Consider the following 72,089-nt stretch of genomic DNA (forward strand, 5'->3'; position numbering starts at 1 on the left):
GTATAATACTCGAAATATTCAGTCGGTAAGGTAATGACAGCACATCATACGCTCATCCACGCTGGAGCATCGTCGAGTTTCCAGCATTAAACCTAACCTCACTTTCGCGGTTCTCGGAAATTCGCGGAGATCTCACTTTTTGGACATCGTGACAGCCAGATCGTACGAATGGTATGAGAGACAAATTTTCAGACTTACGGCTCGGCGATGACCGGCGCGATCTTGAGCACCGTTGTCAGGAAGGACTGATCCTTGCAGACCAGGAGGGGCTTTTGTGGCGCGCTGTTCACATTCAGTATCCTGAACAGGATGCACAGGATCACGGCAAACAAGGCTAGCAATGCCGTGGACATCTTTCTTTAGGAGCCGTCAGCGTCTAAAAGAAGTATATCCCAGTATATCCTCTATCTACTCGCTCTCTTTCCCTCCTTGGACTTTTACTCTCGCTTCCTTAAAAGCACCGCTCCTCAAACACGTTCCTTCACCGATCCTTCTTCAGAAATAAACATTTATGCTTTTTCGCAGTTATATCACGCGTGTTATCTTTGGAGATGCTTGCAAACGTGACATATGGTTTAATCATACCTCTTCCTGAGAAAGGAGATCGGCTGTCTTCCTTTTTAGATTTCGAAGGCCGATAAGACGGACGAGCTGTGACGGTCGCGAATGGTGATTCATGCGATTGATGCTTCGTGACCTGCGAGCAAAAATCACACCGTTTTATTAGGACTCCGATTGCGAGGCTCAGATGACAATAGGTACATGACGGATGAGTACTGGATATGCAGAACGACGTGAATGCCGGGGAGCGCTGTAAATTGACTGCAGAAGTGCACGACGTCTCGCGCGATCGAGAATGCATCCTGACCTCCGGGAAGGGTATCGGTGGTAGTAATGAATGAGGCGAGAATTGATCGCGTTATATGTTACGTTACATCGTTTTGCATGCCCGGTCCCGACTCTCCTCCAGCTCGTCGGTGCGGTGAGAATAGCGAGGGTTATATCGACGATATGAAGGATCGATAGCGGCAGATAAACTCGGCGATATCGCGCGTTTCTTTGACTTAAGAACAACAAGTGACGATAACGTTCAATGAATCATTGAAGTGAATTTTAAGTAATCGTTTAAAAATACTTTGACGTCATTTTGATGCCACGATGACCTGCTTAGGGACAATTAATCAATGTTCACGCTCCGAGAAATTAAACGCGAGTTTACGAGAAATTGTTTTTTTTTTATAAGTAAACGCTTCTGAGTACTTATTTACAGCGAACTCGATTATTTGCAGTACATATTATAGATCAGCATGTTAAAAGCTATATTGGAAAGAGAGTTGTATTAATTGGGATTCTGGTTGAATATGGATAAATCAAGATTTTCCTGGTTGAACCTATTAATAATTATTGTTGAAAGAACTAGAATTTTAATTGATCTGAATCTTCTGGCTCGTTTATTATTTTTAGTCAGAAAGTTTTCTCAGTATGATGCATAGTTAATGTAAAATTAGCAAAGCTAATGTAGAAGCATATCAATATTTTAAACAATTAATAATCAAGAAAAAAAGAGGCTAAAAGCCAAACAGGATTATAAAAAATTATATAAATTTGAAATTGTTTAAGCCTGAATCTAATGACTTAAGGTTTAAACAATTAAATATCTAATAATGATATTATATATCTTGTTATTTAGCAGAATATATACGTATTTTATTGTCGAAATTGATTAAATTATGCCACTGCATTTGGATATTTCACATAAAGTAGCTTTTAGTATGCATTAGTCGAACCAACTTCACCATTAATATTAGCGATTAACGTACGAAATAAATCAAATCTATGCGCATTTTTTTTTTTTCTTAGCAAACGATGTAGGTAGGTACGTGACTGGTTCAATAATCGTTTGTTTAAGCTTTACATTCGAATATCTCTTTTCTCGCGGCGTAACGGTTGTTTTCCGCTGCTTGCGAAAGAATTTGCTTCATTATCCCGAGAGGACTTGTCTTGAAAACTTGAAAGTCGAAGTCACAACACTGATTGATGCCAACGCCCGCTAATTATTAATTCTTCTTTTCGAATTAACGCGATAACATTACTTAATTGGGTAATCGATTAATTGCTCCAGCAGATAATCGTAATGTGAAAATGATGTCAAAATATTTTAAAATGATTACTTAAAATTCACTTTTTAACCATTTAATGATTCATTTTAACATTGACGACGCTTTAATTAAGCCACTTTCTTCGTCTACATATAAGTCTCGGATTTAATTAAGAAGGCAAACCTATGAATAGCGACAATAAAAATAAAGGGATAAATACACTAAGAAAAAGAAGTTGTCCATTTGTCTGAATTGATTTACTTCGCCTTTATTTCTTTCAATGAAATATATAGATATTTATATATTTGATTTAAATATATACATCCTTGAACAACAGAAACAAAGACGAAATTAATTAATTTAGTCAAATGAACAATTCTTTTGTTTCAGTGTACAATTCTCCTAAGAGGGTGCGGTCAAAGGATGCGTTCTGTTCTACATACGTTGCGTCACTTTATCCTTTAATATTCGGTGAACAACAGGATAAAATGATAATCATGCACATCATGCGTGAGACAAAACGCACCCAAAAGTCTCACTATGAATGCTTCAAATACTTAATTTGAAGCGTTTGATTGACTAATAGAAGAATTTTACGAATTGACCAGTCAAATAATTGCTTCAGAGCACTTAAATATCATTGAGCAGATAAAATCACGTTGGCATACTTCTAGTCGGCACCTATAGAAAACCTAGAGAACAAGAGACACCCGAATAAATTGATGTATGCTTCCTAATTTTGTTTGACGATGCTAAAAAATGTGTCCAGCGATCGCTAAAGCCTAATCTACGGTGTGTTCTTTATTTCCTGTTTCTTACTTTTTACCTCATGCTTTTTCCTTCTTTACGATCGTTTGATTGACAATTGCATTTTTTGCCATGTGTTTTATGATTCTTGCGATCGAAGTTAATTTGTATCTCGAGCGCAGGAAATGAAAAAACGAGATAAGAGATAAAAAGACAAAATGTAAAAAAATAACAAAAGGAAACAACGAAAGCACATTGTAGAATGGGCTTAACGAAAACGAGCATATTCTGAAGTAAAATCAAATCTCGTCTAGCTCTTTTATGTAACTTGGAGTGATCGAAAACGGGACGAGAGAACCTTGAAGGGTCGTGTATCGCTTGCTTTTCTGAGAATCCTGCTCACCGGATGACGATCCAGTCGGCGAATTACGCCGGTTAGAGGTACGATATGTTCAGGATATGAGTTCCCGGGCGGCCGGCACGCTCAGTTTGCCGGCGCTTCGCGGAGCGGAGCAGATGGCTCGAACGTTCAGACACGTATCGCACACATCCGTTCGCGTCGAACTCCAACGGGCGACTGACAAAGTGTGACAACCGACGGACCGACATCTGTATGCACTCGCGACAAACACGCCGTGTTGGAGCGAAGGGGAGCCGGCGTTTCTCCCTGAGATATATACATATATTATGTGTGAAGTATACGTACAAATGTATATATTATGTATATATGAATGTAATTAAATTAATTAGAGTCACCTTGATTGATTCCGATTAATTCAACAGCAATTAATGTAGCGAAAAATATATACACTATCTTATCTTAACAACGCATGGATCGAAATAATCAATTTCTTGATGGAAAGATTGCAGATTACAAACAAAATATATAATTAAAATTTTCGCTACAAGGAATTTTCTGGTTAACTTAAATTATTGATAAAATTAATCAGAGTTCTGTTGACACGTTCCATTTACACACTTATCTGATTCTATTCGTATGATTTTTTTTTTGTTATATCATTTATATTAACATTTTCGATATCTATATACTTTCGATAACTATTTACTTTCATGATCATTCAAAATATTGTCCACCGCTAGCCACTACTTTTTCCCATCTTTCTGGTAATAGGTGAATTCCACGTCGAAAGAACGACTCATCTTTTGAGGCTATCCACGAATCGATCCATTTCTTAATATCTTCATAAGAATGGAAGCGCTGCTCAGACAGATCATGAGACATCGATCGAAATAGGTGGTAATTGGAAGGAGCAATATCTGTAGAATACGGCGGGTGTGGTAGGACATTCCAGTTAAACGCTTTTAACGTATCCTTTATCAGTTTCGCAACATGTGGCCGAGCATCGTCGTGTTGGAAAATCACTTTGTCACGTCTTTTCGCGTAATCTGGCCGTTTTTGCTTCAATGCTCGGCTCAGATGCATCAATTGCTGTTGGTAGCGTTCTCCAGTGATGATTTCGTAAGGTTGGAGCAGTTCATAATACACTACACCCAGCTGATCCCACCAAACACAGAGCATGAGTATTCGACTTTGTCGTCGATGATTTTTTGCGCTTCGGATTATCGTAGCGTATCCATTTTTCATCACCCGTCACGATACGATGCAGAAAACGATTTCTCTTGTGTCTTTGAAGCAACAATTCACAGGTCATTTTGCGCCTTTCGACGTCCCTCAGCTTCAATTCGTACGGCACCCAATTTCCTTGCTTTTGAATCATTCCAATGGCGTTCAAACGTCTGGAGATCGTTGATCGATCAACATTTAATGATTCTGCAAGTTCTTCTTGCGTTTGACTCGGGTCTTCATCGAGTAAAGATTCCACTTCCTCATCTTTAAACTTTTTCGGCTGGCCTGGAGGTTTCTTGTCTTCCGTGGTAAAATCACCTTTTCTAAAGCATCGAAACCAGTACTCACATGTTGAAATCGATGGAGTATAATCACCATAAGCGTCTGACAGCATTCGTTGACTTTCAGCAGTACTTTTCTTCAAATGGAAGCAAAAAAGTAAAGCTTCTCGCAAATTGCGTTTTGTTGGCACATAATTCGACATGTTCAAAAAAACAATGTACGTTGTTTTTACCCTTCGGCAAAATGACTGTGAAAACTAAAGCTGAAAACTAAAGCCATATAATAATGTTTTGCCATGATGGTAGCAACAATATATGAGTGCATCCAGAAGCACGACCGCTCATTGAGCTCTTGTACCTGTTTGGTTTATATATTTAGATCTAATGGAATATGCCAATCAGATAAAAAAGCTCATTAAGCGCTTAGTGAGCGGTCGTGCTTCTGGATGCACCTAATATGTGTGCCCTCCAACAAGCAACACAGCACAACAGAGTGATCATCTCATCCTTGTTTAACATTGGCGAACAACAAGGACATACTGATACACCGTGTCATCTGTGTCGCTTGTTGAAAGGCACCCATTTATAGATCCAACCAATCATATTCGATCGCTCGGCAAGCGTACCTTATAGCCGCTTTGCCGTCTCGAACTCGCCCATGAAAAACCATCATAAAACCGTCTTGAGACATTTGCATAAAGCTGGATACAAAAAAAAGCTCGATGTTGGATATGCCACATGATATGACGGTTATAAATTTAATCGATCAAATTTCCATTTACGAATCGCTGCTGAAACGAAATGAAATTGAATCTTTCCTGAAAAGATTGATAAACGAGCGATGAAAAGTAGATAATATATGATGATAATAATATTAATAAGGTGATGCTATGTCTCTGGTGGAACTGGAAAAAAGTCATCCATTATGAACTGTTGCCGCCAGGCAAAAACGATTGATTCTGACCTCTACTGTCAACAAATAATGCGATTGAAGTAATTCATTCGGGAAAAGCAGCCAGAATTGATCGATAGAAAAGGCGTTGTCTTCCATAACAATGCTGGGTCACATAAATCTTTGATGACAAAAATTGAGAGATCTTGGTTGGGAAGTTTTGATGCATCCATCTTATATTCTTGATTTTGCACCGTCCATTTACCATTTATATGTATATATTTCCGTCTTTGCAGAACTCCCTTAATGGAGTAAACTTGACTTCAAAAGAGTTCTGCGGAAATCAATTTTTTACTGAGAAATTACAGAAGTTCTATATCAATGGAATAATATAGCTTTACTCGAAAAGTAGCAAAAGTCTTCGATCAAAATGGCACATATTTGGTTTAATAAAATAAGATTTGTAAACAATTAAAAAAAATACGTTTTAGTTATGCTCCAACTTGTAAAAATTTCCTAATCCTAAGTTGAGTATAGCTATATTTAGCTATATTCAGCTTTTAGTCAAAAAGGGGGAGATGAGGGCAAAAATTCATACTCAAATAACATTTATTAAAATATATTTATGTTAAAACTCTAATTCTTAAAGATTTCCAGAGAACTTTCTTATATAATACTTCTTTCAGTTTCTTTTTCGGCGTAAAAATGATTTTGAATTATTTCTTATCAAAATTTAAGAGTATATATATGTGTTTCCCGCCTCTCTTTTATGGAAGTTCATGCCTACAGCTATTAAGCATGTAATGTTAGATTTTATTTGTACAAAATAGATTTAACGAGACGTATTCAACCCGAACTAAATTCGAAGGAATTTAAATAGATTAAAGTATTCAAATTTGATGCTTTGAAATTTCTTAAAGCGTGTTGGATTTTGTATTTGAATTGTTATAAAAGTTTGAGGTATCTTAATTGTAAAAAAAATCACGTAGCAGTACGCATAAATTTCATCTCGAGGTTTGCGTACATATATGAAGACAGGTGCACACTCACAGATTCGGAGGTCGACGATTCAAGGCTTCCTCCATGTGTGTGTGGTGTGCGATATAAAAAAATCATTTAACGAAATTCTCCTTGCATAATCGCCGCTTAATGAATTCAATAATTAAAATGGATACAAACCTGTTATAAATCTTAGTATTTTGCAAAGATTTTTAGAAACAAATATCTTTTTCAATAATTTTTTAAAAATTTAACTTTGTGCATAAAAATGATTATTGATTAAGACTAATGGTTCGATTATATGATCCTTTTTATAAGATATCTTTCTGATTTATAATTATGACTTGTAAAATTGTCATTTTTTTTCTTAGAATCTCGATAAAGTAATAATCCGGAATAATATCTGGCTAAGAAAAATTTGAAAACACACAGATTGCATAAGAATCGAGCTCCCGCGAAGCTGAAAATCCTGTTTAACAAAAAAGCTGATATTCAAGTTTCTCATAGTCTTACAAACATCCTGCTTCATATGGCCTTTCCAATTAATTCCGAGGAGTTAATTAAGTAATGGATGAACTTATTGATGTAACTGTTACAAGTTGATATGGCAACGCAATTTACTCCTTCCGATTTGAGCCAGTAGCCTGGCTTTCTACCGTAAGAGTACAACGAAATTGCAATGAGAAAGAAAAATAGTTAAATAAATTTGAACATCGGTAATTTTAGTATTAAAGTTAACAGTGAACCATGTATACTTGCAAAATGTTATGGACTTTTGTCATTAATAAATTATCATTATTAATTAGAAATATTTAATGTTGATTTGTTTTTTTTAAAGCTCCACTAATTTTAATCGACTACAATGGCAACGGGTAAAGGTAAGAAGAAAGCTGGAACGAAGACAAATGGAAAAAATAATGGAAAAGACACTAAAAGTGGTAATGGCAACAAAAGTAAAGGATCCAAGAAATCGAGAAGAAGTGGTGGAAAAGCACGATTTGCCATGGATATCTTTAACGAGGAAGTGATGGAAAACGCTTATTACACATGTCATAACATCATGGATGTGTTAAAATGTCGAGGTTTTCCGTGGCCAGAAGCTCAGAAGAAAAAAGGAAAGAGGAAGAAATAAATAGTCATGTGAATATATCTATGTCAAACTGTACTTTTAAAACATATTAAAAATAATTCAATGTCATACAAAAATATCTATTTATATAAACTGTATATTAAGTCAAATGTATGGTATACTAATATATGTATCTCTTTTATTTTAATTTCAGTATATATATATATGTATCAATACTTAACATCTTTTTTTCTTATAAGAATTTCTTATAAAAATTAGCATTATTTTAATATAAAATATAACTTATTAAAACTTATCTTATTAAAGCTATCTTAAAGCCTTATGTTTTTATATTGTTTTATGAAAATATAAATTAGTTTCACAAACATACTCTATACATGTAAAATTAAAAATAAATTTCTGTAACTTGGTGAAACTTTGTCTTGGTATTTATATGAAGAATAAGATATATTAATTCTTATAACGTAATAATAAACTGTTAGAAAAAAATATGACTTCTATTCATCAGCTGATGATGATGCAAGATAATTGCAGTAATCCTCTATATCGAATTCGAAATCTTCATTATTTGCCTTAATTGTTCCATTAAAGACGCAATGCACCGTTACTGTCTCAGCATATGATAACTTAGGCAGAAGCTGTTAGAGAGAACAAAATTAATAAAAAAATTGTCACATAATAGAAAATTATTATTTTGTTGTTGTTACGCTTACTTTTGGTGTAAGCAAAAAATATTGGGAGCTGCCTGGTCTTCCTGTCATTTTGACGAGTAAATCGAAAACCCGTCTCTCATTCACTGCATCCATACCCTAAAAATATAAAAAAAAAAATAAATAAATTGCAAAAAATAACGAATAATATATTATAAATACATTATATAAATATAGAATACTTGCTATTAGTGAGATATCTCGTACCTGATTAATTTCATCCACACAGCGAAATGGTACACGCGATAATTCTTGCAGCGCTATCATATAAATGGCAGTAGTTACAGTTCTTTCTCCACCACTCTGAAAATGCCTTGTTAATTCTTGCAATTCGTCTGCATCTCGGAATTTTACTTTGATCTTTAATCCGTACTGATCAAAATCCAACTAAAAATATATTATTATTATTAAGTTATTAAGAATAATGAAAGAATTTTCATTTTGCATAAATACGATATATTTATACTTACGATATCTTCACCATGTGCGAGTGTAACTTCGCCAGCACAGTCCATTGTGAAAAAGTAAGAACTAAAATTTGCATTAATTTTTTCTATCAATTGCTGCAATGGTTGTAACCACTTTTCTTTTAATGTCTCAATTTCCTTTGTCATTTGCTCTAACGTAATACTTTTCTTTTTAATAAATTCAGTTAAGTCGTGAATATTATTTTGCATTTCTTCATATTCACGCAGTATCTGAAAATATAGAAAAATTATTCAATTTTTTTGTTGTATCCATATAGCGTTCAAAATAATATTTTTCATCATGCATACATACATTCTCGGCATCCACATTTTGCGCCATACAAAAAACTTTTGCTTGAGAAACATTTAATTCGTTATTTATTTCAGCTATAGTAGCTGGTAATTTTTCAAAGGCTTTATTGAAAACTTTAAATGCGTCATCTTGTGGACTAAGATTATCTGTGGTTTTCAATGCTTCTTTGTATAGTCTTTCAGCTTCTTTCTTTAAAGGTTGGAATTCTTCATCACAGGTTTTAAATATTCTCTCCGTTGTTGTAAAGCTATCCTTTAATTCTTCGGCTTCATTCTCTTTTATCAGTAAAGTTTGTTGTAATAATGTTACTGCAAATTTGACCTCTACGTTACTCGTATTGTAATTGAAACATTCTTGCAGAATTCCATTATATTCTTTATACATTTTTAATTGTTTGTTTATAATGGCCTGTAAATAATTAATTAAATATAAATGCAGATTTTATTAGACATAATTTTTTTAAAACAGCATGTTTTATTGTCATGAAAATAAAAACCTTTATCTCGTTGGTGTATGTTGCTTTTATATCATTAATATTCATTCGGTTCATTTCTAGCTGTCTAATTTTATCTTCAGCTATGTGTATTCTACTTTTTAATGCTTGAATATGCTGAACATTTTGTTGACATTTATTCTTGTTGGCTCTATACTCATCTAATACTTTCGTTTCTAATTGTAACTTTTCTTCTATTTCTTTAATATTTATCAAAATTTCATTCTTCTTTTCTTGTAAATTTTGTAATCTATAAAATAATTAATATATTAATATGTTAATCCATTACAATTTATTTATTTTTTATTGAATTAAAATACCGTTCTTGAAGATTCCGTAGTTTAGATTTGTCCAGAACAATAGAAAGCATTCCATTTCCATTAATTCGTGATATTCTGGTCGATGTCTCGTGCGTATACTTAGATGTACTTACAGAATATACATTACTTTCTATAAAGAACATTTTATTGAGTTTATGGAAAATTGTAAATTTTTGATTTTTAGGAAATATACACTCACCACTAAAGTAACAATTTAAGCTGCGAGGTATGTAATTTGTATTATTCTCAATTTCATTAGTTCCAACAGGAATGTTGTTTAAACGATACATCGAGACTAAATATTTCATTATAGAGGATGGTACTTCAACAAGCTCTGCTAAATAATGCTTAAAGCCAAATTTTTGTATGTTTTCTATCGGGATATTCGGTTGCAATGTGACTCTCTTCATTGGATCAGAATGTACTACATTAATTTGCAGTTTCTGTTGTTCCCTCAAATACTTAAGTAAAAGATTCATATCTTTTTTATCTTCACATGTGAATGCAATTAAATCTCGAAACGGTATTATGCTTTCTAAATATTTAGCATATGAAGCCTCTTTTACATTAATATTAAGTAACATGGGCAGATGCACTGTTGATGAAAATTTGTCTCGATTTTCTTTTAACCAAAGTACAGCTTTGTATGCATTCATATTCTTCTGTTTCAGCAGTTCTAATCGTTTCACATCAATATTAATTGTCTGGAGTTCTGCTTGTACAGCTACAATCATAATTTTAATTAACAAATATTTAATAACACATAAAAAAAATAATAATCAAGACTAAAAATACAATATAGATATTTGTGTATAAGTATATACTTCTTATTTCGCGACTGATGTTTTCGTCCTCATGCTTCAATGTAATGTTTCCATTGGTGAGATTCTTTATTATTTTTCTATGCTCATCCATACTAGATGCTATATTTCGCATTTGTTCCATTAAACTTTCCTCTAAAATATATAATATTTTATTATTATAGGATGACATGTCTCTCTTTGTAAAAATACTCAACTCATAACGAGTTCTAAGTTCCATCCCGACCTCTATCCCGTATACGCTTTGGTTTATATGTTAATTGTGTAAAATTAAACTTAAAAGGAATTCACACACACAAAACATAAAGAAAAACGGTTTAAATCAAGCAAAATCTAATTAAAAGAAATTAATAAATAGAACAAGTCATGAAATAAATTTCAGAAACAGTGATCAGTTAGTTTTGAAAACGATGAACTGATATGTGTATTTATGTAAAAAATAAACTAAGATTCTCTTGTCGGGCTGTGTGGCTCCGTGGCAAAGACAGTGGCTTTCTAATTTCTACTTCGAAGCCTCGGTTCGAGTCCCGTCCGACATATTTCCGAGATTTCGACATTTTTTCTCGGTCCAGCTCTTAAAGTTATATATTTGTACATACATGTATTATTCGTTAAAATTAAATTAAATCAATAATTACCCGATCCCATTTCATTAATTGTAAGAGAAAAATCATTCTCGAGTTTGGATTTCTGTTGTTGTGTAAATTTAATGTCTTGATCTCGAGTCTGTTCTCCTTGAATCTTTCGAGAACATACATTTTCTGCATCCTTGATGTTGTTTTCGGAGTTAAGAATCTCATTCATAATGCTCTTTAATTTCGCATTTTTAGCATTAACTTTATTATTCTGAAAATATACAAACAAAATGTCACAACGGTGTGTAATTCTTATAATAACGTTCAAATGTAAGTTGAACTGATTGTGAGTAAAAAAATTTTGTATTATTTTGCAATTTTCACGTTTTGTGCTTTTAGAACACAGCCATTATTTTTTTGTAGAATGTTCTTCGTCACGTGTTTGAACTGTAAACGCTAAGCTTTCTTGTCATTAAATTATGCGAATGCATGTTGATTTGCAGACCTTTAAAAATTAATTATTCATTAATTATATGAAAATCGCAAACTAATACAGAATTTCATTTAACCTGTTCTGTTCGTACTGTAATATTATCACAAAAATAAACTGAACATCCTGCACATTGATATGTAACATCAATAATATCACAATAAATTATTTTTTTAAATAATATCTTTATTTTATGTGCTAATATATACTTACATGATCCTTTAAGGAATTTTTTAACGTTGTTATTTCAGACTTTATTTTGTCAATCTTTTTATTTAATGGTTGTAGTTTTGAGTCTATTAATTGCATTTTTTTTGCTATGTTATCTCTGACTTTCTTTGACTGTAAAAACATATACAAAAGTATATCAATAATAAAAAAGTAACAATAAAGAATAACGTTAATAACATTTTAAACATTTTACAAAATTAATTTTGTGTACCTCTACTAATTTCCTCCGCATTTGATCATACAGCATCCATACTTTCTTTTGTTTAAGTGTTAAAATCTTTTTCTTTATCAATTTTTTCTCTTTTATTGTCGCAACAGTTTGTTGTAATCCATCACGTCTCTGAGTCTTAGATTCTAATAATTGTTTTGTCTTGATCACATCAACCTCTAATTTTTTTAAATGGGTTCTTTGTTCCTTCAATTTTAGATGATACTCCAGAAGTTTTGGATCTCCGACAGATCTTTCTGTATTTTCTAATAATGCTTGAGCATCCATTTTTGAGAAATCTTGTACCTTATCTTGTGGCAAAAACTGACAAAGATTGTCGACCTGCAAAAAATAAGTTTAAAATAATAAAAGCATTAAAAGACAAATTTTATGTCAAAAAGTCTATTTAAATATAAGTCAAAATGATTCTACACGTACCTCTTGGTACATCTTATTCCAAATGATTAAAGAAAAGTTATAATACAAGTTTAAAAAAAATTTATGCCAAATAATTGTTTATTAAACAATTGATAAATCTCATCTAGAAGCTTTTAAAAGAAAACTAAAAAATATAATGTAAGATATATACCTGGATACTAAGTTTAGATGTGAATTCCTGTACATTTTTGACACTTGATTGATTACCATTAATCATCCACGAGGATTTTCCTTCTTTCGTAAATGTTCTAGTTATTACAGAATCCTGTTTAGAACCGTTTTTCAGATGAATTTCGATTTTTGCCGAATCCTGCCCATACTTTACATATTCGCCTATATGAAGGGCCCTCCCAATGATATTTGGTTTGCCTCCTAGACCAAGAACTATAGCAGCAACAATGGTAGATTTACCAGCACCATTAGGTCCAACAATAACATTCAGATATCTTCCCGGTTTCACTGTCACCTTGTCATATGTCCTGTCAAAAAAAAAAAAGATGAATATTAGAAATATATACTAATTTATAAAGTATATGATGAAATAAATGTCTAATAATGTAATATAACAAGACGATACAACATAATATTAAAAGTTTAGAATAAATAATAAAAGTTGTAATTTTATATGAAATAAGACTTTATATATTCTTTACTCACACAAAATTCTCTAGATATATGTAGGTGATAATTCCATTCTGGATATTGTCGTTCATCTTGATATAATCTGAATAAGTTGTATTTTATATATAAAAGATACAAAAATATTATTTTAACGTAATATAGAATGTAACAAAGCACGCCGATAATAGTGGAAGTGTTATCTAATCATAAAAATAAGATAACCAATTTTCCTGTTATTCATTTTATACGCGTAGCTGTACCGCCAATACCGCTAAACAATTGCAGACGCCTAGTCGCTTAGTAGCAGTGGTCAGCAGTGGTGGCAAACTGTATATATATAGGTTTTCTGTGGCTGAACTAGTGCACACTTTTAGAACTTAAAGTGAGATAGGCACATGTTTGATATTTGTAGAAAGCGCGAACGAAAGTTTTAGTTCAGTCTAGTGCAGGAACAGGAAACAGACTACTATAGGCTTGTTCTTTTTGCCTGCACTATCTGCACCAGTTCAAACAGTGCAATAAGTTGAAGTGAAACAAACGTATATCTGTTTCACTTCAACTTATTGCACTGTGGGCACAGTGCAGAGAAAAAGAACAGGCCTCATATGTATATAACTATAGGTCTGTTCATTATTTCTGTACTACCTGAATTGGTACACATGGTGCAACACGTTGAAGTGAAACAACAAGAGGCCTGGGGGTCTATTCTTGAAAAGAACGTATACGAAAGTCTAGGGAAATACTACAGTATACGTTACGTATACTATAGTATTTCCCTACACTTTCGTATACGTTTCTTTTCAAGAATAGAGCCCCTGGGCCCCGATTCTCTAATCCATCGTAAGAGAAACGTATACGAAAAATTAGGAAAATGCTATAGTATGCGTAACGTGTACTGTAGCATTTTCCTAATTTTTCGTATACGTTTCTCTTACGATGGATTAGAGAATCGGGGCTCTATTCTTTTTGGCTGAACTTTTGCACCAGTTTAGGCAAAAAGAACAGACCTTATATATTCGTCTCACTTCAACTTATTGCACTGTGTGTGTAACATACATCAATTCAAACAGTACAAGAATAAAGAACAGACTTTATGTATGTATACATATACTTATGACTGATATTCATAGTCAATTCTTTAAAATCGTCTTAAGTATAAATTTAAAATATAAGATATATAAATCAATCTCCCATAAAGGTGTGTTAACCTCTTAAGATATTATTTAAGTACCGAAATAAAATAATAGCTATAGTAAATTTTAAGAATTGATCAACCATAATCGATTATTTTCCTTACAAATTTGATTGTAATTGATTGATTTCTTAAGGTGCTAACGCTCATTTTTAGCGTCAAAACACATGATCTATTATATTACTCCTATTATATATATATATATATCTCACATTAACGATTGCCAATTGAATTGCGATTGTAATTGTCAATTAGCAATAGAATTGACTAATCACAATCATTTCCCCTTTTACAGTCAAATAAGAGAATATTCGACTGTGATTGGTCAATTCTTATAGATTATATACGACATACGGTTCCGGCGAATATAAACGTTTCTTAACTTTTCCACTGATTAGAGCATAACAATCGGCGTTTTGATCTAATAGTGGAAAAATAATCGTTAATTATCAATCTGATAAGGTTGGGTCTACAATCTCGCTTTAAGAGGCTCTAAGCCGTAAAAAAAAACCAATCATAGTTGAATGCGAGAAAAATAATCAACTGTGATTGGTCAATTTCTTACTCTTATATCCGTTTCTACCAATGTGGTTTAATTTTAATCTTGATTTAACTAACTCTTCATCTTTTTCTAGTTCTAAGAATTAAAAAATGATGAAAAGTAAGTTGAACCGAGATTAAAGTTAATTTATATTGGTAGAAACGAGCATTACAGCCTTACCACCACTGCTTACTGCCATTGTAGACGGCCCTCAGTGAGACGTACCGTAAGAATTAGCCAATCACAGTCTAGAATTGTCAAAAACTCTCTGCTCTGATTGGTTAATTCTTACGATATGTTTTATGATTACTGAAACGAAAAAAGGGTGCGGGACCTTTTATTTCAAAATCGATTCACGTTTTAAAACGTTAAGACGACTCTTTGATTGGTTCATGACATTTTAGGTTTGTTCGCATGCTCAAACATGCTCTAACATTCTCCAACGTGCTCTAACATGCTCCTTAGCTTCTACGAGCGCGTTGGAATAAATTAGTAAAAGATATTGTAGAAGCACATTGGAGCATGCGATACGAACAAACCTCCAACTGTTTAAGGCAGTCTTAAATATAAAAATCAACTATGAATACTGGCCTTGATCATTAATAGATTTACTTTCAGTTTGTCCATTTTTAAATATGTCAAGCTTATTGATCTATCTCCGTATTTAAATTATCGAAATGTAAAAAATATTGTACTTAAAATTCACGGAATTTATTAACAATTTTTAATTGCTTTAAAGATTAATCAAAATTAAATACAACACATAAGAATAATAATTATCAAACTGATTGTAAAGATTTGTCTATTTTTCATTTCGTACCAACGTGACATACCTTTTATTAGTCTCTGTATACATTAATTTGATGACAGTGAATTATTGCAAAATATCTTGACTGTATTAATTATTTGCGTGCATCTTCAGCAAACGAGCGGAATCTCTTAAAAATTCCTTCTTTTTGCACCGAAATTATTAATATTACAGATAATTTTAGGCGAATGCAAAATTTTCAGAAACCTGAAAGAAAAGTTCTTTTATTATAAAAAGAATGTTCTCCATTTTGTTTCGATTTATTGATAAAAAATTTTATCATTCTATTGGTATAAGTTTAAAAATTATGCGCAACAATGAAAATTTAATAGATAATTTTAGTTTTCAATAATTCTACATTAATTTCTAGTGATGTATAAAATTTCATGTATATACGTAAAGATATCTTTAAATATTAAGATGCTTCTTTTAAATACTTTTTAAAAAAACTATTAATAAAATATTCTTATTTATTACATGCTTAAAAATCTTTGTCACACATACATATATACACATACACACAGCTTTAAATATTCCGGTTCATTTAACAATATTGATTTTGTTATTAACTCTTGAGTAATAATTTAAAGTTATGCAGAGAGATATATATATATATATATATATATCTCTCAATGTTTTTTCTAGAGACTTTCAAGGACTCAGGCTTAAGGACTCTGCATACACACAACGTGTTATATTTTATGTACAAGTATAAATGCTTTTTGTTATAGTATATCGCAAAATGATTATTATCGTTGCATTATAAAGGCAAGCAATAAATATGTTATTTTATGAAGCGTTGTATGCAGATATGTAAAAACGTTTAAATCGTGTTCAAGACGTACCAAGCCAAACAGAATTACGTGAAACATTCGCAAAAATTTTGCGCATAAATCTTTCATTGTATGGAAAATGTTCAAGTACAAATACGTTACAGTATACGATGAATATTTATTTATGCTGAGTAACTTTCAGATCTTAATGGAGCGTGCTTTCAAATAAATGCGTTTAGCACGAGCGTGTCTTTATACTTTGAAATATGGAATAATTATTGAACAATACGAGATACATGTATAAGAGAAACCTAAAAATCGATTATCTTAATGTGATTTTTATATTTGCCTATAAAAATAAACAAATAGAAATCAAACAATTATCGTTCACAACAAAACATTTTAGCGATCACATTTATATTTTTTAATAATCCACTCAATTATTTTATCTATTTTAAATAATTTTTTGGGCTCTAAATAACATGAATATACGAAAATAAGACGTGAATATAAGAGAAACCAACTACAAAAATAGCATTAAAGAATAAAATAAATAAGTTGTGTCTCTGTGGGGTTCTAATATTCCTACATTTGATTTAAAAGAAATGTCTTTCCTTTCATCTATGAATTCTTCAATCAATTTGAATCGTCTCGACAATTTTATCAAGAAAGATCGATTCTTAATTGATCAAAGAATTCGTAAGTAAAAGAATATTTTAAAGTGTATAATTACTTAGGATATATGTTATCGATTTTGTTGATTAATCCTATCTAATATACTTCAATTAAAAAAAATTGCAATTTATTTTTGTTTGATTTTAATTGTTTCCGAACGTTTACGTATACATCATCTTTCATCGAAAGTATGAATGTCGTCGTATCCAAAGTGGACATTCGGAAACAACTCAAACGATATGTTTGCATTTCAAGTTTTGTTTATTAAAGATAATTTGATGCGGCGCATTAACGACATTAACGTAATGATAACGTTCGCATCGTTCGTCACCCCATCCCTTTGTTGTCACTAAAATACAAAGGACCAGCATCTTGAGATAATTTACTGCTTATCAGCTATACATATTAATAATTTCATCAGTCGAAAACATATCGATTATTATTAATTTTAATTTAAATAATAGCATTGTCCTTGCATCGTAAGTTGGTTTATCAAACTGATCAATATTACATTTGTTACGCGTATACCTTTATGATATCGGTATGTTTCTCAAAAGGTGAACAACGTAATAATTTAGTGAGTAATATTATATATATGTAAATTGATTTATTATACTTTGAGAGACTCACAAAAACAATTTGAAATTCACGCTTATCAATAAATTAAGTCTACAAAAGTAAATAATGATGATAAAGTTTTAATCGAAATAATAAGCACGATATATCGATAATCTTTATGCATTGGAAATAAACGAATGATGAATAACTATATGTAACAATGAAAAACATTAGATTTCGAAATCACGATATAATGATATCAATCTTATAATCAAATTAGAGTGCGTGATTAGAATGTATAATTTAATGTGCGGTTATTATTGACGGATCTTTGAGAATTATTAATCCACGGATACTGCGCAGTCGTTTCCTGTTTCGTGTGCGCAAGTGTTCACACATGATTCGCCTTCCATACGACCTAGATGCGTAAGATGATGGGTCGTGTATACCGTGTAGCAATTACACGTCATTACTTTATGCATTGCATCCCAAGGGTGACAAATGTCGATCGAAGAACACCATGGTTACTTCACGGCTAACAAATGACTATTCAACGCAACAATTGTTTGCAGTTTTAAAGTTGAACTTGTCGAGTTTAGACAACGGAAAGAGCCTTTGTCGGGCATTTATCGTGGAAAGACGAAAGATTATATATTTAAAGAAGAGACGTGATTGTGTTTGCATCAAAATATTTAAGTGCACCGATAATGCAATTAATCATTTTTAGAATACAATCTACAATTTAGGTCGTTGTTCTCTTATAACACTCCGCTAATCATGTTAGATCCGTCGCCAAAGTCGTCCGAAGGACAAGACAGAAGCATAGTGCGGAAAAAATGGCGGCCGTTCCGCGCGATGGACTTTGAAACCTTGATGTATCCCTGCTTCCTTTTCTGTCGCATTATTGGACTATTCCCGTACACCATCAACGGCTCAACCGTCGTGCTTACTAAACGGAGCTATATTACGTCGACCCTCAGTATGATTGGCGCCGGCATTTGGGGGGTGATAGTACTCTTCGAGGTCAACATTGCCGGGGACATTTCGTTTGACGGTGTACCTGGAGCCCTTCAATGTAATTGCTACTACATACTCGGTGGTGTTATAGCGGTCATCACATACATCATGATTAAACCGCGGATAGATACGCTCCAGATCATGCTGGATGTTTCTTCGAAACTGCCTGCGGAGTCATATCGGAAGATGTCCAAGGTGGTTCATGCCAAGGACATTCTCGGTTTTCTTTTTATAGTAATACAACTGTATCAATGTTTTGTGAACTCTTACAACTTTGGCGATACCTTCCTCAAGCTCATGACATTTTATCTCACAATACTGGTGTTTCAAATGGATATGCTATACATGGATTGCGTTTGTGTACTAAAAGCCTGTTTTGCACAACTCAACGATAGTCTGTTGAATCTGCGAGAACTCGTGGTGAACGACGAACCGCATCTTCTCAGACGTACCTATCATGAACAGAGAAATCCACATCTACTGATGGAGCTCAAAGCCTTGAAAAAACGACATCTGATGATCAGCGACGCTGTGCACTTGGTGAATAAGGTTTTTAGTATGCAAATTCTCACCACAATAGTCATGACTTTTGCCGAAATCACTTTCGGTTTGTATTTCTACATAGTGGTGTGGCAAGAAGGCACCGATGTTATCAATCTAGAGAAACAGATCTGGATTAAGTACTACATCACGTCTGTAACATATTATTCTATCAAAATAGTGCTTATAGTGTGGGCCTGCGATACAGGCAAGGATAACGCTTTGCAGATTGGCACTACTGTACACGACGTTCTTATCAGCACCAGCGATAAGCAGATTAAAGAAGAGGTAGCAAAAATATCATTAATTAATTAATTAATAATAATTTAACTTATTTCTACAAATGTTCTGCGGTCACATTTTTGTACATTGAATCGATTACACAATTATATTTCTAATCCTATACTAATTATTTTAATATTTTATAGTTGCAGCTGTTTTCCTTGCAAATATTGCATCGCGAAAATTCATTCAACGCAAAGGGTCTCGTTGTTGACGCAACACTTCTTACTGGGGTAAGCAATCGATCATTTACCTTAATTTTACGTACATATTGTTGATTTTATAATTTTGCTTATAGATAGTGGGTAGTATCACCACATACCTATTAATTTTGATTCAGTTCTTGGTCACAAAGCAAGTTTGCATCAAAAAATAATTATATATATGTATGTATATATGTATACATATATGTATATATACACATACGCGTATATATATATATATAATATATATTACACATATATGTATATATATATAAATAACACTGTTAAATAAAAAACACGTTTTCAGATATTGTTAAATATATATAAAATATTTAATAACATTTTTTTATCTATCACAAATAGAATATCGCCTAATATTTTATACCTATTAAATATGTATTTATAAAAATATATGGAAGTGTTTTCAATTAACAGTTCTAAATAATATACAATTACAAATTTTCACTAAGTTTAATTTACTTGAATGTAACGTGTGAGACAAAATAAAAATGTTTCTGAAAAAAATATTGTTTTGGACTCAATACATTATATCGTTAATGTGTGTAACTTAAAGAGCCCTTAACTATTCTTGCATTTATTCTTAACCATTCTAAAATTAAAACGAACTGATGTTTGTGTTACTAATACTACGATAAAATTTGGAATTCACATTTCTGACATACAAAAATTAATATGTACAATTTTTTATTCTACCTCTGACGATCATATCATCGTTCTACAATAATCAGCGGTAATTTAGTAACACAGATATGAATAAAAGAGTAATTAAATTTTCGTTTCATTGACGCCACATGGACGGCGATATCAGCGCGGAAATGCAGCGATAAATGCAATCTTCTAAAATTACATCTCAACACTTCGTGCTAGAGGAGAACAGATTGCGCTACAAGTTGCAATACACGCATATAATTTTCAGGCATTTTCCTCGCGGAATCCTTGTTCTTATCGTCAGCGAGTGACCCACGGAAGTGACTTTTGACCCTGTCTATGACTTCGCCATTGCTAAATCGTAAATTCGTATTTTGCTTGTCCTTGAATTTTTTACAATGGAAATGTGTATTTCTTAGTTTAAAGCAATAAAGATTTATCGCTTCGTCGATCCGACGTTCGTTTAGTTCGTTATCTGGTATTTGTAAAAAGGAACAAAGATACCACCTTTAATATCTCTGTCAACGGTGCGCGACTGTCGATTGAAGAAGACGATGTTAAAACGAACTCATGGAAACACGTGTGAGCAAAAAATAATTTATCGTGGGTTATTATACTAAGTGCAATAATAAGTAATACGTCACGTCTGCTGCGGTTTCTACTATTTAATAGCGATTCACCGGCAACAGCAGCGGTGGCAGCAGCAACAACGGCCTCGAAACTGAGTTTTCATTCAATGCGGAGGCATGTGGGGTGTAGCCGGATCGTGATCTATTGTCGTCAAGGTTAACGTTCTACTGCGCGATAATATCCATACATAGTCGCAAAGGTTAATTTAGACTAAAAGGCTAAATGCGTTAATGATTTCAATCGGACTTTAATGCCGCGAAGAGAGCCTCGGGTCACGGTAAGCAGACGACATATTATTTATCACACGTAAGAGCCGCGCAAATATCTACTTGGGGAAAATGTTTCTTCCTGCGGATCACCCTTGTACACCCTTTATTTCTTACCCACGTCAATCCCTTCTTTTTATTTCGTCTGCAATTCGAAAAGCAACGAAATTGAATATCGACAAAGATAAATGGCGTAAATTATTTCGGCACCGCGTGACACGTGTCGTTTATCTCGCACTGAACGTCCGTCCAGACGAATATATTTCGGTGTAAACTGAATGAGACCGCACAATTATGCAACGACAGGCTAATGCAAATGAGCGTTGCCTCCAGAGAAAAACGATGCGTGTAAAAACTGAAATGTCAACTAGATAGAATGGCTAACAGCAAACGGCTAATAGTAAAATACAGAAAGTTTTCGTTAATGCCGCGTTATATAATGCAATGACAAATAGAGTAGACAAAACGTATTTTTTTATATTAATATAATATAGTCTATCATTATTGTAATTTCATATCAATTACTTACTGCCACGTGTACAATCTTGATAAGAAATGTAAATTAATAAAGAGAAACAGCACTGCATAAGTGCTATTTATATTGTATAAAATTCCCTAAACATTTGCGTCACCTTCAACATTAAAAGAAAGAGGTGAACTTGCGATAAACAATGGCCTCTCGCGACATCCTCGCTAAAGAAAGATCGAGATTCCATTTTCATCAAAGCACTCTTATCAATATCTACTAATTCAAAATGTCAAATTATAGCCTGCAAGTTTAAGTAATTTTTAATCATTTTTATATAAGTCACTAGCATTACTATTATTCAACATGTCATTAATTTAACTTCAAAAATGGAGATAAACAATTTAAGTGAAAAAAATTATTAAATTTTATTCAAATTTAGTTTATTGTTTAAGTGCATACATTAATAATGGACGTGATTTACTTTGAAATTGGAGTGCATATGTTAATAATGGACGTGGCTTATTTTGAAACTGTAATGCATACGTTAATAATGGTTTACTTTGAAACAATAGAAATGAATTTATTTGTTATATTGATATATTGATGAGATACATATGGAAGTTAAATATAACAAAACGTTATTTAATTCAACGGATTAGGTTACCATTCCTCTATCTAATAGATTAATTTAAAATATAGGTTATTTTTAAATAGAAAAATCACTATAGTTTTATACTTAAAGTGAAATAGGTATTACGTTTGAAACGTATTAATATTGAGATTGGATTGGAATTTGATCAATCAGAAGGAAGAAAACCAATATCAAGGTTAGTGAACTTTGCTTTGAGTGGTCAAATTCCAAATTAATCTTAATTGTTGTCTCTCTATGTTGCTAAATTCGTAATGTCAAATTAAATTATATTACATTCACACAAATTGAAAAGATTTTTAATTTAATTATTTTTATAGAGGTCATCACTCTTGTTCGATATGTAGTTAACTTAACTAAAAGTATGTAGTTAAACAATTCAACTCAAGATGTATTAAATTTGACTCGATTAATTTAGTTTATATTATATTATTTATTATTATAAATACACACACATTAATATGGATACTGTTTATTTTGAAACTAATCACAGAAATGGATTGATTTACACTTTGACATAAGTACATAAAATTAAAAATAACAAAGTATTATTTAACTCAAGGACTTGAGTTACCATTGTTTCTTTGACATCTATCAGTCTGATACAAGTTTAACCTTTAACTGATACGATACATAAGGTCCATTAGACCCATATCGAATTTTACTTAAAAGAAAATGTATTAAATATACTTTAAGGACCAAAGCAAGATTGATTACTACTTCTTATATGTTATTAGTTTTGATTGAAAGTAGATAAATGAAGGTCCAAAGCATTGTTTTGATATAATAAAAATGTTCTCAAAGTTAACGAGTCTCATTTTATTAGCCTTTGAAAGATGAGAATCCAGTGGATCCACGACATTAGAAGTGTAACACTTTTTCGCAACACTAGTTAAGGGTAATGACAGACTTGTTCAATCTGGGACACACTTCGTGCGCCCATATAAGTTAAGTGATTCTACGTGAAACCATGATAACACGTGTCGCACGGCAGCGCACATGGTACGCATCTAGCGCAAGGAAGCTGCATTTACACGAATATGCAGCACGGTAGGCTACATCCGCATCAATCGCTCATGCACCACGTGAAACGAGATCTCACGCATCAGCGTGTGTATGTATAGGTACCTGTCGCGATTCTTTCAGACAGTCCGGAATTCCGTTCTTTTGTCTAATTCTGGCGACGGGGTTGCGGGGAGAGGTAAGAGGTAAGAGAGAGAGAGAGAGAGAGAGAGAGAGAGGGATGGTGGAGTATCAGTGCGCGTGTAGGCGATCACGCGATTTCGCGATCACGTCTCATCGCGCGCTGCGCTGCGGCGCCTCTGAACGATACGCAATTGTCAGTGCCGCGCCGACCGCCGCGCCGAGTAGAATGTAAGGAGTGTTGCTCTTGCGCATATACTACCGTCACCGAATATATCGCTCGCAAATCGGAGCAGATTCTCTTCTCATCAGCTGAGACTCGTAGTGTTCCCTAACGCGAGTGACCAAAAAAAGTCAAGGTGCTCCGATAAAACGGAGCCGTCTGATAAAGTAAAAAAAAAAAAAAGAAGCCTCTCGAGTGTCGGCAAAAAATGACAGTTCACGCACGCGGGACGAATGCGCGATCTCTATGCGCGTTAGTGGACCAATTTGAGAAATTGTGAGCATATCGAATTTGTACGCGATTAGATCGAGTGCCTAAAGGCGGCGAGAGAGTCCGTCGCGTCGAATTCAGTGGATGAAAGTTTTGCCGGCCGAGCGATCTGGTGATCTATGCAAAAAACGCGGCCTTGCCCGCGGATCTCCGATGCCGCTGCCGCCGTGTGTCTACGGGTTTCCTTGGTACCCGCGATAGCGAGCACGGCGACGAGATCAGGGATATAAACAAAGCGGACGCGTAATCAGCGTGTGCGATCCGCGCAAGTGGGATGCAGCGATTTTAATTCCCGCGTGAGAGAGCGCCGTCGATCTACGCCGCGGCTGTGCTTAGAGAGGTGCAAGGGCGCCTCTCGAGACCGATTTCCCGTTCGTTGAAAGTAAGTTCACCAGCACGCTGCTTTCGTATTATATTTCGCCTCACGCGACGCTTCCCCGTTTATTAATTTTTCGCATCCAAGTTGATATTACAGTATTCGAGAAACTGGGTTATCATCCCGGTACTTCCTCTGGTTGTTACATGTAACTGCATGCGCAGAAAAACTTTTCAATTGTTTTTTTACGCAGCACTAACGGTAATTAGAACTTATCATTATAATGAATGGTTAATTGAATGTTTTCGAAATTTTCGGTCAATATTGTATCTCTAGTTCCGGTAAATTATCTATCTGTTAAGCTGATAACTTTTAAAGACGTTATTATCATCTTCTTTGTTAATGTATTATTAAATAAATTTTCGCCGCTTAACTTAAACTTCGTGAAATTTACGGGAAACATACTTTACCGGAAAATACTTTTGTTTGTAAGTGAATATTTTAAAATCGCTCTGTTACATTTAAAAATCGCTACGGACAATGAAACGAAAGATTGAGTTCGTGCTATATTTACGTCGGCGCGACTCTTGTATCACCAATCCTAATCGAGACGACGTGCCAAGAAATGTGGGTAAAGCATTTGGCGCACTTTGCGGAATTGTTGGGGCACTGTCTCTCGTCATAAATAAGAGTGCATGACTCGTCTAACTGATATAGAAGTATAAGTCATGACGATCACTTGCTAATACGTAAGAAATTTTAAGTCTTGTTTTCGACGAAAATTTTACCATCTCGCGAAACTTGTGTATTATACAAATTACAATTTTAAATATTGCAAAAAAGTACATTATTAAATATCGACATAAAAATAATTAAAAAAATCTTCTTGACAAAGCCGAGTGGAGTAATAAGAAATTCAAGATGAATAATGTAAGCTCAGATAAACTGAAATTCATTAAAAATATGATGAAAAATAATCCGTTATAAATTGAGCAAGTAATAATTGATACGAAAATTGGATCGAAAAATTCAACTTGGACTTCACAAGTAAATCCGAGCGGCGGAAGTCAGTGAACTTTTTGCAGAGTAGGTATACGCGACGCGCGATAGACGTGACGTTTCCGTTAGACGCGCTCGACCGCGCAATAGCGTCTCTGAGTTATTACACGGTGTTAGCAGAGACTAACGAGAATTTATGAACGCGACAATGAGTCGTCTAGTCTTGTCGACAATACGAGCCGAGTGTTTCTCATAGCATTGACTTTTGCCGTCTTTCCTTGCTGAAATTGTTCTCTTAATCGCTTTATCCCATTTCTTAATTCGACGAAGTTACTCTTGAGAGAGAAACGTAATTTCTCTGCTCGCTATATATATTCTCCTTGCTGTTATAATTAGATTTTAATAATCCGTTACTTAACTTTCTTCTACTTCAGACAATAGCGCGTAATGGAATAAATTAAAGTTAAAAAGAAACTGAAAGGTATTTTTCATTTTTAATTATCTTAACAGAGAGGCTTCCGATTATTTCTAGCAGCCCTAGTTCCCTACATTCTTTTTTACAAGTAAACAAATCAAATGTTAATCAAGCAACGTCAATCATTGCTTGATTTGATTCGCGCTTATTGCTCGATTCATGTTTATCACCGCGTAGACTTGACGTGACGTGCATAGCGCCGTAGCGATGCAAAGTGCATTGAAAACGCTTGCCGAAGACGGATTGAGTCAACTTGTGCTAATATTGTCGTTCGATAAATTCGGCGCGAACAAACAACCGGCGACGCGCTCGATTATCATCGTGGCGAAACTTACGTGCGCATACAACGAGATATTTTAATTCCCGTCCAAGGTTATTTTCAATTATATGCCGTATGCAGTACGTCGAGGAAATTATTGTAGAAACCACTTGAATGGAAGGTGTAAATTCGTTCGTGCTCGCGTGTTTTGATTTGGATAGTTGCATTCGATGAATTATCATTTTCGTCGACGGAATGGCAAATAAGTGATTTTACGGGTTGCCTGGTACGTATGTGCGCGTACGTATATATGTGCGTCAAAGCGGATCGTATTATGTGCCGTTTATCATCGTCCGTCGCATTTATTATCCACTATGCGATGGCACGCGCGCTATAAAAGCCTGACGATTAGCAATGTGCCAGAGCGATGTGTTACCCATCCTACGCGCGGCTACCTTCACAGTGGACCGAAATATTCATCCTTTTCTCTTGCGCACCGAAATTATTATCTCGTAATACATTAATGCGATAAAGTATACGGAAAGGATGGTTTTGTTGAAGTATCTAAAAATTTACCTGTTACAGATACCTATAGATTTGGAAATCATTTTATTCGATTATTATCAAAATAAACATGTACCTATTTGGGACGTTAAAACTACCTGCTAGAATGTCAAAACTTTTTGCAACATCACTTATCATACTTGGGATTCCTATATAATTGTTTTGTTAATTCAATAAAATTACTTTCAGATCTTATTACACCGTAAAAAATAAAATATTAACATTAACACACAAAAATGTTAATTTTAACATATTTGCATGTCTCAGAAAATCCACTCAACGTCTTCGAGTTAAAATTAACATTTTATTTTTTACAATGTATCAGCTGAATTTTTAGATGCTTCAGCAAAATCATTCTTTCCGTGTATATTATTAAATTTATAATGTCAAATTATATCTAATTTGAATTATTTTTAATCATTTCTAGGTCACCACTATACTCAATATGTCGTTAATTGAATTAAAATAATGGTTAAACTTAAGAAAATGTATTAAATATGACTTAAAATTTAGTTTATTATTAAGTGCATATAATAATATGAACGTTCTTTACTTTAAAACAGCTGAAACAGACATATGGAAATTAAAAATAATGTTATTTAATTTAAGGATTAGTTAGATTACTATTGATCATTTAATGTCTAACAATGTACAATATATTTCATTTATACAAAATTTCGATAAGTGTACGTGGAAAAGACGGTTTTATTTAAGTATTTAACAATTTAGCGAGGGCTGGAAATAATTTTGTTGGATCATTAAAATAACTATGTAAGCTGATTAAAACTGATTGTTAGAACATGTCAAAACTTTTACACAGATCACGTTCGAGATTCCTATACGTAATTATTTTAATAATTCCACAAAATTATTTGCAGTATTTCGCTAAATTTTTAAATACTTTAGCAAAATCGTGCATGTACAGCGCCTTTTTCCATTCCGTTTCTCTCTTCCGATATTTTCTTGCTTTTTATATCGCGATTTCTTCCAATGTGAATTAAAATTTACGACTCCATAAATAATTTCATACGTTTTGAGTACGTAGTTTATCGTAGAGTTTACGTGTGGCGCTCAAACGTGAGAGTCGGTTTCCGAAGTTATAATCGACTTAATAATTGCGCTCGCACAGTTACGTAGGAAGGAATCGCGAAAACACAAAATAATCTACGCACGCGAAGCCAGAGACCATCAGGAATGCGGACCTACTGCTTTACCGAAAATAGCGAGGTTCGTTACTTTCTTTGTTTTTTTTATGGCGACATCGCTACCTTTCTAGGGATCCGCTCTCCGTTCGCTCCGATCACTCGACCTTGCCCGTGATAGCCATTGTCACGATTCCAATCGATCGGAACTAGCGAACGAACGCGATTCACTGGGGAAAAGACGTAGTAATTTTACGCCTTTGCTAGAATTAATCGATTCATTTTTCCCGAGGTCATTTCGCATACTGCGCCATGTGCAAATTTAGAGATAATATACTATTATTAACTCGTAAGTTATAACTTACGAAGCGATATAGCGTGCCTTGCGTAAAGAATTTGCGCAAGTGACATATTTGTAATTCGCAATGTAGGCGAAGGGAGATTATTTTAATTTTAAATTTGCACATGGAAATATTACTATAGACATATCGAGATCCAGCCTCGATCGCGTATTCGATGCTTCTCTATTTATTTTATTGTATTATTTTACGTATTCACAACTTATGATATAATTTTATTTAACTTGATATGCAATTAAATCAGTGATTTACACACGAATAAAATCTTGACATCGCTACCTTTCACGTCAGCCAGTTTCGCGTTCTTTCTTCCGCGATGTTGCATCGCCTTCGAATTACGACCAATGTTGGTTTTGCGCAGTTTCGCACTTCCAATTGCGTCGTTAAGACTTTCCATTTATCTCGTATATCTCAGTTTGCTCCGATTGCTACATATCACACGTTGCTTCACTTCTCTCTCGGAATCCAATAGCAACGCAATTCGGAGCTTGCACATACGTGCAAGGAGAGCCTCGACGTTTTTCGATTCATGACGTTACTTTAGCTAGCGCTACCTTTCATTCCCCAGGCGGAGGCATTAATTATGCGGGAGGAAAGAGTCCGCCGCGTATGCACAGCGAATGCACGCGTGTGCGATTTGCACGCAAATGGCGACCCCGTTGACATCATGAGGCGTGTATTTTCTGCGCGTTCTTGACTTTCCTCGTGATCCACACAGGTCTGATCGAGACGTGCATTCGCTTAAGGTATCAAATACAATACAGAAAAAAAAAAAAACAACGCAGTTTCACTGATTCATGTACATACATTTTTTAAATTCAATTACAGCTTTCGTTTTCATATTTCTCTATTTGTTAAATTTTCGTACAAAAGTTATTATTTAAATTTCTTACAAGGGGGGTATTAAACAGGCAGAATAGAAGTCAAACGTTGTATGCCACTTGAAGTCTACGTTATCTATATTTCTAAACTCGATCATCATTCGTGACTCCCCTTAAGACGCTGGAGAGATCACGATTGCCGTGTTTCGATTCGACAAGTAATTTTCGCGTACTTTCTCTCTCGAGAGAACGAATCCATTCATGAGAGAGCGGAAAGATAATAATTTTCTACGAGAGCGTACAAGAGTACCGCGACGTAAGACGCACGATGACAAGTTGTTTTTCTCGAGCTACGTAATGGCACGATGCACGGCGTGTTACAGCACGGAGATAAAATCGGATCTGGGTTGCGCCGCAAGTCGCGAGTGCGTGAGTCAGTCGCCAGTCGCGTCGTCCGCTGGAACAAACAGAATTATTAGGCTGATGTACGAATAACGGCTGCTTCGGCATTGACCGATGCATATTTTTCTACTAGATAAACGTTTCCACGAAACCCATTACGTAAGAGCTTCGACAAAGTCTTTGAGAGAAAATGCGCGATAGTATATTTTTCACTCCCTCAAATCAGGAAGAAACTTTCTTTCACGAAAATAAAGTTCTATAATGTAATCGAGAACTTTATCTAATAAAATTCGTTGAGTGAGAACAATTTGGAAACGACAGAGAGATATCATTCCGTTACTTTTTTCATATATACGTTATTATACTCGCAAATATTTTACCTCTACACGTTTCTTCTTTCTAAATAAAAACACGACACGAAGATTTATAGATGTAAAAAATGTTTTTCATTTAAAACTAAAGATTAATAAATATAATTTATGATACGTACAAAAAATCCTTGAGCAAAATTATTTAAAATCTATATATAATATATAAAGGAGTTTGCAAATATGATGGACATTTTTATTTCGATGAACGCACTGTGTAACGAAATATGTAACCATTTACACTTGCGACTTACCGCCCGCTGCGAGAAATTTACGAGCATTCGTTCGATCTTTGTATCGAGTTATGTACTTTCATTAGCGCAGCGACAGTCCAGATCCTAATTGTCGGATATGATGTGCTATTAGATGTCGATTATCAAAGTAGATCACAAATGGTAAAAAAAAAATTATCTGCTCTACATAGATACGTAATTACTTAATTACTCTTACATAAAGATAATTACTTTATTTGCCAAACAAAACAAGTTTATTGATCACGACAATACGAATTGTCAAGCTAGCTGGTTAATTATTTCGTCTACTGCATAATCAATTTTCTTCTCTCATCAAAATTATTTATTCAGAAACTTTGGAGTTTAATCTCACGGCAAACACAAATATTTTCGATCTCGATAATTATGCGCATTTATGAGTTGTATGGAATGACTGACTGTGTTGGTTATCACGCATGACGCGACACTTTTTTTTGACGTATATCGACGTAAACAAGTATAATTTTTTTTCATGAGCGCCGCGACGACACACGCACGTATACTGATAATTATGCGATATACATATATACACCGGGGATTCATAAGCTTTCAATAAAGATGCGATCTCTCACGTCTGGTAAAAAACATTTCTATCATAATATTCTATATTTATGAAATAAAAAAACTGAATTTATTCGAATTAAGTGATTAATTAACAAAATATAGTATTCCAAATTGTATGTATATAATATAAAATATTCGCCGATAAAAAAATATAATTTCAATTCTGTCCTGTAAAATAATTATAATATACATATAAATTATTTACTTGCATTATTAATTCTTTTAGAGAGCTCGACGATTGAGATGATCTATTGCTTTTCCCAAATATTGCGAAAAATATATCTTTAGGATATCGTGAATCATAATGAGACATTATGCATAATCATGTGATGACGCGTGGCGCAATGCCGACGATGACGCGGTGTCATACTACTCGAGAAAATCGCGAGAAGCTAGAGAAAGCTCTAGACGAGTCAGAGGCGCCCGGAAGTGATCTGTATCGTGAGTGCCCGTTTATAGGCGCCCGACGAGGCAACGCACGTGTCACAAAATTAAATTAAGCGCGGCCACTGACGTTGGCATTCGCGTCCCTCGATATTTCTATAGAGAATCAGTCCCTCAAGTGCGAATTTCTATTTGTTTTTCAACCGCGACTACTGAATATTTTTACATACCACTTTTTTAGAATGCAAACAAGATTGTTACAAGAGTTTGCTTTCATGCACTTCAAAATATTAGTTTTGATTACAAATACAGTATGTATGTATGTATATCTATAGCATCTACATAATATATATAAATTAAAAAATGGTATTATTTAAGCATCAAAGATTTAGCTTCGACCGTTATGTGCCTTTACTTGCTATTGGTTGTGCTTTTACATGTACGGTCCAATACGATTCTTATTGTTAATATTAGTTTTGCTTTAAAATTCAGAATGATTTATTCGAGTTTAAGCACACTGAATCTCGAGGGTTATCAAAAGTCTGCTATCATCATCATGAATATAAGGAGGTATGATATGAAGAATTCATAACAAATTTGCATCGGTATGCAACATGCACACATAGATTAAGTTGATAAAGGCGTTTACAGATTGGAACTGGGGCATCTTAGGTGTCGATAACCTTGAGAAAAGTGGCTGTTCACGAGGAAAGATATCAGAGAATTCTGAAAATATTATCTTGCGTTTAGTTTATCCAATACGTGTTCTTTATGCATATAAATATAAAGCGATATGTACCGATTTCAAAAAATACATATTTACTTGTTTTCGAAATACATATTCAAAATACATATACTTCAGTTATCTCTTTACTGTTTCTTTTTCATTTATTTGTACGGTACCGATACGATAAGAAATACCGATGGTTTATGAGAAAAATATCGAGTGTTATTGATATAGTGCTATATTTGGCTCCGAACAAACAAAAGCGACAATAAAATTTAAAATAGTCCAACTAATTTGTAATTACAACACCTATTACAAGATTATGTCAACGACGCTCGATAGTATAATATAAAAAAGTTTGTAATTTAAATATACATTAAATTAAATTTAATATACTAAACAGAAAATTCGGTGAAAATATATACATGAAAAATATAACATCGATGCAAAATAACACCTGTATTATTTTACGTAAAAACTAATAATTAACAATATGTCAATCTTATCGAGATTACGTACCTCGTTTTTATATGCTATTTCCATTGAATTTTATCTAAACTAAATCAAGTTTTTTGTCCTTCAGCGATTAATAAACGAAATGTCCGCCCGTTTCTTTCAATACTATGCGTTCGTAAGTTGCGAGAACACCGCAGAAGTCATGCACGAAAGTAACGGTTCACCAGTGTGACTACTGCTTGAAACAATCCGTTCACATCAGTCATGCAAAACAGCGAACCGCGGTTACAATACCATTATGAGCGAGAGCGGTTGCAAAGCTGTCGCGTTTATGGCCATAAGTTTCGTTCTCAAGTAGGTAGTTTGTAGTACTCAACGAGTGTATAAGTATAAATATATATTCCGCGAACTGTCGAGTTGAAAGCAAATATTGTCAAATGCACAAACAATTTGTGATTTAATACAGTAATAAACTTTACGTATCTTGTAGCCTCTAAATAACAAATACAGAATTTTATCTTGTAATCGTATTCGATCGTAAACAAATCTAGTGGAAGAGACGCCTATTCTGTTATCCGATTGTTTTAATTAAATGCAGTTTTCTCTCTTCAATATGAATATTCATCATCTCAATTATTTTTCCACTTGCTATTTATTCAGCTATCAATAAAACAAATATAAAACACGCGAAAATATATAAATTTTTACGTTGTTCATGCATCAAGGAAGTGTCGTGTAATCGACTTTTTCTCCGTTCTCCTAAAATATCTGCAAAAACTGATTACTTGGCAGACTGAAAACAGCGATATGCATCACGTTCATATGATCAGCGATCAGCTGACTATCACGTCGCATGGAAGCAACGAAAGTGCAAGTTGCATCCCCGATGGTGCAACGTGAGACAGTGTGACCGGTTTTACGGCTCTGTTAGGCGTTAAATTCCGTATACAGCGTCGTATTACGTTGTTTTTGTACCATTCTAGCCACGTGCCGGTCAATGATAATGCTTTCTTGCGTGTCGCTCGTCATTCTCTGATTGATCTCTTCATTGGCTCAGCACGATAGTTTGATGCAATTTTACGGATACCATGTTCACGGAATACGCTCGTTCGAGCATCCTCTCGATTGGCAAAACTCCTTGAAATGTGTAATATCGCGGAAAAACCTGAATTTCTGAAAAATTATTTAGAAGTAACCGTAGTTTTTAAATTAATTTATTAAATAATTTTATTTAATTATTTTTTGTTCAAATAATGGATCTTTTGAGAAATGACAGTGATAATATTTACGAAAATGATAACATTTTTATTATAGATAAAAAAAAACAATTATCAACAGTAAAGTAAGAAATTAAAAGAATTGTAATATCTTTTTTTGAAAAGCCCCTTTTAGATATTGTTGCGCGACAGACGATTGGCTACGTCGCGTCGCAAGCAGAGAGAAGCTGGTCTTGCTCATGCATACACGATTTTTTTTCGGATTACGACCGTGTGCTGCGTTGACCTCGATTTCGTTGGCACGCACATGGCGCGCTATCACATCGGCTGCCAAGCGTAGTGATATCTGCGCACCCGGTAGGCAACGTTGTGTACACTCGATAGAACCTCTTTTCTGTTCGGTGATAAATTGTACATTGTCCAATTACGCAGAATATATTCGTGGTAATTGTGATCGCTGTCAGATTTAGCCGGTCGATTACGACGTTGGAGAACGACGAAAATATCTAACAAACGTCTTTCTATTTGCACACTCGTTTGGCTTGTAGGGGATCGCGTATGTAGATGGACGCCCAGACGTTTACAAGAATTATGTTCACAAACAACAGCTACATTACAAACATTGTACATCTCATATTGTAGTTTCATTCTTTTCTAAATGAATAATAAACACTAAGTCATCCTCTCTATTTCTAGCAGTGTCAAACTATTGCACGGTTCAAAACTTAGTTTAAAAATTAAAAGTAAATTTCAATATGATTTATCTGTGCACTTTTACTCTATGATTCTGTCCACCTAAGATTCTATTTACTACGCACTGACCAAGGGTAACCATCTGTTTTTATCTATTTAATCGTGTTATTTAACTTTGTTAGTTTATCTTTTAATTTATCTTTTAATCTAATTTTAGTATCAAAAAGAAACTGATAACCAAGATTAGATAAAATATCGTCTATAAGGTAATACTGAAGTTTATATTTTCGTAAACATCGGGCACTTCTGGTTCCACTTACTTTTCATGGTCACAAATTCCTCGGGAATCGTAAACCTCGATTCAGCTGCGATGTATACAGAGTGATTCAAAATAACTTTTTGTCCTTAAAGGGACGTTATTCTCGGTCATATTCTGAGACGATTTTTCCTTTGGCAAAAATTTATCCGAAGCTTAGTTTTTAAATTATAAAAAGAAATAGTTATCACAAGTCGAGTACGGAAGATAAGCAGGGGTGGCGCGCTCACTGATGCACGCGATGTTAGACCAACAGTCACACGGTAGTACATATGCCTGAGGTAATGCATTCGAATTTTCTTTTTCTCTCTTTCTCATTCCTACGCACTCATTCACTTATTCAGTTGTCTACTTTAATTATTACTAACTTTAATTTGAAAATGATATCGAAGCATTTGTCATACCTTGCTTTGTATGATTCTAATAAAAGCTAAGTATTAAAGAATATTTTGTAAGTACAAATGTAAAAGCAGACAAAATAGTAGCGCAAAGTTGACATAAATTTACAAATCGCATTTTAAGAAGTAAACGTATTACTTTTATTTGTAAGAAACGCGATTGTGCTTTTTAACATTGAACAAGTTAATAACATGGAATAAAAATTAAAGTCGATTACGAGTTAAAGATTATGATACTATTAAACATATTGTCGAGATTCGATAATTTCACTCTCCAGCTTTTGAAGAAAGCCGATAAACAATTTTACGTCGGGTTATTGTCCAAAACAGGAATTTACTGCAATGAATTTCCATAACAAATATAACATTTTATGCAGATATTTAATCAGATTATATATACATATTTAAATATCAGATTCAGTTAAAACTATTAAAACACATTCAAAGAGCGTAGAATGCGAGCGTGTGTGTGTGTGTGTGTGTGTGTGTGTGTGTACGTGCGCGCGCGCGCGTGTGAGAGAGACAGAAAGAGAGAGAATGTATTACCGTAGGCGTGTGTACTATCGGGTGACTGTTGGTCTGTTTTTTGTTTCTGCACTATAAGTTGAAATGAAACAAACATACTTGTATATTTGTTTCACTTCAACTTATTGCACAGCGTGCACTAGTTCCAACAGTGCAGGAACGAAAAATAGACCTCTAATACCGCGGGCACGAATACGTAAGGCCTCGCATGCATCAGCATGAGTACGCCACTTCTGTACTCGAAGTACAGAATACCCTGCTTACCTTCCGTACTCGATTTGTGATACGCTACTTTTCTTTATAATTTAAAAACTAAGTTTTGAACAAATTTTTGCCAAAGGAAAAATCGTCTCAGAATACAGCCAGGAATACGTCTCTTCTCTTAGGATAAAAGGTTATTTTGAATCATCCTGTATAAGGCACTATTATCTTTTTACGTGAATCGACACACTAGAGCTGGTTCGTTTCGCTGTTTGCGTTCGGGATAGCGTAAGCCTTTCTCAAGTGAGTAATTTCGTCGTGTGAAAGGGTTAACCGACATCGAGGAAACCGGCCCTAAGTCGTGATCTCTCGCGTTCCGGGTGAGCTACGCGCATGCCGCGTCGATGAGTGGCTATGCAACGTGCCGCAAACGGATAAGTATGCAAGTAAGCAGGTCAATGCACTCCACCCACACCTGGCCCGCGCGAAATAGCCGGTCTGTCCTTGACACGACGTGAACCGATCGTTTCTCTATCTCGGAGTAGGGCCCGCTCGGCAAACGAGATCGTTCCTCTGACTTTATCCTTTCAGACTTTATCCGTTTGAAAAATTTTACAATTGAACGGTAAGCTGACCTATGACTGTATCTTATGATACCGACTATATACATGCGCGGGAATAAAATCAGCTGTAAGAGTTGAAATTGCTAGTCGAGTCGCGACTTTCTTAAAATTTTGCAATTGGCTACTTGTCACGATAGATTTTCGTTCGTCGACAGTATACTGTTGCTTTTTGTATCTATTCCGATGTTTGGCAGTTCGCTATTGACCTGTCGCACTGCAATTGTGCCAAATCGCGCAATGGTGCACCGATCGGTACGCTCTCATAAGTATACGGTGCGTGCACTCAAGTCTAGTTTAAAGCTAGATAACTTTTTGTTTTACAGTTAGCAATCATAGACTATGTGATGGATGAAAGTTTTTATTAAAATGATGACTTCGCGACGCAAAAAATCTCTACAAAAATCTAAATAATTTTTTAAAAAATTTAAATAAAAAATATGACTTGATTTGACTGTTGGAATATTGTGTTGAAAAAGAATCTCGGGACGATATATACACACATGGAAAACAAATTTTGTTAAAGTATTTCATAAAATTTAATTAAATATAGAATGTTCATCAAACAGATTGCTAGAATGTTAAACATTTTGCAGCATTGTACATCATACTTGAGCGTTCCACGTAATTATGTTGATAGTTCAATAAAATTATTTTCAGATAAATTTTATTTAAACGTTAAAAAAAAATCGTCCTTTCTGTAAACTCTCTTTGACAAAACAAGTTTAGGTTCATTATTTCAGAAACAAGTGACTGGTACGGCAAAAATGCCGCAGAACTATTTCGATTCTTATCGAGAGGACCTATGAAAAAGATTCTAAGCGTTTGGAGCCATATATCTGTCACCGTTACTGAGAAAACGATCCCAACGTCCAGACCTAACTTTCTTTTTCATCAGAGTGTATATATCTCATAAAAGAGTAAATATTTTTTTTTAGAAAAAGCAGCATGTTTACCGAAGTCCGAGCGATAAAAATATCTTTAAAGTAAAAAAAGAAAACAGGACCGCGAAAGATGTTTGATAACTTTTAACAATTTCACAAATTAAAGGGTGTCGAGATGCGTTGTACCGGTGCTGAGTGTACGCTATAAGTTGCATAGCCGGACAGCTGCATCCCCGTTCTCTGGCATCCGTGAGATCGCATCAAACAGCGCACGTGCCCTCACATATATAGCCCACGCGCATGAGGCTGATGAGGGATCGCTACGCGGGAATGGGCGCGAAACTTGTTTACGCGACGATGCAACGTCGCGCATTCCGCGGCGTAAGTTGCAGTTATTCAGGGAGCCTTGACTCGCGTTGCCGCCGCGTAGGTGCATCTCGCATGTGCAGGCGTGAAATCTCGCCAGCGGGGAGGAAGAGGTCTTGCGGATCGCGAACCGTAGATGGACTGGGATTAATTGTAGATTATCACGAACGCACAAGCGCGAGGAGCCTTTCTCGTGCTATCGATCTTCGTGCCAGATCGCTCTGCAGCTTTACAACATGTCTGTCGCGATCAATCTTCGATGTAGATGGAACAAGGAAAAAAAAGATTACCAGTAAAAGATTACCGGTAATGAATTACCGGCTCGACCATAATACGTGTTTTTGATTCGAGAAGTATAAAGTCACCTTTATCAACCATGTTTATTTTCCCGATGTAATTAATTTTTTATTTCGACGTATAATTGAATACGTATATAGGAATAGGAAGAATATTGTTTGAGTTTAATGTAAATTCGCCTTTATTGTCTCGCATATTGAATCTGTAATTATTGGAATTCATGAGAGACGCCTTCTTCCTTTGGCGTTTCCTCTTCCTATTCATGGGGCCGATGACCATAATAAGGAAGGAAACCAATTAACTGTGGGCTGAGTAACAACATGAATCATAAACCAATGGAGACCCCCGTGAATGCATGTCGAAAAGCAATCTTCGAGTAAGACTTTAATCTTTGGGCGGAAGTGATGCCCTTTCGCAGCAACTCTTTTTAATGCAAAATTTATTTTGTTAACTGGAAACGTTCGATACGTTTAATAAAAAATCTCTTGGATTCTATTACGTCTAGTTTCTTTCCTTTGTAGTAGTATATTTCTTCTATAATGTTTGACGGGGATCTATTGTTAGAGTTGAGGTATGTGTACTGTTTAATCGAAAGCGTTGATACGAATCAATGTTCAACGGTTTTGTTTCGCAAACATAGGTTATCGTATAAAGTGTATCGAGATCTTGTGTTACTTTTCGCAAGGTCAACGAATCACTACGGCCGGGACCTGATTGTTCGCTGGAATTCGTTCAAGAGCGGCGCGGGAGCGCGATAGAGTCGACGAGCAAACCGTTGAGAGCTTCATCTGCGTGGGAGGTCCAGATCAATGACTAGTTTGCGATGGAACGCGAAAAATAGCGTCGTGGTAATCGCGGCCGATGGTTTATGGATCGAGCTATCTGCTAGGAATAATGGTGCGTGCGCGTCGGTCGGGGAGTATACGCGAGGTCAAGCGCAATGGTAGTCTTTTGTTCGTTCAGAGTACCGTCCGCGGACAAAGGAACTTGCGCGCAAAATATGCACCCTGCAAAAGAAAGGAGGTGGTGCATGAGACGTTAGAGTTTCCCACGTGCTGCAGATCTGAAAATCCGATTTATATATAGTCTAATTTTCAAGTGCGATCTCCCTTCGTGATTACCTCCGTGAATATTCATATGCGTATAGAGAGCGCAGAACCTCAGATTCCTATATAATAATCATCATTATGCATCTTAACGAAGATTTCATATGTTCCAAGTACACAAACATTAATATATTTGCTCCTCTAATAGAATTTACCTGATTTTATTTGATAAAATATTAGCTCTTTTAATGTAAATGACTATTTATATATGATATATAGAATTTAACGAACATATAACGGTCTCATTTTCATCTTAAGTTCACATTATAACCGCATGTTATGCATTGAATTAAAATAAATATTAATAATGACCTAATCACGTCATCGCATGATATACGTCGCACGGTCTATCGCGTGGTTACAACATGTACATTTTAGTCAGCCGGTACGCTTCACGAGCAATCTCGTGGATAGGAGACCTGTGATTTCTCCGCTCACGTCCGGACAAGGTTAACCGGTCGATGAGCTCAGGAGTCAAGCTGGAAGCGATCGCCCGGTATCCACGTAGCGATTTGCTGTCACGCACGAGGGCTTTCTATTCCTCCGCGGCAATGAAATCGCCACGTGTGGAAATCCGGTTTTCGTCCTTCCGTCATTTATATCCGAGATTCTTTTTTTTTTTTTTTTCCCTTTACGTACTCGGACCTACTCGATGTAACTCGATAGATAAATGTATCTGTATTGGGCGCGACCAAGCGAAAGGACACTCAGTTGTAGCTCAGAGGAGATCGAACAAGAAAGTTATCTCTCGATTCTAAAAGAATATATCTCGATAAATACACGTTGTATTCAATCTCTAGAGATAAGTGTGCAAAATAAATCAGTGGTTCTGCATGGAAATTCCACTACTGACCACTCAAGTTGTCTACTTCATTCGCCACATCAAAGTTGCAACAGCAATGCGCTTGCCTTTGGCATCCGCCAGTATACCGCGAGAAAATCGCAATACCGTGTGCTGCTAGCTTGTAATTAGTATTACGCGCTTCGCTGCCTTGAACAAACAGTTCTTGAGAAACTGTCCGCGTTGGATTTCCTTCTTGCGATCCGGGACTTTTCTCGCCACTCGATCGTCGTGTAGCGGCTTTCAGCGTACTTTTCGCGAAAACATCTAATGCCTTAATGAATTTGCACATTCCTCGCGGAGTGTTGCCGTAACGGCGCGCGGTAACGGTATCAGAATACTTCTTGACACATTTATTATCCATTAACGCATTTTATGCCATTTGTACACGCCCGCGAGTAATAGATACTCTCTTAACGGAATTGCGTACTATACTGCGAGCGATGAATCTTAATTAACCACCAATGGATTTATATTTATCGACGACGACAGTGATTTCCGTGACGATAAATAGCGACGGAGATTTTTTCCCCGTGAAAATCAATCGCGCTACGCATAAACACGCGCCCGAGCGACGAGCTAATCGAATGATTAATTTACGCGCGGATCAACACAACGCCGTTGCATACTCACTGCTAAAATGTGAGCGTCTTTACGAGAAAGTTTTCTTTGCGCTTAAGATTTAACGCTCTCTCAAACTTGGATAAAAACAGAGATAGAGAAAAAGAGAGAGAGTCGAATCAAATTGCAATTAAATCGAATTAAAGCGTATACGATATAATTCCGAATTGAAAAAATTCTTACGATCTGAAAGTCGTAAATACAAAGGTATGAAAAAAAAAAAAAACGGTACCATTATGTTATTTACTAAGAAGATTCAAATTGTTGCATGAGAATAAAGAATGTATTCATGTAAATGGCACTATTAATGCGTTAATAATAGCAGAAATGCGTGTCAAATATAGAAGATGAGAATATATGAATAGCATTAACGTTAAGTGCGGCTCACGAAAATGGTCGGTGTTGTGCGCACAAAAATTATATTTATCATAGATCGCATCGCGCAGTAGTGACAAACAAGTGTCATCGTGACGTCAATAAGGCTGACAAGTGCGTATGATTCGTCGACGTTTTTATCTATGCCGACTGTGGGGCGCTTACGGCTTTTGCAATGAGGGAATAACGTCACAACTCGACGCATTTTAACAATTTCTCACATTTTGTAAAATCTGCGATTCAATATCAGTCGTCGATTGATATCAGATCCATATCGGCTTACATTGTCAACAATTCTCGATATTGCGTGAAAAACCACTCGCCCACGGTATCGCATCAGTATCGGTTCATTTTTTTTTTTCCAAACGTGTATTCATGAAGTACACGGTTATGTCCTATATTGAGATGGTTTATTGATCGAGAGACGGATTGCCATTCACTGACGGACTAAATTTTGAATCGTTTTCGACTTTTTTGTTTTTCATAATACATTTTCGATTCTTTTTACAATACAGTACTCTTTTTAAATTCTTTGGAGTAGAATCTCACTCTGTAAAGAATAGTGAAAATTGAGTCACTCTTGAAAAAGAGAGTGATCAATTTTCAATCTCTAAAAGTGAGATTTCTTCACTCTTCAGAATGACAATTTATACTCTGAAAGTTTTAGAGAGCATATTTCTTTGATATTTCTTCAGTAAAAATAATTGTACTTATATCTGAAGATTATTTTAACAATAGATTCGAAATATAATTGGAGTACAATGTGTAAAAAATAGTATACAGGAATAAAATTATATCCTATATATTTTTGTAAAATTTCACTATTCTTTCCACCTTACCTGCATACTCAAGAAAATTACAACCTTGAATCTGTGAATACACGCACGCGAGAGATTCTCCCTAGAAACAATTTACAGCGACCTTTGTGCAGTTTTACGATTTGTTTTTGCCACTGTGGCTGAGAGCCAGCGATCTCGTATTTTCTAATACGAGTCTTAGTCAGACGCAGCCTCACAGATTGTCCGTCTCTACTGCGTAATTAGAATATCTGTACAATATAGCAGGAACGACATCATAGGTCGACGTTGCATGCAAATAATTGATTCTTGTGACTGACAGAAGTTACTCACAAAATCTATTTTGACATAACGCGAATAAATAAATAACATTATTTACAGCAATTAATAGTGAAGAATAAAATATCGTGTTAATAAAACTCTGCTAAAAAAGATGTAGATAGCTTATTGCGAATAGCAATAATAATTTAATTTAAGCTAAGACTCGAAGAGAGAGAAACAGAAAAACTCCATATCGATACTTGCCATAACACTCATCACACGTTATCGAGATCTCTGGCCTCGCCGACATAAATTTTCGTCGACGCGTATCGGTGATATCGTCGTTTATCGTTACAAGCGCACGCATTTACGTCGTCGCGGGAAAAACATTCGATAAGAAGGCGAACAGCGCCGATTTGCAATTTCATTTTCATTCGTGCTTCCCCTCTCCGGCGCCGCGAAGTCGCTTCTCCTCGCAATTCGCCTATACTTGCGTGCGATTCTGTTGGTGCACCCGCGATTGCGCTCGCATTCGCGCCCGGTAGTGTTTTTCCATGCACGCAATAGCGCGCGTATGTGTGGAGACACTTTATTTCGCGCGCGTGAATGTGTTTACCCTCCAAAAATAGACAGTACAGCTGTCGTTCGATGTTTTGTAGCCGGAACTTTTATTGCCCCGCCACACCGATGGGGAGAGACAAAGATATTCCATTACGATATATAGGATAAAATTTTTCTCGAGCAGTCGTTTGAAAGTAGAGAAGGAAAAAAAGCAGCATACGATAGCAATCGCGTGGATTAATTATGTGCATACATATAAAGAATTAAAAATTCAAAGTAACTGTATACAGAAATTGTGTATCTTGTAATAATAAACACGTGTCACGTCAACCGGATTAACATTTAAAATGTTAAAACTTTGTTCTGAATCCAAGTATTAAATTAAACTAAAATAGAGAGAAGATGCGCCATGCGCACCATCGTGATTCCATTAAGTCGCTGCTGACACATTTTTCGCCATAGTGCAGTAGGTATACGATTGGCCTCGACAACGTGTTTTCCTTGCCACCGTGTCGTTATTAATCACGTCACTCGTCTGTATTATTTCTCAATGTTCCGCGCGTGTACCTTTTCCCGGAGAAGTCTGATCTCTCGGGAATTGAAAAGCAACGCCGACGCTTTTCGCTGTTTTGTGATGACACTTTGCTAAATCTCGGCGCTTTCCTCGCCTCCGTGACATCGTCAATTACATCATTCGGCTGTATCGTTTCGCAACGTGTTCCTCGCGTGTCGGAGGTCTTCCTTCTTCCTGCTGTTTGTTTCAGTTACATACACAATCATTCTGTCTCGAGTCGTTCTTACGACAATTTCCAAACAATGGCATTATGCTACTCAAAAGTATGATTATACGAAAAGAACAATTTTGCTGAAGTATCTAAAAATTTAGCTGGATACGAAAATAATTTTGTTTCGACTATCAAATTCCAGTAATCAGTTGGAGTATACTAATTAATTATTTTGATGGTCCAATAAAATTATTTTCAGATCTGCATCTAGTTAAATTTTTAGATACTCCAGCAAAATCGTTCTTCTCCTATAAAAAGTACTGTTATACGAATTAAAGTTCTTTGAAGGTAATGAGGAGTAAGATAATTTTATTCTTTATTGCAGCATATTTGAGAAAACCGTTTTGTTTTAATTTTTAAAGGTCAAAAATTTATTTTTTAAATTTTACAGCTTTTTTTTTTGAGTTTATATATAATTCTATATTATCTCATCTTATTCTTTATCTCAAAATATAATATTGTTTCAGCGCCACTATATCTAGTGGCTTCCCGTCCTGTAAAGGTTAATAGATGCCCAAGCAATATTTCATATATTGCTTCTGCGAATGATGACGGCAAATACAGCCTTCTTGCGTAAACATATTTCAAGAGACAATAATAACAGGGAAATTGACGTAAGAACAAACACAGACTATACAAACATCAATCTACGCGAAAGAAACTAAATAATTCAATTATTGAAATTGCTCGGAAATTAACACTCATTTGTCAAACGTTTTTCATGTCACTGTCACGTTAGTCATAATTACATGCAGCGAAAAGAAGGTAATTAAAATTTTATAATATAAAATTATTCCGTCAGTAACAGAATTGTTCGGAAATTGACATTCTTCTACATTCGTAGAAAGGCATTTGTAGAATGTGATCATTGTTACGATCTCTGTCATTATGATCACTGTTATCGTACCAATTACGCGAAACGTTCCAATTAACGGAAAATTTCTCGCGTGCAAGAGAAAGAGGCTTAAAATGGCAAACGGCGAAGTCGCCGATTACGAGTCTGGGACGGCTTTATGCACACAAGTCTCGACGCATAAGCACGACACTGTACACTCGCAGTTCAACTTTTATGCACACGCGAAGTCGCGTGCACGGTCGCGTGCTGGCATCACCATTTCGTGTGGCGCTGTTAAAATATTCGTCCACCTATCAGCACTCGTCATCTAGGATAGCAGACTCCACATCCGCCCATGCAAAACGTTCATTTTGCCACCTGAAGCGGGTTTCGACCCCGCGCCGAGAGCGCTTATCTCAACTAGCAATCAACATTGCATGGAATTAACGTTACAATGTTATCGTATGACGCAACAAACTAGGCTTGTGATGTACATGCGCGGGATCAGAGGTTACGGTTGAGCTGTAGCATACGAATATTGGCAGTATTTGTGACGAATTGTTACATTTGTGTGGCGAGTGTCTTAATATTCTTTATTTCGTTAAAATCTCTTTTTTTATCAGAGCACAACCGTTACATACACTTGCAATCTAAATTTGAAATATGATATCTGTCGTGTTAGAAAGTTGTTTGTTTCGAAATCTCTCTCGCGCGAATAAAAGCTAAAATAAAATACTATCGTATTATTTACAATGATTTTTCTTATTTTACATTTTGTATTATACTTCGTGGTTAACCGGCCATCTTCTTTATACGCTCGCGTTCCATGTGGACCAAAAATAAGCCGAAACAAGATACTCGTTAAATTTGTTTTAAAGAAAGTTTATAGGTTCAATTGGCAATGAACGTCATCTCTTTTGTTATGATAATGTAATCGGAGCAAAGCTCAAAGGCATAAATCGACGGCGGAAGAACTGCGGAGCACGCATTGTCGCAATTGAGAAGTCTTATTACGACAATTACAATAAGACGTGTATACATTGTAAAGACCTTGAAATTAAAACGATCAATATTATTTTTTTTATTCAATTAATGGTGGACTCTTCAAATATATGGTATACGTCGCACGTTAAGACGTAGGACCGTCTCACAAATTTCACAGATTTACATAATTGAAAAATTGATCCAATTGAACGGCTCATGCTTCAACTAGCGAGTACTATTCAAAACATAGATGCGAGTCCACTTATTGGTGGAATAAACATATTAAATATATTAACGTAAAAATTTCTCAAAGTTTTTTTTTTACACTGACAAATACGAACTTCGTTAAAAATAGAAGAGTCCAACAATGGTATAATACAAAGGAATGTATTTATACATTTATTCTTCGTCGAAATTTTTGCGTCTCATTTATAACCAGAATCAGCACTACGCAAAGATTTTTTTTTTTTTTATGTAAAGAGTCTCTGAATGACAGTGACGAAAGTTGCAGCATAACATTCACGCAAAGTTCAGCCGATTTACGCCTGATAATATCTTATTCATGCGTGATAACGGGGGGCATAGGTCGGATCGTAACGCCTCTGCAGTATCTAAATTGCGAGTGTTTCGTCATTCTCTCGGGTCGTCTTGTCTTCTTTGCGTCACTACGTCGTTTGCCTCAAGATGCTGGTGCGATATTTTGCGACGCTTTCTGCATAATTCAGTTGGTGCGACTTATGAACGGGGTTAAAATATCGTCACAGCATCCGTTCAGGAGGGCCAAATCGTCGCGACGCATGATATTTACGACGTATAAGGTGACAATAATATTTTACTTAATTGCACACGTGAATATTGCGTAGTTTCCAAATTCTGTGATTTATAAATACATCGTGCAACGACGAAAGATAGAAACTCGAGAGGTGCGCCATGCGAAGACGAGAGAGATTATTTTCGCCCTTCGCATAAACGACTGCGCAGATTTATCGGTGGAACTGACGAACGCGTCTCTCTGGAGCCGCTTTGGACAGATGATGCGTCGGGTCGCGTCCGCGTCGCGACATTTGTACATTTTATTCGTCGGTGAGCTGACGGACGAGAGGCGACGACCGCAGTGTCATGGATTCTGTCCGCAGTCTTTTTTAAGCGAAGCTTGCACCGCTGCACATGTTTGGCACTCTGTGAATTGGTCCTTGTTGCACAAAGTTGCGGGACTCATAACTGTTTCTTTAGAAACCGATTTATTTGTATCGGATTTAAAAACTGGTTTTACATTTTATATCACACACAAAAGAATACATTATATTAACAAAAAAAGATCATAATAGAATTAATGTTATTAAATGTTATATACTATTATAATAATATTGGACATTTAAATTCATTAATATTTTATATTTAATATTGATATATTTATAGATGTATTCATAAATCCACATTATTTTTAACTTATATTTTTTTCTATAGAAATAAAAAAAAAATAGTATGTTATTTTATTCTTTAAACAAAGCACAATCATCAAGAATCAATCACTGATGCTTCTTATTTGCATTTTGATCCACGCCTCACGTCGTCTATTCGGCTTCGCAGTAAAGAAGCACGTCGGCGCGCTTAAATGGCGTGACGAAATTCGCCGTGCCCAATTCCGCCCTGGCGAGACGCGATGGTTGTTTTGTACCCTCTCCGAAGATACGACCGGAGTTTAGACGTCGCGGCGGCATCCGGGCGCCGACGAGTCTGGACTTTTCAAGCGTATAACGGCCCCTGTCCCCTTTCAGCCCCTTCCTGCCGCCCATTTAGCTTTTCAGACGTAATCCCCCAAGTTGATCTAGATCGTACGCAAGAATCCGTAACTCTGGCACATTCGATGTTACATTAGCATCGATGTGGTGCGCGAAATTTTATTTAATGGTAGAAAAAAAAGCGGTAATTGTGGATTTCAATTTCGTCTTTTGTGCAACTTTATTTTTTAGTTATATTCAAGTTAATGATATATCTTAAACTACAATTTATTGATTTGAGTTTAATGTAAAACACAATTGAAATGATTAAGACAATTCATAAAATGAGAAAAAAATTGTTTAAATGGAAAGAGACTTTATGATGCGACTGTCTGAATGTAACGATAAAGTGAATCTCCCTGTACTTTCACAGAATCTGATTTCTTCAAGGATATTTGACTCTCTCATGAAGTCTAAATAGAGATGTTCCTGGCTCTGATGAAATGAGCAGGTCCACGAAATATCGGCATTAGCAATGGATTATGACACGGCAATAACCAGCAATCTCTTTGACATCTCTGAAGAAAATACCCGTGAAAGCTTCAAAAGTATTATAAAGTCTAAATAGCTTAAATTCATAGAATTCTATATGTATTGAAATATTATCAGATTCAAAAGTTTCTTTTTATGAATAAGTTTTCCTAGCAATATTCTCATATTGATCCTGTCCTTGTATAAATGTTTACCACGAGCACTTCCTCGCTTCACAAATATCTCTCTCTCTCTCTCTCTCTCTCTCTCTCTCTCTCTCTCTCTCTCTCTCTCTCACTCGCGAAACTTTTTAAAATCGTTTTAAAATAACTACAAGATTTTTATCGAAAAACAGCATTCTGCAATGTTTTTATCTCGGGTTCACATGACCTATTTGTTAAGAGATCTAATATAGAACGTTAATAAAAAAATTTATATCAGGATTTAATTATATTCCAGTAAGAAAGAACAATTATTTAAGCTTTCTTACTTATTCAAAATAAAAGAGTAACAGCTCAAAAATTAATTTAGGGTAATAAACTTGTTACTCTTATCAACTTTAAACTACGTTAAACTTGACATCGAAGTCATGAAAAAACTTTGATATACCTCGTATAATAGGTAAACATCAAGTGTCAACAAAAAGGTCGCGCCAGTCATGGCAGTAATTGTTTCACAACTTCGATCTTATCTAAAAACAAGTTAAAAACCTTTCATAAAAGGTTTGAACTATAAAGATGTTAATTAAAAAAAATATTAGTTAGAGCCCATGTGTGTTATCAACATATCGAGTAGTCTATTTACCCTCTATTTAAATTAGATGTAAAGTCATAACGAGGCTCCATTCATTCAAATGTAATTTACAAACATTTTAAATAAATGAATCTGTAAATACTTTTCGTATTAATAAACTTTGTTGAAGTAAAATTGGTTGTCTGTTACCCTTCTCCCCAACTCAAGTTAAATGTGTGTGTGTGTGTGTGTGTGTGTGTGTGTGTCATATAAACTTATTAATATTTAATTTAGTAATTATGATGTAATAAAATATATTATTTCTATAGTATGTTTTCAAACCAAAATGCTGTCGATGACAAAGATACAAAAACTCGCTATCTGGTTTTGAGATCGAATGACCCCGTTCTATATGGACGGATTTATTTATATTTGATTATCGCTTTTCTATAGACAACCTTATAGAAAACGAGTCACGCTTCGTTTATGTTTAGCAAACTTTAATCTTTTCAGGTTGAATGCACTTAAATCGCAAGTCATTGTGCAATCTGCCAAAGAGACCCGGATGGCGTTTCTTCCCATCGCTTAGCTAACGTTCGTAGAAACCGGAAGTACCTCCGACCCGCCTCCTTCATGACTTTTGCACCGTGCGGTGCACTATCGCGCGACCGTAAAAAGGCGCCTTCTTGATCGCCGCGAGAGCGCCAACCGCGGGGAGATAAGATCGCCCGGTACCCCGCTGTTTGAACACGTTCGTTACCTCCGTAATACCTTGGAACCTTATCGCCCTATGTTACTTCACCTTGATAACGACACGATAGTGTTTATAGTGTACTAACAGTGCGTGATAAATATGAATGCGTTGTTGCGCGCAATTTCTCGTCGCAAACTAGAGTGAGACGGACTAGAGTGACGTAAATGATCTAAATTAGAGGTGCTTAGTCAGAAAAGTGCAAGTATGCAAGAAAAGTTTATCCAATCCAGATCTTACGCCCGTTATACCACACACAACACATACAACACAATACCACACACACACACACACACACCCACACACACACACAAAACATTATCCATATAGATTAAAATTAGAAAAAGATGATAAGTTAATTGAAGCAGCATTAAAATTAAATTTAGGAAAAAGATGCAGAACTCTTAATATTCAAAATAGAATATATAATATTAAGACTTATAAGAGTCTGCAAAAGAATATAAACTATCACAAAACTATTATTTTTTAACTTGAATTCGACTCCTTAAGTTATAACAAATTAAAAAGTAAATTATAACAATAAAAAACCAGCGGCTGACTCATATTACCTGTCATCTTTGTTATAATTTATTTTTTAATTTGTTATAAGAGTCTATAAAATAAACAATAAAAGAAACCTACGTGATTAAATTAAAATAGGTGTATTAAATTTAAACATAAAAAATTACAAAAAATAATATATTCCATGCTACAAAAATATACAATACATTACACACTAAATATTTCGGCCTTATATTTGAACTCTTTTCAGGCATACAAAAATTCTAACGCAGTAAATTATTAAACTATATAAAAATGGGCATTAATCTCTCAGGTTAAACTGCAGAATTGATTCGTTACGAGTTCGCGTCGAATGTATTAAAAAAGCACTAAGAAATTATACGTATTATAACATACAAGAGGAATCCTTTCATTTTTCTTTTCATTGGACATTTCGTAAAGTACAATGCGCATTCACTATCCGAGTTGTGTCGTCATGATTATTTTCTAAAGGGAATGCTATTGTGTATACCGGTACTTTCTAGATGTAATGTCGAGCGCGAATGTTATTTATTATATGTCGGTTGATTCAGGAAAACACGGCGCCACTTCGCGATCAGATACCCGAGACAATCTGAGAAATTTTATTTTATCCGCTTACGCGTATTTTTATTAGCCTTTCAACAATGTTTGTCATGAATTCTTGATGTAGACGGAACAAACACGTTTTAAATGGCAAGAAATTGTTGATGGTGAAGGAATACGTAATCAATTGGAAAGGTCTCTCGCAAAGTTATGTATATCTGACGCGAGACACTACTTTGTGCCTCTCGTTAAGTTACTTTTAATTGGTTCGGCTTATTTTTATTGCAATATTTATCAAGAATGAGCATGAATTTATGAACTAGTATAATGAATATCTATCTATTTTTTTTACAATAACATCGCGATTATTATAGTTGCACAAATACTAATTAAAATATAATATTTAAGAGGAACAGATTGAGTTCGAGTTTTAATTGCTACATCATTGCTTTTCATTAATTTTTTCAATCTGCTTAGTGTTTTCAACTTCATATAATGCGATTACCTCGAAATAAGTCGGTTTATTACTTTATGAACCGATCGACCGTGATCGACTAAAATTAATTCGTTTTTAACGAACAATCTCAATAGAGCTGATGTCTGATGTTGCAGGATGAGAAGGTCACGATGCTGAGACCCGGATCCTTAGTGGGCCTGCTGGCCCTCGTGGCCGTGCTGAAGATCGCGGACTCGAATCGTTGTCTGACAATGCTGGAAGGTAAATCGCCGGTCATTATCGTCAGTGCGATCGTTGCGGCTCAATTATAGCGCATTTGTCAGTTCCGAAGATGCGATATCATTGCCATACCATCGGCACCACGTGGAATAATCCGCTAATTGCCGCGATGGTTAAGCGCGGCTTAAACATTAATTGAATCGCTCTCACGATTCATCCATGCACGATCATTCAGTCGATGAGTAATTAGTTATATCGAGCCTCGCGGTATGTAATTACGAGCTGAATGCATTCCGTATGCGTTAATGCCGCGTAGTTTACTCGCTTATTATCAAGCTCTTAAACATAGTCATCTCGCGGATTGGCAACGGCCGGAAACGTTCTTGCCCTGGCTACATGTTTTTCTCAGATGTTTACATTGTATGGTACGGACGGCAGAGTGACCTTGTGTTTCTACACATGTATTTCTACATAACGCATTTCTACGAATGCGTTTCTACGTACACAACAATCTTCATCTTGCACGTTTCTCAATCATTACACATAATCTTGTAATTTTATTATACATCCAATCGATACCTTTTTTTTTATTGATTTCTCGTTATTTTAATTAAAAAAAAAAAATGTAATTTGGAATTTTCCACAGAGGTCAATCCAAAGAGAGTAATCCAATACGAGGGTCATTTTTTAAATATTCAGTTCGAAGTGTCAAGAAGAGTAACACAGAGGTTGGCGTCAGAAATCATGAAGATTTTTCTGACCGAAGTATTGGGCTATACTGGAGTCGCCATTGTCGAGAAGGATGACAACTTCAATGCGTCTGAAGTCTTTGAAAGATTATCAGAGAAACCAACATACACCGAGTTAAAAATGTAAGAGAAATGGATAATTGTAAACTATCATGTAATGATAAAGTTGAATCTGCAGGGTTTCTTGAATATAATTAAAGTTTTTAATTTATTTGTTTTCTTGAATATCTCACAGCTTTTCTTTTTCTGGATTGTAATAAAGTATTTGAACAATTGTTTTTCAATTTATAAATACATATACTGATCTTTTAAAATATTTGCATAAAACGAATGGAATGTACAACTTCGACACACACGCGCGCGCGCATGCACAAATGTATATATATGTACACATGCATATATATTATGTGTCATATTATTTCAATAACTGAAATAATGTTTTTGAGCGAATTATACGAAAAAAATAATTTTGCTAAAATATCTAAAAGTTTAATTAGACAGATTTGAAAATTCTTTTTTAAGACTGGCTCTATTTTCAGAATTCTTTAAAGTAAGAGTTTACTCCAAATAATTTAGAGAGTAAGCTCAGCAACTTTTGATTCGTTCATTTTTTCAATTAAAAATTTTTCTCAGTGCTTTCTATATTTTTAAGTATTTCAGTAAAACCTTTTTCATGTAATGATTGAGAACACTTACTATATCGCCATGTTTTTCTTTACTGATCGATTGTATTCCATCTCTACAGTAATGCTTTCTCCAGTAAATATTCAAATTGTATTTATCGAAAGTAATCAAATTTCTCTGAACCGTTTTTCAATCATTTAAAGATATTTATTTTCATGCAAATTTCAAACAATTTGTATATTGTTCTTAAAACATAAGATATTGCGAATGTGGCAAATTCAAGATGTAGGTATTAAATTGTTAAAGTGTCTACTAATATTTCAATTTAAAGCGTTTTGAGACGTATCGACTATTGATTAGCAACATTTTTCTGACGATTTAAATACGTTACAAAATAAAATATAATCAATTAATATTTGGTAATCGTAAGAAAATGTTGGAATAAGTGGTCACAGTTTATATGTATTATAAAGACGATTCTGGTGATTATTTAATATCTCTTCTATCTTTTGAGAATATGATTACAAGATTAAACTACTGTAAGAAATAAACTTACATAAATTTCAAACTCCGCCGGAAAAATGTACGTGCGTAACCGAGCGATTAACATTCTTGTCTCAATTACAGATTTCCAGAAATAATGGTAAACATGGAAGTGTGGATTCCGCCGCAACAGGACACGTCGCCGCTACTGAGCAAATACGACGTGAAGGAATGCGGCTCAATAGCGCCACCGGGTCACTTTGGCTGGTTCGTTCCGGAAGTGTTAGCCAGACCTGATGATAGTTGGTTAATCTTCTCCAAATTAGAGACTGCCAGCAGGTTCGCTGTCGACGAGACATACCTACCTAAAATTAAGAAGTTTATGATAAACACAACAACAGGGGAATATTACTGCCATGAAGCTTTTTGCCAACATGGGATGTACATCCCGGAACAATGCCAAGGTCAACAAAGGCTGCCGAACTGCACACTGCTGTTAGCGGAATACTCTGATGTGACTCGTTTTATAAAAGAACATATCGATCAGATGAAGCTCTATGTTAAGGTGGCCTGGGTAGGACCGAATCTCAGACATTTAATCAAATATTTGACCAAGGAATATGAGTATTCGCAATCCGCGCAGAACTCGTCGGCTTCCATCGAGAATAGGTAAAGATCTGAAAAGTACCTATTTTTTTTTTTTTAATCGATCCGTACCATAAATACCGAGACCTATATCAGTGTCTAGCCTCGTATTATTTGACCAGACTAAAATATAGGCTCCTAATAAAGTATATTATAAGAAAAGAGATGTAAAATTATAACAAAGTGTTTTTTTTTTTTAGATCACTGGTGATTTTGCACTATACGCCCAGCAGCGTGATCCCAAACGAAAGGGAATTTACGACGATCGACTTTCCACGTTGCGGAATGAAAAACGATTCGACCGGTTGCATGTATGAATCCAACAGACTAACAAAACTAGTGTGGAACAGGTTGGAAGCAATCGCGAAGATCGCTTTCCAGGCAATAAATCGCGCTAAGTTTAGTCGAGAAATGTATGAAGCTTTAATCACACGTCGTTTACGAGCATCAACGAATGTCTCGGATGAACAAATCGCCTGCGATTGGTTGAAAGACAATCTGAACTATGCCATGACGGAATGGAAACCCAGCAACGACGATAAGAATACCCTCTTCGTAGGTGGTATATTTCCCATGAGTGGCAACTCCTACATGGCCAAGTCGATCGTGATCGCCGCTAAGATGGCGAAAGAAGTCATCAACATTAACAACACCCTACTGAGAGATTACAACTTGACTCTACTAGCTAGTGATGGTCAATGCAAGTCGGATATGGTGATGAAATCGTTCATTGATTACATCATACATAATTACTATCAAAAGCTGGTTGGCGTATTGGGACCGGCTTGTTCGGAAACAGTGGAGCCATTAGTCGGTGTGTCGAAACACTACAGAACAGTGATAATCAGCTACAGCGCAGAAGGATCTAGTTTTGATGATCGCACCAAATATCCGTATTTCTTCAGAACCATTGGTGAGAACAAACAGTATAAACATGTCTACGTGCAACTTTTGCAGAGACTAGGCTGGCATCGAGTGGCTTCATTGACAGAGGATGGACAGAAATATACCGAATATATATCATACATGCAGGATATGCTCAGGGACAACAGCATCGATTTTGTAGCGAACGTCAAGTTTCCAAGAGAGCGAGAAGCTGACGTCATGACGAAAGTAAGCTTAATTTCGATTTTTGAAAATTAATTATTGTGATTCCATTATTATCAAAAATGATAACGAAAACAATAGACTATTACTAGAAATTATAAATGCAAATGCATATAAATTATTTAATGTTTAGGCGATCAGAATTTGAGACTTTGATATTTTTTATATAATATTTATGTAAAAACTGGTACATATCTAAACTACAATAAATAATTTTACAATTAATTTTCAGTATTTACAAAGTTTGAAGGAAAAACGAGCAAGAATTATTATCGCAGACGTGTACGGTGAAGTAGCTCGCCAAGTCATGTGCGAAGCATATAAACTGGACATGACAGCTGTTCAGGTAATAATTATAAATATTACTTCGCCCATTTTTTTTAAATAAATCGTAAAAGCATAAAATTAAAGATAAATTCGTTAATTTATATATTTTAATTGATTCTTGTTTTAAAGGGCTACGTTTGGTTCCTTCCGCTTTGGCTTCGACCACAATGGTACGATACCGATTATTACAATGAGAAAGGCGAGCAGGTACCTTGCACCACGAGTGAAATGATGAAGGCCATAAACGGACATCTCGGTCTGTCGCACGCATACTTCGCTCGAGATGACGATATAATGCAGGAGGGAATCACTGTGCGTGAGTGGCGTGAACGTTACGAGAACATCTGCCGAACGCAGAATCAGCAACCCTCTAACTACGCCGGTTACGCCTACGACGCCATGTGGACCTACGCTTATGCTATAGATCGACTTATCCGTGAGAACCAGAGTTATGTCTTCGATCTTCACAGTGACCATACGGTCAATCGCCTCACACATATTATTGGAGAGACTGATTTTTATGGGGTTAGTAAAGCAAATATTTATCGATTATGTAATTAATATTCAAAAAGCTGGTGAGAGTACAGCAAAGTTTCTATACTTAAGTTATACTTAAGTTAAAAGAATATATATATATATATATACTTCAAATATTGCTATATTTCGTGCCATTATCAGCAAAACATCCATAATTCCTAGATTGAGATCAAATCTTTATTTTGATTCCGATTTTCAGTTTGTCACCGTAATTGAAAATTCAGACATAATATTTATTGTACATACATATATATTGTAAAAAAAAAATATATATATATAATATGCAGCTCATTACAATAAATAATTTTTCTACTTTCACTAAGAGATGATTCAATATTACGATACAATGAGAAGAATTCTTTTGAGATATCTTACTATCGTCGTATATCTAAACAGATTTTGATAATTAAATATGTGATTCCATTTTTCAGGTATCCGGAAGAATAAAATTTCTAGGCGGGCCATCGAGATACTCAGTTATCAATATTGTTCAATTTGTCGATAATGAAACGAACGTTGTTGGTAACTTTTATCCAAATATCTCGGAAACCAAGCACGAAGTAGTGGGCGGCATTTTAGACTTGAATATTTCGGCTTTCGTTTGGTTATCGGAGACAATGCCTGATGATGGTTCCGAACCTCCATCGAGATGTGTCCTAGGAGGATTGGCGGAACTGCTAGATGTTTCTTGCGAAGTAGCAATTGTGGTCGCTAATATTATCGGCTTTGGTCTTCTCGGAGCAGTTTTGATCATCAGCTTCATCATCATTAAACGAAAGTACGTTTATTACAATCTCGCTGTTCTACATTTATTATATTGCAATACAAGTACTATACGATATAATACATGCAGAAAGCAAATTTTATTAAGGTATTATTCCTAAAATTTTGTTTTAACTATATCTCCTTTTTTGTTACTTGTTTAGCTATGACAAGAAAATGCAGATTCATGAAAAATACATGAAGTCTCTGGGCATCCTATCACAGATGGATACTTCTAGTTTGGATGTATGGGAAATTCCGCGAGATAGAGTAGTGATCAATCGAAAAATTGGAGAGGGAGCTTTCGGTACCGTTTACGGTGGTGAAGCTTTCTTTTCTGAGAAGGGTTGGCTCGCTGTAGCCGTGAAGACCCTGAAGGTCGGTAGCTCGACTGATGAAAAACTTGATTTTCTTAGTGAGGTCGAGGTCATGAAGAAATTCGAGCATTCGAATATCATTAAGTTATTGGGTGTTTGCATCAAGTCTGAACCTGTGTTGACCGTGATGGAGTTTATGCTTTACGGTGACTTAAAAACTTATCTGTTGGCCAGAAGACATCTGGTCAACGATCGAAGCTACGAGGATTCCGACGAGATATCAAATAAAAAATTGACCGCTATGGCGTTAGACGTCGCCAGAGCGCTCAGTTATTTAGCGCAATTAAAATACGTTCATAGGTGAGTCAAACAATTTCATTTACTGTCTGTAATTAGCGATGACACAATTTTATTTTTTACATGTTTTTTCTCCATTAGGGATGTTGCATCGCGCAATTGTCTAGTAAACGCCCAACGAGTAGTAAAACTTGGTGACTTCGGCATGACGAGACCAATGTACGAAAATGATTATTACAAATTCAATCGGAAAGGTGAGAAAAGATACATTTAACAATGTTTTTGTCTTTTGACTGCATTTTACGAGTAAAATTTGTTTCATTCAGGTATGTTACCGGTAAGATGGATGTCGCCGGAATCGTTAGCATTAGGTATTTTTACGCCAGCGTCTGACGTCTGGTCTTATGGCGTACTACTCTACGAGATCGTTACATTCGGTAGCTTTCCTTTCCAAGGGATGAGTAATAATGAGGTACTGACGCATGTGAAGGCTGGAAATTGCCTCAATGCGCCGAAGAAAATAAGACTGCAGCTGTAAGTAGCCATCCTGATAATATTAGTTATATCTCATTTATCATCCGGTTTATATTTAATGTTCTGTTTGCAGTGAAAATTTAATGTATTCCTGTTGGAACGTAGACCACTCGAAAAGGCCATCGGCACCGGAGATTGTTGATTTCCTGGCGATGAATCCTCGTATCATTGCGCCTTGTTTGGACGTGCCGCTGTCGAGCGTACAATTAGAGCATACTGCGCAGCTTGATATACAAATATCAGAAAATAATCGGAAATTCTCCCTTTTGTGGCCACAACGTCAATCCTCGCAAACACAGGGACTGAAGATTCCAAACTCACCGACCCCGCTTTTGTTAGACTTGAACGGGCAAGACGACGATCAGACTTTGGATTCCCTGATTAGCCAATCTTGCGAACAGGACAGTTCTAGTCCTTTACTGGATTCCACAAGCGCTTCAGTTTTGAAGCAAACATGGCTTCACGGAGATTCCGATGTAAAAGACAAAGAGCCTCACAAGTACGTTAATCTTCAACCGAGTATGTTGAAATTATCCTGTGAACCCGGTAAAAATGGTAGTGCTGGAAATATTCAAATGGAAGAAAGAACGTCCATGCTGCCAGAGAAGAAAAGCACCGATGATGTATCAGTGCTCTGACGCAAGTAGACGATTTCATGAAGAAATTGGAAACTAGTCAGGTGCCTCGAGGTACATTTGATTAAAGAGAAATGACTATATAAGATCACGGTCAGAATCTACGGTGATCATTCCGGAATGAAGCAAGAAAGTTACTACATAAACGAATTTAAAGGTATTCGCCTTCGTCGAATGTAATCACCAAGGTCATACTAAAGGGTTCTTTGAATCGAGAGAGAATAAGTTCTCTCTCTGATGTGGCATTTTAATTAATTAACCAGATATTCCCTTAAATTCTTTGAACAATGGAGAAAGTATGTTAATTTAATTGATTACGATAATTTAACAATGAACATTTTCTCTCTTCTTATTGTTAGAGAATTCCTATTGCCGGGTAGAATTCCTATTTGAGTAGAGCGTCCTGAAATATAGCGAAATTCGGTCTCGAATAAAAACACAACGATGAAGCCTAAGTACCCGCCAAAAAATGGTGAAATATAAATTATTTAAACAATAGATTCAAACAAAAGATCTTGTTGATAACACGCATTTTTCTGTGGGATACGTCATATGCGTAAATGCGCGTCTAAGTTAAAAAAGTATCTTCAACAGCTTAAAACGAAAATATTGAAACAGAAATATAAAATTAAAAAAAAACAGCATATATAAAACAAAGAAAAACAAGAGTATCAATCTCGATAACTTAGATTGATATAGAAAGTATATATTATATTACTCGAGACAACTAGCTATCGATGACGAAATTAATCTACTTTTGAGACTGACTTCCATTGCGAAATTAAGTCGCGTCATCTGACTATCACAGACACGGATGACCGACATTATTTGTCATCGCAGGCAAGTAGCCAAAGGGTACAAGAGAGAAGAGCTGCTTCTCATAAATGTGGATTTCGCGACGAAAGCGGAAGAGACGATCGACGTCGCGGTGCATCCTTCATCCAGCAGTCCTGTCGTCTTCTGCTCAATGCATCTTTAAGACTGACTCTCGAGATGGAAGGGACGCATCGTATATATCGTTCTTTATTCTTTTTCCTTTATTTTTGATTTGAATCACGTTTCGAGGGAAAGCTAGCGCATTTGAATAGATCCGGTGTCTTGCGAGTGGCGACGTGTTCGTGTGACCATGACATTTTTTTTTTAATCATTGACACATAAAAAAATCCGGTAATTTTTTCCTTCCTTTTTTAACCCTTTCACTACCCAGATGTTTTTTTATTATTTCAGTAATTTTAGTAATTAAAGTCAAACGTCTAAAAAGTTTCTTTTATTTTTTAGTAAAGACTATTTTTATACAAAATCGATATATTTAAATTGTACTTATTCTTAAATTTATTTTTAAATTTTAATCTTAACATTGCAAATTACTGGTTAATAAAAGAAGTTATTACAATAACTAGAAAAAATATCTTAGTGATATACTGGATATTGAAAGGGTTAATATTTCCTCGCGAATGCGATTACGCGTTTGTCAATTATGCGTCGCCATCGTATTCACACTCACATCACAATTAATATCGTAAGACTAATCACCGACTGGCTGCATACTCGATCAGATATTTATTATTCTGATTATTTATTGATATACGAGTGGATTTCTTGCGAAAGATTTTTTTTATACGGAATATATTTCTCGTTAAGGGTCCACTTAATAGCATTCTTGTATAATGTATAAAGTAGTGTTGCCAGATGACAGATAGCACATCCTATTTTGTGTAAATAAACTCGCGTAAATATATTTGACCCTTTCCGGTATCATTTGACAGTTCCTTCAGAACCGTTTCTTTTCATGTTCCTGCATTCTTTATGTAGATAAACGCCAAAAAATGTACATATAAAAAAATATATATCTTATTTTCAAAATAATAGTTGTAAACAATTTAGCGAAACTATATACACTCATATCGCTTTCTATGGTAAATAAGTGATTTATATGTAAAGCGAAGTGTGCCATTTATTAGGCAACAAGTTGTGCAAAAAAATTGTGTGCAAATATGTAGTTATTATACTTGAGTAGAATTATAAAGAGCTGGAAAGGGTTAAAACTTTCAGCGTCCGCTGTTCTATTTATGACTGATAGCTGTACAACTAAGAGCGGTTCACCGGAAACGCATAGAGCATCAAAGACTCCGATAGAAAAGTATTTTTAATTCTCAATTCCAGTTCGTAATTGTTCGAGCATATTGGCTGCGTTGTAAAAACGTGTTTTCAATTATACTATTATACTATACTGTACATAATGCAATTATACGTTCTTCGCGCGCATTATAAAGCAGTACACATGATATTCATTTCAATATCACTATCCAACAATTTTATGAAGACTTATTTCATTACACAATTATAATTTTTTAATACGTATGATTTGCAAAAGCTCAAAGGCTCAAAGGTAGACAAATGTCACTCTATACAATAAAATAAAAATGTATGTATGTGTATGCATGTATGTACGTATGTGTGTATGTATGTATATATATGTACATACATATATATAACGCAGGATAAGTTAAAAATAGAAAAAATTATTTATTTTTAATTATTTTATTATTTTAATTTTTTATACTGTACGGATAGCGGCTTTTTCTAATGTACAAAAAATTCGAATTTGTAACAATATTTATATGTACAACTGTATATTTATATATTATTTTAAAAATATAGATATCATGCCAACACATCGCGAACATGTGCATCACAATAATCAGAAAATCAGTTCTTATCATTGTGTAAAGTTATAATAGATGCTGGATGATATCAATAGTTTTATTTACTATTCGTTTGACCGAAGAATAATATTCACGAATGCGTTGGCGTATTTCTTCGGCAAATATAGACTATAAGGTTCAAAAAATTTTTAGATACGTTTGTACATAACGCGACATGTTGCTATGTCCTTCCTCTAGTAGTTATCTTTATAAGAATAATCTTGGCGATTTTGCCAGATATATGCGATTACTCTTAGAGCATGTATAGAGTCCTTGAATTTACTCGCTACGGATTATATTAATGTTATTTATTATCGAAATATATTTTAGTCCGCAGTGTACGACGTTCCCCTTGAGCGCATATTTATTGAGCTTTCTGAAATTAAATAATATTAAACATCTCTGAATTTTTTTTATTATTCTCATGACCATTCTTTTTTATGTGTATGTAAAGCAATCTAAATTTATTTCAAATATTTATATTGATAAATAATTTTATTTAATATCTAATATTTAATCATAAACAATACTTTTAACATTATTTTCATAAATGTAAAACTATAATACACATGTGTCATAAATCCAATTTTCGTACATTGCGTGCATAGAGATATATTCTTTAAATTTTTTCTATAATAATTACCGTATCGTAATTGTTTATCATTGATTATTGAAATCTTTTATAATTTTTATTACGGTTTTATAAGTACAAAGAAAAAATATGAAAACTGAAGTAAAATGTTCTAAGCAATAAATGTATCTTATAAGCAATCTGTTGTTTGCTCCTTTTATATAGCAACACGTTCATCTCGTAGGATAGTTTCATTCAGGCTCAATGCTTCATTCAGAGAGAGAGAGAGAGAGATTTAAAGTATAATACATATATCATACATATATCAGTAGTAAGAAGATTTAACTATAATAAAGCGTAAAAATGAAATTATTTTTTGATAAATTATATAATTAATAAAATTATGTATAAAAAAATTCAAAGCAATAAAATGCATCAATCCATTATGTCTACTGAAATGATATTTAAAGTATCGTCAGTAGTTACACTGATTTCAACAGTCAGTTTCGAACTAGTTTCTGTTTCTTCCGATAGCTTGCGCCACTATGAACTATTCTTGCACCGAATTCATGCATATCACACGTTTTGAGTAATATGTACAATGTTACGCAAAAGAGTTATAAAATACAAAATAATTTCTTAGTAGTGCTGTTTAATAATTAAATAACTTTAATTTCAAAGAAATTTAAATATTTAAAATTTTACGACGCGATTTTTATAAATAGTAATTAACACCGCTATCGAACAACCATTATTAAATACGTTTATATTTCAAAATACCTATATGATTTTTCATTATTTTTTAATTTTTATAATAATTTTTATAATAATTTATTCATTTGATCCCTCCTTTTTTAGGGAGTAATACATTGATACTTCTCTATGTTAAATGTAAATACATTGTAACGTCGTTTCAATAATTTTATATAATAATAATAATAATACTATATCGTCGCGAATATTTGTGCATGTCAGAAATTTTGATTCGCGAGATACATGCACATGCCAGGCATTTCAGAATCAGTGTGCCATAATATCTCCATTGTCGGTTGTTTATTTAGCGGCAGCTAAAAGAAAGAAGATACTCGAGAAAGCTCTCCCCGACGATGTACGCTGTAAGTCTTCCCGGGCGACGTTTCCGACGCGTTACCATGCGGGTATTCGCGACTGAATACCGCAGATATTCGCGATAATAACGGAGCAACTCAGTATCTTTACCGCGCAGCTACTCGCACGTACGTTTCACGACACACGTGTATACATACATGCGTTCCGTTCAAATGATCAAAAGTCGCTCGACCGGCCCATTGTTTACGCGGGTGTACATCGCGAGCTGGCTTCTCTTCTAGCTTCTCTAGAGATGAAGATAACATCGTATTCTCCAGCGAACGGAGACCACGGGGGGTCCGCTCTCCTTCTCTCTCTCAACAGGTCGCGTGTTCCTACCTGTTACGACTGTTCTCAGGAGCACGGTCATTATAATGTTAAACGATTCGGCAGAGGTCCGTGTTAACGCGCCGACGCTTACATCAACAACGAACTCCTGCTCTCTCGATATGGAGCGCGGTTATTATTACTTAACATGATTCTGAAACAGTGAGTTGCTACAACGCGCTACGACATTACTATGGTAATTATATTTCTTAGGTATGGGAGACACGATATACATTGATGATCGCGTTAAATCACGATAAAAAGATACTGCTTGTTTCAACAAGCTCTTTACATTATTCTTTAAGGAAGATTTGAGATTTTTTTATAATTGTGTGTATTGAGCTATCGAATCTTTAGTTGAAAATTATACATGTATATGTATATGTAACGAAACATATATACTGTTTCTCATTATGAGGATATTTCGGGATATTTTCGTTATTCTTGGCGATCGTAAGATGATAATAATCTGTCCCATAAACTGGTTTCTCCAGAGACACGCAATGTACTGCTTGTAAAATTATATTTGGTAGTAGATATTTGATAAGAATTAAATAATGATCAACAGAGAGAGTGCCAGAACGAAAGTTCGTAACGAAACGAGAAATTCCGGAGCATTTCCACGTTTGTCCTCATTTAGCATCTGCATATGTTTGTTTTATCGGTAATAACGTGATCTAATTAAATAAGCAATTTTATATTACTTCATTTAATTTAATTAGAAAATTTGTTTTCTATTTTTAAGTATTAATATCCGCAATGATAATAATAATATGTAATTATTATTCGTTGTCTTAAACATTTACCATTTTTATTTATCATGATAGAATGTAATTAATTGTATACCCATCAATCAAACATTTTTTCAATTACTATACGTCGTAATGTAAATTTTCAGGTAAAAATTAATATTAAACCGAGTATTTACAACCAGAAAGTAAGATGTGTTGAAGTGCTTTGCTGTATGTTAATTGCTACGAACAACGAAGGTTCTTTTATAATTCTTCGCGACACATGCGCGTAATGTAACTCAACGTATGTGTCGTCTAGTCTCTAATAGGTATTAACACAGCATTACAGAAAGTGATTATTGTGCCACATTTCAACCGTTCGTCCAATCGTTCCTGAGTGGACGCATAATAATCTCTTCATTTGATAACATTTCCTTGTCAGCAAATTTTTTGGACTTTTCGATTGATTGATTAACGTTGAATCTATTGCTTTAATCTGTCTAAGAGCTAATCCAATTTGGATTAAATATGAAGCTATTCTTCGATATAATATAGATTCCAATGTTTCGTAAAATACATTGGAACAAAATATAGCTTATAAAAAATACTTCGTAACAAATAAAAGTGTCTCAATAAAAATTAAAAAATTTTAAGTCTTTTAATTTTTATACAGAAGTTTTCTTTGTTTTTTTTTAAGAGAAATAAATTTTCAATAATGATATGTTCAGTTTTTCTTCAGCTAAATATATATAAAGCATATATTTAGTATATTAGTACACAAACGATAATGAGGAACTAGTTGAGAGACATCGATAACGTATATTTTAGTCAATTTAGTTCAACGTATACCAATGATCGAGTATTTATCCCCCGCTCCTCTTCTTGCCGAAAGAGAAAATCGAAGCACCGACGAGTACGTTACGTTAACGCGGTTCGCTCTTATGTAAGAACGTGCGGGCGTTCGTGGTTATCTGATTGTTCTCTGTAGAGCTGACCAGAAGTCGTTTCTTGAGAGTTATGTGACTGTCATTACGATGAAATTTTATTGGGGAAGAAGATATAACAAAAGAAGAGAGATTGTGCGTAGGAGACATCCGCTACTAGTTTTCACACTTTATCTTCCACCCGGGCACCCCCATTCAGAAGAGAATAAATCTTTCTCTTTCTATGCCCTATTCTACTTCTTGTGTTAAATAAATTAGAAACGAATCGCCAATTAATCTAACACAGCGGTTATACCGACCACTCCCTGTATCAGAGCCGATTTTCACTGGTGTCGGAGCGCTCTTTAGCCAACCGTAAATCAAACCGAACGCCATCGAAGTCTGCTTTCTTCTTAGAGCACTCTGCGCTCGCTCGCTCGCGGACAACGCGCTTGATCGAAGCCAACGAGATCAGTAACATCATTATTATCGGCGCCAATATCGCGATCGAGCGCGATTTCCTAGCTTAATTGACACCACGCGAACCCTAACGGGGCTACTCGAAGAACCCGTGCGAAACATACGAGAAACGAAAGTGCGCACGTTACGCAAGATACGAAATTAATAAATGAACATTTACAGTGAATTTCCTGAAGGTGTCTGAATAACTGAAAGTAAGAAAGGAAAGAAAAGGGAAAAAATCCTTTTGCAGTCGCGTGATCGCTGGACCATAACGCGATGCAGTTATATAGGATGCTCGATGCATTTACGATGCACCATGCGGTCGCATCGGTTCAGATTGGATTCAGATCGGCGCCAGTATTACTCGAACAACGTCCCATGAGCAAATTCACGATGGAGAACCAGTTTGCCGATCGTTCCCTTCCCCGATGCGCATTAATGTTATTATCGTGATCGTTGGGACGAGAGCAATCGCGAATTTCACACCTTCCCAGATTTTTTATGCGATTCTTATGGCGCTCCATGGTTTAGCGACACGTAAAGTCGCGAGGGAATCGTTGAATCGTGTACAAGTGGGAGTGTACGATGTTTGCATAGCAGGTTGTTCGCATGTTGGAATGGTCGGAGGTGGGTTTTATGATATTTAAATGGGAGGGTGTTCTGCCGATTCGCGAGATTTTATACAGGTGTAAATACTGATTGATGAGTGCAGCGAAAAGTATCTCGAAAGCTACGAAATCCCGAATTGGCAATGCAAAGTGCACGTAATAACAGCTGGTAAATGGGATCAAAGGAAGTAAATCAGACTGTCGGAGAATTATTTGAAAAAAAAAATTTCTGTATTACACTTGAATCTTTTCAAGAAGATGGAAGAGGGCTTTTCCTTCCGGATTTCTTCCGTAATGTCTAATTTTTCTTCCATTATGTTTTTATCATGGGAATGGCATGATCATTTGCTTAACTTAAAAAAGACGACATGCTTACACGTGAATACAATGCATCGTTTTGTCACCGAGATACACCGTATCTAATGCGAGACGCCTAAAAGTCTTCGGCGTTTCCACGAAGGAGCGCACCGCGCCGCGTTTCTTATATCATCTCGGACACTAACGAAGATATAGAGTGTCGCCTAGCAGATAGATAATCCACCGCGCCGGGTCTAAGGTATCGCTTGTCTGGAGGCTGCCCGGGATATTGCGTTACTTTAATTAATGCGCGATATCGTGACCGCTGATAAATGGATTAAACAGCATAATCACGATGATATCCATAACAATGAATACAACAAAATTATATTATTTCATTACTTTCTAAATCCTTTGGAGTATAATCTCACTCTAAAAAAAAAAATGAAAATTGAGTCTTGAAAAGAAAATGACTCAATATTTAATCTTTAAAAATGAAATTTTACTTTTCAAAGTGAGATTCATTTTAAAAGTTATAAAGAGTACGTATAAGTTGTAAGTGTAGTGAGTAAATTCACTCTTACTTTTGTACTAAATATTCAAAATGTTTTTAATTCTTCGTTTAACAACACAGAAACATTTCTTTCGCGTATTCAGCTAATTAGTATATATTTAAGTTTTTTTGTAATAAAAAATATCATTTCTCTTTATTAATAATTCTTATATACAATATCAATGTATATTTTATATTTTTATAAAGAAATAACGATTTTATAATGATTACCCCTCTCAGAGAAAAACATTGTTGTAGCAATTATAAGGTGACAACTATACAAGTTTCATATGTAGACAGTAACAATGTAAACATATACATATAGTTGATAAAATAAATTAATATATGTACATATATTTATTCAACTTTTATAATTGCAATAGTTTACTTAACCATGTACGTTAATTTTATATATCATAAATTGTATATAATATCATTAACGACTCCTTTTATCTCCTTATATGGAGCATAGGACGTCTATAGACCTCTTTTGTCCGAGGCCTATATTCGTTTCTCGAATCAAATTGTTTTTCGGATTTGTGGGTGATTGGTCCACAGAATCCTACCTCAGTCAGATATTAGAGACAAATATCTACTGATATGTATACTACTGATGTATACTGATGTATAGGACCTACAGTTTAACGCCGAATCCGAACGGCGCTGATGATCATAGATCTTTTGATCACCAGATGGAGCCATTTTTTGGCTCATTAAACGCGAAAAATCGCGTTTGGGCGCACGTGGGATTGAACTCGGGTCTACAAATCGCGAGTCGCTCGCACAGAGCGGTGAACCACTCGACGCCATATAATATCATTAATTGTATATAATTGTTGTTTTCTTCTCTGAGTACATGGAAACTGAGATTGATAGAGAAATTCTAATTAAATCTTTGGTGTAAAAAATATGCAGGATTATATTGCGAATGATACAATGTGGCAATGATCATGTTCACTAGTGTAATGAGAACAGCGATTGGAAATCGGCGGGTTGAGGGATCGCCGGTAGAACCGGATAAATCTCAATACAAAGTCAATTACTGCTGGCAGCTACGATCGTGTCGGTGGGCGTGAATGGCTCGCGCGAGTCATTTGCATCGTGCACGCCGATATCGAGTTGATTTACAAATTCCAGCTATAGCTTAGTGTAGCCCGGATGATTGACAGTCCGCGCCCTGTATTGTTTATTTACGCTGCGGATGCGAACAGGAGAGTCCGCCGGTACGATTGTTGTGATAAATTGACTAAATAACAAAAGATAAGCAAAAGTAAAGTGAGAAGCCTGCCGCACTGCATTAAAAATTTATAAATGATCTACATATAATTATAATCAATCGCTATTTTGAATCATATACAGCTACAAATTCAAAATAAAAAATACCAATTTAATAAAATGTTAGAAGCTCAGGAATCTCACATTCAAAGAAAGACATAACGGTAACAACTGTAAAGTAACTATACAAGATTTGTAAATAAAATTATAATGTATACAGTTAAATTGTTTTATAATTATTGTACTGTAAAAATGTTATTCAACTACGTGCACTACTTTATTCAATTATTAATCCTAAAGTTTGTATGAAATGTCACTTTTATAATTGCTACTATCATTTTTCTTTCAAGACATAGATATAATTAACTTTAACTAAGTTGCTTCTATTTTCAATTTTTAGAAACAGTATAATTTATGAATCATTTTTGGAATTCATTATGAGAAAGCATTACTTATGTGAAAAAAATGTATAGCTGACACAACTCAATTTCAACATAATTTAACTTTGAGGAAAATTCTGACGGTGACAACATAACTGTTATAGGGGAAATCTATAATCTCTCTTTCTAAATTAGTCTTATCTACAATCTAGATAGAGAAGAAAGATTGAATTAAACAAGCTTAATCAGCAATTGCGACCCGAGTGCAGTGCACGTCGTAACGATGCTGGTCGTTTCTCGGTGCGAGCATGTTAACGAACGATCGATCAGGAATTATTATGCGTCTGGAAATTTTTTACGCGCGCGCGCACATGATTTATCCTGCGGACGAGAGTCGGCCGGTGCTTTGTTACGAGTAACGTTTAACGCGCTTGATAGCGTCATTAATCCTTTCGGGTATATTTGTAGTCACGAGAAAAGTGTTAGATCGCGCGCGCAGGAATTGTGTTACGTGAGCGTTGAAACGAACAACGCTCGAGACAAACGCGCGCTGTCGGAGAGGTCTAACAAATTCGCGCGGGTAGGCGCGGAAAAGTGACGTTCGCGGGAAGAGCATGAACGTCATAATGATGCATCTCGTGTCGTTTGTATCGCGGCCGCTCTATGATTAATCGGGTCAAAGTAGCAGCAGGTCCTCTTATGAATGCGTCGTCAGGATTGCATCGCGTTCGCGTCTCAATTCTACCAGCTGCGTCAAAGGCTCCGAAGAAAACGAACCGTAAATTTCTTTTATTATAACCCAGGCAATATGAACGATTCCGCGATAAAATTATCTTACTATTCGATAGTAAACTGCTCATGCGCGCCGAGAAATGTCTTGCTTGAAGAAGTGAAATTGAAATGTAAAAAAGATGAACTAGGAAATAATTAAGGAGTTTTTCTTGGTTTTTTTCTTATGCAAATGAAGCACATAAAATCTGATTGGCTCATAAGTTTGCGACCTACGATCGGTTCCGTTTTTTTATCATTTATCTTGTTGTGGTATTATATTTTCTTCATATGCGGAAGTTGGAAAATTTAACACGGTTTATATGTCTCGAACAGTCTATTTTATTTTTTGAATTAATTTAACACAGGACAAACAAATTTAGAAAGTAACACAAATATTATGTAAAAATATAAACACAAAAACGTAACACTAATAGAATTTGTAAGTAATTATATTTCTTCATTAAAATTAACATTTATTATTTATAATATATTATTAACACATTTTAGTCATTTATCTTAGAATTTAAGTTTCACAATACACGATTTTTTGTGTTATTTGTTCATTTACTCATAAATTGTATTATTTTAACTCTAAGAAATATTAAAAGTATCAGTTAAACATAAAATATTCAAATAATACAATAACATTATATTAAATTGATACTTTCGAATATATAAAAAATTTAACACAAAATTAACAAACACTGGAATGAACCGTTTCTCTAACACAAATACACTAAAAGAAAAAGTTGATTGCAGCAGTAAATCTTTCCTTTCAGTGTATAAAATGTTTTTAATTATATTTCGGCTTCTAATCTTCTAATATATGGTACATTTTCTTGCGCCTTTTCGCGTAATATTTTTAATATATAATATCTCTTATTAATCTTAGAAATAAAAGAATCGTAATTATAGCATTAAATACAAATGCTCGGTTTTACAAATTTCTCTCTTCTTCTTCAATTATCGTATTTGCTTTTTCAGATATCAGATCAAAAAGCAAGCTCGTTTAAACAAACCTGCCATTAAATAATAGTCCGTTCGCGAGCAAATATAGCGCAACAAGTAAAGCCACAGTCGTTTCGGCATTAAAAATCGTTTATTACGGGTAATCACGTAGTTTTACATCTTTGCAGACGTTTTTTCGGCACTTCTACCTACTCCGAGTAGACGCGTGGGTAGACGCCAGTGCTTTCTCTTCCGTCTCTCGAGTATCGGCGAAGAGTCGGCCGTGCTCTCGACTAACGATCGATATAAACGGGAGACAAAACTAATTAGACGGGATTATTAAAGACAATATGGCAAATTGCGCTTACTTACGGGGCCCGAGGGGGCGCCCGCGCGATCGTGCGCCGCGATAGACAACACACCGCCGGAGCGTGTTGGCACGATTCGGCTCGTTAATTATGCCCCGCTTACGATTACAAGATCGCTTTAATTGCGATTGCGTAACCGGCGCTCCGATCGATATACACGTATATAGATTTAGCCAAGGCACGACGGCGAACGTACCCCGAGGGCCTCTCTCGTACACAATCCCACTGACCCGTTTTTCGTTTCGAGACGCATCCAAGTACGCGATCGACCGTGATCCTATAGTTGCGAAATCGGTTTCGCTCGAGGTGCTAATTAACCCGCGCCGCGGGTTTTTTTTAGAACTTTCATGTCCTTCGAGGGTGGTCCGCGCTGTTGCGTCGACAGGTACATTAATAAATCTCCGAGATCCCCCCCTACCCTAGCCCCGCTTATTTCTTTCCAGAAACACAATTTGTAAATGTAATAGGCCTGTTCCGTTTTTTATAAGTGCTTATGATTATACGACTAGAGGTACCTGCGCATAATACATTTCGTAATACACTATCATTGAATGTATAAATATGACAAGATCTCATTCGAAATACTTCAACTTTAAGAAAAAAAGACTCCGAATTGCTGCGTTATTGAAAGTTTCTCGCAATTCTCACGGTGCACGTTTTCAAAAATAGTGTATAAACGAAATCCCGTCACTATAAAATATTTCGGAATAAAATTTATGTCAATTTCAAGTTTTAAAGGCATGTTGCTGTTAATGCATAAATCGCGTATTTTATTGCACACGATTAACAACGATCTCGCACAAAAGTCCCGACGTATCAGCGTAAAACCCCGAGATTTCTCGCGCGAGATAAATCAGACAACTTGTCAAATTTTTGTTAATTCTGCGAAGTATATGCGTGTGGGCCTCTATCCGATCGAGCGCAGCGCGTGTACATCTGTCACCGTGCGCGCCGCAAATCATATTACGCGTATCGCGTTTCAATTTATACGATCGTGTAGCACGATCGCGGCGCCGACAATCGCCACCGTCGCTAATACGTCGCTCCGCTAGTTCAAATGAGTCAGAATGACCTCTCTTACTAATGCCGGGATTCAGCGCCGAGTTGGATCGTATGTCCGCCGTCCACCCACGCTCGTCAATCGTCGCTAGATCACACTCGATTGTAAATAGATCATTCGAGCCTGCTGCTGTGAATACCGACGTCGTTTTTTTATAAGTCAAATTGATTTTAATTTTGCCACGAATCAATGCCATCGGGTTTGCTACGATAAAATTGAATGCATTATGTCATTATCATTCGGCGTTGACACCACACAGATAAAAAGATTGATCAACTTATTTACGAGAGACAGAACTATTAAGACTATTAAGTGCTCAATGCCAATGACATTATCCTTGACACATCAAATCGGTGATAGAATGGTCCAATTTACTCGATCAGGAATTAACTCTGGCTCTATTATATCAAATTTATTTGCATATTATGAAATTTGTAAATGGTGTGAAAATCGAAAATTCGAAAATAGAACAATTAATCAACAATAAAAATACACTAAAAATATGTCTGTTTTTTCTTTACAAAATTGTTTATATTGTTGTTGTATTAATTTTAAACTTAAGCTAGTACAAATTTTAACGAAACAAGTCGGGCAATTAAAGAGCATTAAATTCCTGTATATGTTTCAGTGATAGTAAGTAGCTGTGTCAGCTTAATAGAGACGTGTCACAAGTTTCATCCGCACGTATCGCGCTAATGCATGGTCTACCGACCGTGTGTCATTAAATCCGAGCTGACTCACGTGTAAGACGAAACGACGTATCGGTAGCATATGTCGTCGCCCAAAATCATCCCTCTCATCTTTCTTCCTTATTCCATTTCGACGAAAAATTACTCTGATCATTCATATTAAAAATTTTACCAAAAACAGCACTAAAATTAAATAATAAATAAGACAGAGTCTTTTTTTAAGAGAATATTTTCCTAATAATTATATTACGCAGATTGTAAGAAAAATTTGAATTACGAGTAAAAAAGCGAGAACTGATCAAAATTATTCTAATTCGATATTCTAAGCAAGCGCGGTGGGGATTAGGAAAAATTATTATGCAGCGCTAACGACCTGCGGATAAGGGGATTGTTTACGATCGTCGTAAGTTAGCCATTGTTTGGTCAGGAGAGAATATTGTCTCCCTATCGCGTGTTTTATGACCGTTCTTACTCCGTAAAGGGAGTCGAGACAGGAAGTGCTGTAACCCAGAGAGGGGCAAAGGGAGAGTGAAATAGCGAAGAGATTAAACTTTGTGGTTTTAGCGTTATAACAGGAAATCTCGTATTGAAAATGTCGCGGAATTCTCTTCGCGATCTGGTAGGACAATTTGTGATTAATGAGAAAACAAAATTGGTTCGTTCTCTGGTTTGTCTAATTCCATGAAGAATCTGATTGCATCTCGGATGACGTGTCGAT

General features: G+C 35.2%; 5 protein-coding genes across 6 annotated transcripts in view; 3 read left to right on the forward strand and 2 right to left on the reverse strand.

The window, feature by feature from the left end:
• Hydr2 (abhydrolase domain-containing protein 2) overlaps nucleotides 1-413 on the reverse strand; it is an 11,565-nt gene extending 11,152 nt beyond the window's left edge. The window contains exon 1 of the mRNA XM_018537001.1: nucleotides 199-413. Coding sequence (XP_018392503.1) covers nucleotides 199-353 — 155 coding nt within the window. The 5' untranslated portion in view covers nucleotides 354-413. The remainder of the gene's footprint in view (nucleotides 1-198) is intronic.
• Nucleotides 414-7,468: 7,055 nt separating this feature from the next.
• On the forward strand, nucleotides 7,469-7,738 carry LOC108771662 (small lysine-rich protein 1). The gene has a single exon (XM_018537003.1). It carries the CDS (start codon nucleotides 7,469-7,471, stop codon nucleotides 7,736-7,738), a length of 270 nt encoding a protein of 89 aa, XP_018392505.1.
• Nucleotides 7,739-8,193: 455 nt separating this feature from the next.
• SMC5 (structural maintenance of chromosomes 5) lies at nucleotides 8,194-13,573 on the reverse strand. Its single transcript, XM_018536993.1, has 14 exons — nucleotides 13,420-13,573; nucleotides 12,914-13,241; nucleotides 12,328-12,666; nucleotides 12,099-12,227; nucleotides 11,459-11,666; nucleotides 10,824-10,955; nucleotides 10,199-10,723; nucleotides 10,000-10,129; nucleotides 9,683-9,929; nucleotides 9,187-9,594; nucleotides 8,877-9,104; nucleotides 8,614-8,793; nucleotides 8,410-8,505; nucleotides 8,194-8,334 (listed from the first exon to the last, which is right to left on the reverse strand). Exons 1-14 carry the CDS (start codon nucleotides 13,473-13,475, stop codon nucleotides 8,194-8,196), a joined length of 3,147 nt encoding a protein of 1,048 aa, XP_018392495.1. The 5' UTR covers nucleotides 13,476-13,573.
• Nucleotides 13,574-18,707: 5,134 nt separating this feature from the next.
• On the forward strand, nucleotides 18,708-21,400 carry LOC108771653 (uncharacterized). Its single transcript, XM_018536994.1, has 3 exons — nucleotides 18,708-19,775; nucleotides 19,916-20,002; nucleotides 21,314-21,400. The coding sequence occupies exons 1-3, from the start codon at nucleotides 18,708-18,710 to the stop codon at nucleotides 21,398-21,400; spliced, it is 1,242 nt and encodes a 413-aa protein (XP_018392496.1).
• Nucleotides 21,401-24,008: 2,608 nt separating this feature from the next.
• Nucleotides 24,009-58,796, forward strand: LOC108771766 (uncharacterized). Of its 2 annotated transcripts, XM_018537135.1 has the most exons (12): nucleotides 24,009-24,673; nucleotides 50,516-50,621; nucleotides 51,226-51,451; nucleotides 52,580-53,104; nucleotides 53,281-54,193; nucleotides 54,420-54,533; nucleotides 54,644-55,039; nucleotides 55,483-55,829; nucleotides 55,978-56,490; nucleotides 56,569-56,681; nucleotides 56,754-56,961; nucleotides 57,035-57,599. In XM_018537135.1, exons 2-12 carry the CDS (start codon nucleotides 50,531-50,533, stop codon nucleotides 57,597-57,599), a joined length of 4,011 nt encoding a protein of 1,336 aa, XP_018392637.1. In that variant the 5' UTR covers nucleotides 24,009-24,673; nucleotides 50,516-50,530. The 2 variants fall into 2 exon arrangements, with proteins under 2 accessions (XP_018392637.1, XP_018392638.1); XM_018537136.1 differs by lacking the exon at nucleotides 24,009-24,673 and having other exon boundaries at nucleotides 50,531-50,621; nucleotides 57,035-58,796.
• The last annotated feature ends 13,293 nt before the right edge of the window (nucleotides 58,797-72,089 follow it).

Source organism: Cyphomyrmex costatus, unplaced genomic scaffold, assembly GCF_001594065.2.
Source record: "Cyphomyrmex costatus isolate MS0001 unplaced genomic scaffold, Ccosl1.0 scaffold164, whole genome shotgun sequence".
NCBI lineage: Eukaryota > Metazoa > Arthropoda > Insecta > Hymenoptera > Formicidae > Cyphomyrmex > Cyphomyrmex costatus.

What these genes read in the sequence shown, in the direction of transcription:
- SMC5 (XM_018536993.1), bottom strand. Translation starts at nt 13,475, where the DNA reads ATGAACGACAATATCCAGAATGGAATTATCACCTACATATATCTAGAG. An exon ending in AAAATTCCTTAAAGGATCAT is followed by an intron (nt 11,667 to 12,098) that starts GTAAGTATATAT and finishes GTATATTTTCAG; the next exon opens with AATAATAAAGTTAATGCTAA. An exon ending in GTGTGGATGAAATTAATCAG is followed by an intron (nt 8,506 to 8,613) that starts GTACGAGATATC and finishes TTATATTTTTAG; the next exon opens with GGTATGGATGCAGTGAATGA.
- LOC108771662 (XM_018537003.1), top strand. Translation starts at nt 7,469, where the DNA reads ATGGCAACGGGTAAAGGTAAGAAGAAAGCTGGAACGAAGACAAATGGA.
- LOC108771653 (XM_018536994.1), top strand. Translation starts at nt 18,708, where the DNA reads ATGTTAGATCCGTCGCCAAAGTCGTCCGAAGGACAAGACAGAAGCATA. An exon ending in ATAAGCAGATTAAAGAAGAG is followed by an intron (nt 19,776 to 19,915) that starts GTAGCAAAAATA and finishes AATATTTTATAG; the next exon opens with TTGCAGCTGTTTTCCTTGCA. An exon ending in ACGCAACACTTCTTACTGGG is followed by an intron (nt 20,003 to 21,313) that starts GTAAGCAATCGA and finishes ACTATTTAATAG; the next exon opens with CGATTCACCGGCAACAGCAG.
- LOC108771766 (XM_018537135.1), top strand. Translation starts at nt 50,531, where the DNA reads ATGCTGAGACCCGGATCCTTAGTGGGCCTGCTGGCCCTCGTGGCCGTG. An exon ending in AAGCTGACGTCATGACGAAA is followed by an intron (nt 54,194 to 54,419) that starts GTAAGCTTAATT and finishes ATTAATTTTCAG; the next exon opens with TATTTACAAAGTTTGAAGGA. An exon ending in CAATTAAAATACGTTCATAG is followed by an intron (nt 56,491 to 56,568) that starts GTGAGTCAAACA and finishes TTTCTCCATTAG; the next exon opens with GGATGTTGCATCGCGCAATT.